Genomic DNA, 72089 nt, shown 5'->3' on the forward strand with positions numbered 1-72089 from the left:
TATTTTCGACTAGCTTGTGATGGGAGGTACGTGTCACTGGCCTGTAGTGGAAGGTCACTGCGAGGCCATACATCCGCAAATTCGTTTTCTGTTTGTATACTGAAACCGTATCAGTTACAGTGGACATGCGTATCTGCACATCCACATAATACTGTAAGCGGTATCCTGATTCACAACTACGAAAGTCTTCGTCGAAACCCACCGTGTACTCCTTGCTCACAGTTTAAACATGGACTGTAGAGAACACACAGGTCTATGATTTAGATGACTGTAGTGATAACATGATGCAAATCAAGCCTTGTGGTACCAGAAATGCAAACAAGCTTGCCGTTGCGTGTTCTGATACATTTCAAGTAGTTCGAATTTTTCAGACCACGAAAAGAGTTAAGTACTGAAATCGAGTTAAAGTTATCATAAACTGACAGAGTGGGTTCCGTTTACATGTACAAACAAGAACGAAAGTGCTAGTGGTACTGTAACAACCCCAAGCGGTCTTCCTACATGAATGCTGCTCTCTTCCCTTTCAGTCCATTGCACGTTATCGAATGCGATTTTCAGTATCTCTGGTTTGTGAGGCCGGAAATATTTCAACTCTATTTTTGTCTCGAGTAGGTATTTTGTGTTCTAAATGTTAGCATGGCTGGTAAGATTAGTGCTTGTGACAGAAAATCCATGGCTTCAAAAAAAGCCATGCTGATGGTTTGCAGTATTCCACAGAATATGCAGCGTCTTGTGACGCAACTCGCAACATTGCGCCAAAGACGGGAAAATAGAGAAAAACTAAAATTATCAGCCAATAGTATTTCACTTTGTCTTTTCGGTATCGACTTTGAGTGTGAATTGCTTCCGACCTAGCGATCACGTGAACGGATAGCGTATCCCGTATGTCTCCATCTGTAGCCAACTTTTCTACCTACACGCTGTGTTATTACCGTAACATTTGTTGTTCCGCATTACTTCAATTTACTTTCTGGTAATGAAAACAATTACTGACACCCTTTCCCAAATATCACTGTGATTCACCATCAGTTTGTCACAAAGATCGCGAAGGTTTTGCGACAAAATGCACAATTGTACCAGTCTTTACATGCCAATAAGTTTGAATACAATGAGAACATGGCCGTAGGCAAACTTCTCCGCTCTGCGACAACTCGGCTTCGAGACAAAGTCGGCCTCTCTGTATGTAGAGGTGTCGAAATTGGTCAAACTCTAAAGACTTTATTCCATCTAATTAATTTCAATCCCCGACTTATGTAAGTTTGGCGAAACAAAGGTAGTGTTGAGATGGTGTTGCCTGAATATACTCTGGGCATGTATAAACTAACGCAATTCCTAGATTCCGTATACTCTTTTTAATTAGGCCCTCCCTCCCTCCCTATAATTTCTCACGAGTCCCTGGCACGCGGGCGCGCGGCACGTGAATTAGGCTTACCCTTTAATTAAGATCTTTGTGCCTGTTACTAGGTTGCCATCATCATGTGATGTGTATCGTATCTTTACATTGCCTGTGCCGACACCTCAGATAGCTAATAATGACACATCGCATGTACAGTTCTCTGAATCTATGACAATATTAAATAACGTACCCGCAATAGTGGCTATCCAACGGAACGGTGATTTCTTTTTTCACATATGAGCGAGATTGAATTTTCCACTTGTTCCGGGCTATCGATATTAACTTGTCAAATTCCGATAACCTTGTTGCAACCGATTTATCCCTCTTGTGCATATGCATTGTATCGTAACCAGCATGACCGTATCTTGACTATGTGTAACCCCCAATTGGTGCTGCGATCTGGTCAATTCCCTATGGCTCGGAAGTAGAGGGCTCGAAAGTCCTTATTCAAGGGCTTACAGAGCGTTGGGTTTTGAATTGTCCGCATTCCGAGGTTCGTAAACATTACCAGCTGTACATTTGTGTGATAAACATTCCTTGTGAGTGTTTTTGAGCTCGGCTGCCTTGTAAACATTATACTGGAATGTTAAAGGAACAGTAACAGTAGAGCTGAGCAGCCAAAGTCGTTCACTGGCATGGCCGTAGCCTAGATTCTATAACGTACGCTTGCCTCCGTACCTCCGACCCACTGGGTCGGAGGTACGGAGGCAAGCGGGCGTTATAGAATCTAGGCTAGCATGGCAGCTGCTCACTGCATGTGTATATCTCAAAAGTAGCCCTGCGGAAGATGCTGTGTGTTCCCGGTGTATCTACGGCCTGAGCTCCCACCACAGCCCTGCTGACTGTGCTGACCACAGGTCCAGTAGGCATAATTTGTGATGATTTTTTCCTATAATTATCATAAAAAATAATTATGAATATTTATAAATTAATAATATGAATGTTACCGAATATTAAAACTTTTTACACACAATGTCGTCTACTTTGTGTAAATGCTGTCTGGAAACTCCATTGTTGTGATAATTATGGTTATTAATAAATTATGATTACGATTAATAAAGTCATATTTTACACATTGTAATGTGCTTATGTGAACAACCCTCTGGGAACCCTTATATAGTTTCACAATCTATGCCAAAATATACAAGTGACACCATTGCCCAGGTTCAGTCTACGGCGAGAGTTACTACACAGTGTATATAATGTTTAATGGTTCCCACTAATGATATATTTTGGTGTGATCAATATATGTAGCAAATCTCGTCAAATTGTGTGCAGTCATTTTTAATGTATATCCATTTTTTCTCAAATCATTAATTATGCAAATGAGCAAAAAGTATGCAAGCCACAACCACCAAAAACTAATTAATTCTTGCCATTTGCTAACTGAATCTATTTACCAGATTTGATTCTGATCTGATCAGCCGTTTTTGAGATATCGGACCAACAGACAGAGACAGACAGACAGGCAGACGGACAGACACACGGACACACAACATTATTGACAATCACTAAGCATTTGTACTTAAGTCAATTCCTAATTTACATATTTAATGAACTTTGCTTATTAGGGATATATACGGGGATTTACTTGATCAAAGTTGGCAAAACAGACTATGTACATTGATGATTATACCAGGTACTAGGTCAAAACAAAATCGAAATCATTTCACATTTTCATATCAGCTAATTTATAATTTGCATATCTAATGAGCTTTCACAGCTCGGCATATATGGCTTGCAGGACTTGGCCAATGGTAATTACACTTGCTAGATAAAGTGGTGATACAATAAGAGCAGTCAAATAACTTAATATTTTTATTTCAGCTAATTACATATTTGTATACTTCATGATCTTTTAGTATTAATCGGCGGTGATTGCTGTTCATAATAATTTCAATGAAGTTGCAAACATGTAGCTGCAATAATTGTAGCCCTTGGTTGGTGGGGATTGGGCTTCTGTCGTGTGGCTCGCGCCTTGCCCCACCAGGGGCAAGGCGCGAGCCGCACGACAGAAGCCCAATCCCCACCAACCAAGGGCTACAATTTGCAGCTAGCAAACATGTGGCAAACGTTCAAATTTACACATAACTTCAATATATAATGAAACACGTGAGCATTGTCAGTTCATATCTGGTTCTTTCTGGCCTTTCTGTCGTGAGTCCGGGTTGTACAGGGCTTTACACAGTGAGTATATCCTAACATAGAATCTAGGCTAGATAAGTGGTAGCCGGCCTGGGTAATACTACACTACTTAGAGGCCCCGTAAGGGTTTCTGACTTAATGGTACCTGCCGGCGAAGTTCTGCTGGGGTTAACGGCCCAACCCAGGCCAATAAAACACTGGGAGTCGTGTATTACAGCTCTCTGCCATTCGGCTTATATTCTTTCATGGTTAAATACAGCATTCAACAGGAACTACAGCAACAGCTTACTGGAACTAAAGCAACAGCTTACCGCTAAACTCTATGCTCTCTAAACTCTCTGCTTAGGGGAGAACCATTTTATTTTGGGGGGGTATGGGGGAAGTGGGTATGGGAACAATTTTTTTCTTGTTAGAGTAACAGCAATTTTTTTTCTACTGTCAGACCATGGAGTGGCAGTGCAATTTTTTTTTTATTGGTCATCAAGTTTGTAATGCGTTGTATATAAGGGAGTCGTGATTATTTACGGCCTGAAACTCCGAAATTTTTAAGATATTGATGTGTGCAATGGTACAGTCTGGTGCAATCTGAGAGGTGTTTTTAATTTTTTTTAATAAGTGAAACTCTTAGAACACCCCAAGGGGGAGAGCACGAGAGGGGGGTTCCCCCTCTCGTATTGGAAATTTTGAGAAATTGATGTGTTTAATGGTGCAATCTGAGAGGAGTTTCAGTTTATTTTGCACTCAATAAAACTGTTTGAAAATAACATTGAACACTGATATTGTTTTACATTTTTTGCATGATCAGTGTTTGAGTCACAACATTCAACAACCAAACAATGACAATACATTTTGTGAAAAACAGTTCTGTTTGCCAGAGACTGAAGACAAATGAATATACAGGAACGGAAAATCTGTCCCCTTCTTGTGTCATTTCTCCAGCTGCCAGCTCATGAAAAGCCTGAATATGGTATGTTATCTTTTGCGGTCAGAGAAACCAGGCTCACAATTGTATTTCATTATATTTGTTGTTCCTCAATATTATATTGAGAGAATAATATATTAGTTTTAACACTAGTTTATTGACTCCTGTCTTTACAGAAGTCAAATAGTCCCTTTAGATAGTGCCAATGCCATTGAGATATTGCAACAGAAATCCTGAAATATGCTTTCATGGGTCAGAAAAGGGAAGAAAAAACATTGGGTGCACTGAGGTGTAAAGTAGACCTATGTAGTGCATGCTTATATCATAAGTGCTGGGAAAAAAACATAAGAATTGCTTGTGGTAAAAACATTTGCGCCACCTATGGCGGTGCACCGACCAGAAATACATGAGAATAAGGTTTCCAAATTTTGCTCATTTCTGGTGCATTGTAACAATTTTTTTTTTCCATTCTGTCTGTTATGACAATTATTTTTTCTCAGGCCATGACAGGATCAATTTTTTTTCTTCTATTGCACCTGGTGACAATTTTTTTCCTCAAAATCCTCCATATCCCCCCCAAAAAAAATCAAATGGTTCTCCCTTACTTTACTCAGGATCGTACGCTCCACTCAGCAGGGAATGATTTCTAGAATGCCAAGTATGCCCACTGGAACTAAACGACAGCAACGGAGTATTGGACCGAACTGTCTTTCTGTTAAGACAGTCTGGTAAGGCTAGAGAAGCAACACCAGAGTTTAAGGTGATACTCTCGGAACAGGATCGAGCAGTATACAGCCATTAACAAAGTCCTTAACTGGACTTACCCCTCTGCTCGCTTACAGGAACCTGGTCTCAGTGCACAGGCGCTCATTAGCTGGGTAGTCTGCTAAGTAGATCGATTTTTGGATCGATCTATCGATCCCGTAGTGGATATGCCCGCCACTGTGGCGGGCATATCGACTACGGGATCAATAGATCGATCCGAAAATCGATCTACTCAGCAGACTGCCCAGCTAAGGAGCGCCTGTGTCTCAGTGGGGTTGGCTGTCGCACACTGGCTCTGCATGGCAGGGCTGTGTGTTACCGGCGTTATACGGCCGAAAACCAGCCTTGCAAACAAAGAGCATCGCGCGATATCGAGCTTCTAAAGTCGACGTTCCGAGAGGAGTGGAACAAGAGAAAATTGTGAAAATATATAAAACTCCTGAGAGAAAAAAAGAAAATTATTTTGTCAACAGAAAATGATCATCGTAGATTGTACATAGCTGAGTGGTGGTTAGAAATAATATTAATTACAGAGTGCAACATCGCGATGCTCTTTTGTTAGCAAGGCTGGTTTTCGCCCGAGTGCTCATGGGTTGAATGAGATTAACAATGGCGGCGGATACGAACGCTTCCCTCGCATAGAGAGAGAAAAGTAGGCTTTGCGTAAGTTTACAAGCGCGGCTGGGCACATCGTGTACCTAGGCGAGGTGGGTGTGCTCGAAAACGAAGATCAATGCAAGTTTTGGATTCAAAATTGGCTGTTTTCGGCGGAGAAACTGCCCGCCGTATTTCTGAGGAGGACCAGCGGATTTTTGCTCACGTGTTTACACACGTGAGCATATGTCGCAGCGATGTCTGTCTGTCTGTCTGTGTGTCCGTGTGTCTGTCTGTCTGTCTGTCTGTCTGTTGTTCGATATCTCAAAAATGGCTTGTTAAATCAGAATCAAATCTGGTACATAGATTCAGTTAGCAAATGGCAAGAACTGATTAGTTTTTGGTGGGTGTGGCTTGCATACTTTTGCTCATTTGCATAATTAATGATTTTAGAAAAAACGGATATACATTAACCAGATATGAACTGAAAATGCTCACGTGTTTCATTATTATTGCAGTTATGTGTAAATTTGAACCTTTGTCACATGTTTGCAACTTCATCGAAAGTATTATGATCAACATAATGAACAATATTCACCGCCGATTAACTCTAAAAGATCATGAAGTATACAAATATGTAATTAGCTGAAATAAAAATATTAAAGTTTTTTGACTGCTGTCATTGTACCACCACTTTATATAGCAAGTGTAATTACCTTTAGCCAAGTCCTTCAAGCCATATATGCCAAACTGTGAAAGCTCATTAGATAAGCAAATTATATATAGCTGACATGAAAATGTGAAATGACTTTCGATATTGTTTAAACCTGGTATAATCATCAATGTACATAGCATGTTTTGCCAACTTTGATCAAATAAATCCCAGTATATATCCCTAATTAGAAAATATCATTGAAAATGCAAATTAGGAATTGACTGAAGAAAAAATGCTTAATGACTTTCAATAATGTTGTATCATAGTATCTTTAATGTATATAGCAAGTTTCATCAACTTTGGTCCAGTCAAATCAGATATATATCCCTAATTAGCAAAGTTCATTAAATATGTAAATTAGGAATTGGCTGAATTCAAAATGCTTATTGATTTTCAATAATGTTGTATCATAGTATCTCCAATACATGTAGCAAGTTTTGTCAACTTTGGTCAAGTCAGTTCAGATATATATCCCTAATTAGGAAAGTTCATTAAATATGCAAATTAGGAATTGGCTGTAGAGAAAATTCTTTAATGACTTTCAATAATTTGTATTATATTGTCTTTAATGTACATAGCAAGTTTCATCAATTTTGATCGAGTTAATTCAGATATATCCCTAATTATGAAAATTCATTTAATATGCAAATTAGGAATTGGCTGAAGTAAAAATGTCTTTTGACTTTCAATAATGTTATATCACAGTATCTTTGATGTATACAGCAAGTTTCAACAACTACAATCCAGTTCATTCAGATATATATCCCTAATTAGGAAAGTTCATTAAATATGCAAATTTTGAATTGGCTGAAGTAAAATTGCTTAATGACTTTCAATAATGTTGTATCATAGTATCTTTAATGTATACAGCAAGTTTCATCTACTTTGGTCCAGTCAATTCAAATATATATCCCTAATTAATCATTAAATATGCAAATTAGGAATTGGCTGAAGTTAAAATGCTTAATGACTTTCAATAATGTTAAATCATAGTATCTTCAATATACATACCAAGTTTGGTCAATTTTGATCAAGTCAAATCAGATATATATCCCTAATTAGGAAAGTTCGTTAAATATGCAAATTAGCAACTATCTTTCATGTCACCCCTTAATGGTTCCCATTGCTGATACATCTTGGTGTTATCAACATTTGTAGCAAATCTCATCAAATTGTGTGTTGTTGTTTTTAATGTATATCAATTTTTTCTAAAATCATTAATTATGCAAATGAGCAAAAAGTATGCAAGCCACACCCACCAAAAACTAATCAGTTCTTGCCATTTGCTAACTGAATCTATGTACTAGATCTGATCAGCCGTTTTTGAGATATCGGACCAACAGACAGACAGACAGACAGACAGACAGACAGACAGACAGACAGACAGACAGACAGACAGACATCGCTGCGACATATGCCCACGTGTGTGAACACGTGAGCAAAAAACGACTACACACAATTTGATGAGATTTGCTACAAATGTTGATCACACCAAGATATATCAGCAGTGTGAACCATTAAAGGGTTACATGAAAGATAGTTGCTAGTTTGTATATTTAATGAATTCCTAATTAGGGATATATATAAAAAAAAATATATGTCTGATTTGACTCGTTCAAAATTGACCAAACTTGCTATGTATATTAAAGATACTATTTTTAACATTATTGAAAGTCATTAAGCGTTTTAACTTTAGCCAATTCCTAATTTGCACATTTAATGAACTTTGCTAATTAGGGATATATATTTGAATTGACTGGGCCGACGTCGATGAAACTTGCTACATGTATTTGGAGCTACTATGATACAACATTTTGAAAGTCTTTCAGCATTTTTACTTCAGCCAATTCCGAATTTGCATATTTAATGAACTTTCCCAATTAGGGATATATATCTGAATTAACTTGATTGTAGTTGTTGAAACTTGCTATATACATCAAAGATACTGTGATGTAACATTATTGAAAGTCAAAAGACATTTTTACTTCAGCCAATTCCTAATTTGCATATTAAATGAATTTTCATAATTAGGGATATTTATCTGAATTGACTTGATCAAAATTGATGAAACTTGCTATGTACATTAAAGACACTATAATACAATATTATTGTAAGTCATTAAGCATTTTCTCTTCAGCTAATTCCTAATTTGCATATTTAATGAACTTTCCTAATTAGAGACATATATCTGAATTGACTTGACCAAAGTTAACAACACTTGCTACATATATTGCAGATGGCATTATACAACATTATTGACAATCATTAAGCATTTTTACTTAAGTCAATTCCTAATTTACATATTTAATGAACTTTGCTTATTAGGGATATATACTGGGATTTACTTGATCAAAGTTGGCAAAACATGCTATGTACATTGATGATTATACCTGGTTAAAACAATATATAAAGTCATTTCACATTTTCATGTCAGCTAATTTATAATTTGCATATCTAATGAGCTTTCACAGCTCGGCATATATGGCTTTAAGGACTTGGCCAACGGTAATTACACTTGCTATATAAAATGGTGATACAATGACGGCAGTCAAAGAACTTTAATATTTTTATTTCAGCTAATTACATATTTGTATACTTCATGACCTTTTAGAATTAATCGGCGGTGATTATTGTTCATTATGTTGATCATAATAATTTCAATGAAGTTGCAAACATGTGGCAACGGTTCAAATTTACACATAACTTCAATATATAATGAAACACGTGAGCATTTACAGTTCATATCTGGTTTGCTTACGTGTTTACACACGCGAGCATATGTCGCAGCAATGTCTGTCTGTCTGTCTGTCTGTTGGTCCAATATCTCAAAAACGGCTCATCAGATCAGAATCAAATCTGGTACATTAATTCAGTTAGTAAATGGCAAGAACCGATTAGTTTTTGGTGGGTGTGGCTTGCATACTTTTTGCTTTTGCTCATTTGCATAATTAATGATTTGAGAAAAAATGGATATACATTAAAAAGGACTACACAAAATTTGATGAGATTTGCTACAAATGTTGATCACACCAAGATATATCAGCAGTGGGAACCATTAAGGGGTGACATGAAAGATAGTTGCTAGTTTGCATATTTAATGAACTTTCCTAATTAGGGATATATATCTGATTTGATTTGATCAAAATTGACCAAACTTGGTATGTATATTGAAGATACTATGATTTAACATTATTGAAAGTCATTAAGCATTTTACTTCAACCAATTCCTAATTTGCACATTTAATGAACTTTCCTAATTAGGGATATATATTTGAATTGACTGGACCAAAGTTGACGAAACTTGCTATATACATTAAAGATACTATCATACAACATTCTTGAAAGTCATTAAGCAGTTTTACTTCAGCCAATTCCGAATTTGCATATTTAATGAACTTTCCTAATTAGGGATATATATCTGAATTAACTTGATTTTAGTTGTTGAAACTTGCTGTATACATCAAAGATACTGTGATATAACATTATTGAAAGTCAAAAGACATTTTTACTTCCGCCAATTCCTAATTTGCATATTAAAGGAATTTTCATAATTAGGGATATATATCTGAATTGACTTGATCAAAATTGATGAAACTTGCTATGTACATTAAAGACTATAATACAATATTATTGAAAGTCATTAAGCATTTTCTCTTCAGCCAATTCCTAATTTGCATATTTAATGAACTTTCCTAATTAGAGATATATATCTGAATTGACTTGACCAAAGTTGACAAAACTTGCTACGTGTATTGGAGATACTATAATACAACATTATTGAAAATCATTAAGCATTTTTATCAGCCAATTCCTAATTTACATATTTAATGAACTCTACTAATTAGGGATATATATCTGAAATAACTGTATCCAAGTTGATTAAACTTGCTATATACATTAACGATACTATGATACAACATTATTGAAAGTCATTAAGCATTTTTTTCTTCAGCCAATTCCTAATTTGCATTTTCAATGATCTTTTCTAATTAGGGATATATACTGGGATTTACTTGATCAAAGTTGGCAAAACATGCTATGTGTGATTATTCGAGGTTAAAACAATATCGAAAGTCATTTCACATTTTCATATCAGCTAATTTTATAATTTGCATATCTAATGAGCTTTCACAGTCGGCATATATGGCTTGAAGGACTTGGCTAAAGGTAATTACACTTGCTATACAAAGTGGTGGTGCAATGACAGCAGTCAAAGAACTTTAATATGTTTTTTCAGCTAATTACATATTTGTACTTCATGATCTTTTAGAGTTAATCTGCTGTGAATATTGTTCATTATGTTGATCATAATACTTTCAATGAAGTTGCAAACATGTGGAAAAGGTTCAAATTTACACATAACTGCAATATGATGAAACACGTGAGCATTTTCAGTTCATATCTGGTTTCTATATCAGTCTGCAGGTTGTGGTGGAAGGCCGTATAACGCCGGTAACACACAGCCCTGCCATGCAGAGCTATCGACACACTGGCCGCTGGATCGATGCTGAAGCCCTCGAGGCTAAGTCAGCAGCTGCTCAGGATATCTGCAAGCCTTGCCGTCGAGACGTCTGAGATGTCTCGTATACATACAGCAACTCGGTTCTATCCGTTCTATCTGCTTAGAAACTCTAAATCCAGAGCTAAGAGATCTCTGCTACCACTGCTGAGCATAACAGCATCCGTCCCCTGTGCGTGTGGAGTAGCGCCCGATGCTAACTCAACAAAATCACACAAAACACTGACTTCTCTAGCCAATCAGAAGCTACTTTTGCACACGAACAAAGTCCTAAGCTAATGTCATACAATATCTTGCTTATTATGATTGTCTAATCTGCATATTAATATCCCTACTTAATATTATCGTAATACTAATAATGCCACGTTGGCAAAAACAACTGTCAGAAGAAATGATAAATTACCACACACTCTATTAGACGAAGAGACGCATTGGAATGCAGTTCAGACATGTCATCGGATATGTCTACTGACCTCTTAATACATGTACCAAGGACAGTACATGCAGTACGCTACTCGATACTATAATTAAAACGTAAACACAGCAATTAAAAGGCACTTTACTAATTAAGAAACTATTTAAGAAACTATTACAAAGACGTTTACACATCCAGAAACGTCACATTACCCCCACATTACCCCCTCCTTTGAGTTCCATAACTCCCGTTGGAACTTTCTTTTGTTGGGCAATATACGGTAGATTACTTGCATTGAAAAGTGGGTAGTTAACTCTTTCCTGTCAACATAGTTCCTTGTGCAAGCATATTTGTATGCCCGTGGTATTGAGTGAGTCGTTACAGCCCTGACGTTCCTATCATAGCACCGGCTGGATAAGATAAACGCAACAATTGGTGATTATGGCTTTCTATATTAATCATTGTTAACGTCTAGAGCGACGCGGGGGAAAAGGGTTTAGACCTTGACATGTATGGTCACCATGCGTCACCTACTCCTACCACTTGCTGGATGCACTTGAGACGTAACCTCTTCCAACTGCCCTCATTACCATCATCTAAACAACTTGCGTCACCCTTTCCACGTCATTATCCATGCGCATATCAGTGTGATCAAAGCTATAGATCGTCCATTTCAACTTCTGCCACGCTCAAGTTCACACCACAAAATTCCTGCCCACCCTCAAAACAAAAAAACAAAAAAAAACCTCGCTGCAGGGTAGCAGCTCACAATAAAAGATACTGCAGGGCTCGAAATTAGCGGTAGTCCCCGTCCACAGACTACCAACTTTTCCTAGGACTACCAAAGTCCACGACATGGTAGCCCACTCTGACTACCAAAGCTTGGGACATGAAATACTTGGCGTGCAATGTCGGTCACTTTCGGAAGAACTTAATACAGTCAACATGCAGTTTCATTTGTTTGAAGCAATTATCCTTTCATCTGTGAAGAGTGTTTTTCTGTTGACTATCACAATTTTCACAGCTAAGTTGTTATTTTCACAAGATGCATCTGGCGTTTGATACTAGAATGTTGGTTGCTTTTCCGTGTGCAGTCTATGCATGCCAGTTCACACTATGCTGTTGATCGGCAGTATACAAGACGTACTTGGGTCAAGTTTTGGGTTTTGATGCTAAAATTTCACAAAACTTTCGCTTCTATATCAAGAGATTGTGTAATCACTTTGATTTGAAATAGTAATATAAAACACTGTGTCAGTTAGGCTTGGCTGAGTTTCTTTGTCTTTTATCTATGGTTGTCGATCAGTAAGTGTATTACGTTCTGTATAGAGAGACTCGGGTGTAACAAGGCATGCCAGTTCATAAAGATCATGAGAATTTTTTTTTAGCTCCGCTGTCAGCGACGCGGAGCTTATCAGATAGGTTGATTTTCCGTCGTCGTCCGTCGTCCGTCGTCGTCCGTCGTCCGTCGTCCGTCAACAATTGCCTTCTCCTCTGGAACCGCAAGTCCAATTGCTGTGAAATTTTATATGCAGTTCACTTGAGGTGACCTCACTTCAGTTTCTTCAAATTGTGGTGAAATTTGCATATTTGTATTTTTGGGGCATTTTTGGTGTTTTTGGTAAAAAAATCTTCTTCTCTGAAATCGCTTGTCCGATTGCTTTGAAATTTGATATGCAGTTTGCTTAGGGTGACTTCAGTCAGATTTGTTCAAATCGTGGTGAAATTTGCATATTTGTATTTTTAAGGCAATTTTTGTCATTTTTGGTAAAAAAATCTTTAAAAATCTTCTTCTTCAAAACTACCAGTCAGATAGCTTTGATATTTGGTACATAGGTCCCTAGGGATGATTTTTTTCAGATTTGTTCAAATTGTGCAGAAATATGCAAATTTGCATTTTTAAGGCAATTTTTGCCATTTTTGGTCAAAAAATGTATTTCTCAAAAAGTACTGGTCTGATATTTTTGAAATTTGGTATACAGGTTTCTATAGATGAACTAAGTAATATGTATTGAATTTCTGATGAAATCTGTAATTTTGTATTTTTGGTCAAAAAATGTGTATTTCCAAATCTACTTATCTGATAGCTTTGAAATTTGGTGTACCGGATTCTACAGATGAACTAAATGATATTTGTTGAAATTATGATGAAATCTACATTTTGTAATTTTGGGGCAGTTTTTGCCATTTTTGGTCAAAAGATGTGTTTCTCAAAAAGTACTGGTCTGATAACTTTGAAATTTGGTATACAGGTTTCTACAGATGAGTACGTAATATATATTGAATTTCTGATGAAATCTGTAATTTTGTATTTTTGGGCAACTTTTGCCATTTTTGGTCAAAAAATGTGTATTTCCAAAACTACTCATCTGATAGCTTTGAAATTGGTGTACAGGTTTCTACAGATGATAGTATGTAGAAATGATAGTTATCGAAATTATGATGAAATCTGCAATTTTGTAATTTTGGGGCAATTTTTGCCATTTTGGTCAAAACATGTGTTTCTCAAAAGTACTGGTCTGATAGCTTTGAAATTTGGTATACAGGTTTCTAAAGATGAGCTAAGTAATATATATTGAATTTTTGATGAACTAAATGATATTTTTTGAAATAATGATGAAATCTGCAATTTTGAATTTTTGGGGCAATTTTTCCCATTTTTGGTCAAAAAATTTATTCTCAAAAATTACACATCAGATAACTTCATTTGTCACCACATGATATGATAGGTCATATGTCACCACATATGTCAGAGGTCAAGGCACAGTGTCAAGGGTCACCAAATGGTGTCATGAGTAACCAGTAGGTCAGATATTCAAAGAATTTAATATTGTGACTTAAATTCATGTAAGCTAGGTATGCAGTAGAATGCACTGGGCCATGGTCACTTGGCTTGTTCTTGGCAGCAGTTTTCTTGCTGGGCCATGGTGTTCAACCTACAATCTACTCAAAAGCCTATCAGTAACATGTCAGTCTGCTGACGTTTATTTCTTCAATTTATTCTGTTTTGATATTTATAATATATGCCCACAGACTTGGAGCAAGTCTAGGTATGCAGCTATGGGCTTTCACTGGTTGACAAATAAACACAGTGACACATACACACACAGCGACAGTATTTGTTTCAGATATATCTATCCAATGGGTACGCCTGTTATTACACTTAGTCTGATTTAACCTGTTCACCCCTAATTCCCTGTAAACAGGTCCACAATCACCATTGATGACAATCGGTTTGGGCCAAACATTATGGTGGTGAAAGGGTAAACTAACTAAAAGGTACAGTGGCATAAAGCAAAAAAAACAGGTCTCGGGACAATGATTTGACCAAGACTTCGAAGTCTTGGTCAAAATCATTGTTCCGAGACAAGTGGTGTTTTTGTTCAGGTTCGAGTGCAAGTGTACTGCAATTTGAAGACACTTCTTCCATGATTAATGATTTTATAACATTTATATCAGGTTAAAAAAAAATCAGAAAAAAAAATGAAACCTAAATCTGAGGACTCGAGGCAGATTGCCTGAAAATGTTTACACCACTGTGTCAACACTGTTGGTTGTTTCAAGCGTCCTGATTTCATTGATATATCCACAGTCCCTTTATCCACGTGGATAGAGGGACTGTGATATATCACATCTGAAAAGGGTGGCCACACACTAAAGAGTAACTGTTGAGTCAAATATCACTGACAGTTACAGCACAAAGGATAGAATTGATAATTATCTAATCTTCACGGAATCCCCTAGTGAATGAAAATTATAGAGATTTTAAAGAGCACTGACATCATCGTCTTGTGACACAGCAGCCACAGAACAAACAACATCCTGCCCTATCAAACTCCAGACAAGAAGACAGCTTGGAACTTCCCCTTCACAAAAATAAACTTCACCATTTTAAAACACTAAAAGGCTGTAAGCTTAAAGGCTGACAAAGATTTAAAACTTTTGGATCTGTTATAAAGAGGCTGACACATGGCAAAAACCAATGTTCTATGGAACCATTTCACATTACACAAATGAACGTAAAAAGAAACATACAAATTTACCACAAACACAAATTTGTCATCTAGGATTAAGAAATATTTTATGTGGATGCATTTCTTTTTTTTCATACTTCTTCATTTTGATAGGGAATATATACCCTGCAACTTGATACTTTGACAGACCTTTGGTTCATGTGGAAGTTAATAGAGATGAAAGTGTTATCTGAGCTGGTTTTACTTTCAAATCTTTAACAGGAAATTATACATATTACTGTTACAATGACAACTTGACAAGTAAGGCTGGAACAAAGTGTATTTATTTTTACGAGTTTCCCTATGAACGTTGCTTCGATAAACTTCATTCATATTGTAATGACTGGAATTTAGAAGTCAACACTAACAAAACCAAAGTCATTGTTTTCAACAAGAATGCTAGGGTCCTTCGTCATAAATATAACTTTTATTATAATAGTATGAAATTAGAAATTGTTCAAAGCTACAAATACTTAGGCATAGACTTCAAATGTAATGGTAAGTTTGACATTGCAAAGGAGACTCTATACAAGAAGACACTGAAAGCGTTCTTTTATATTAGAAAAGTTGTCAGTTCATCAGCTAACGTAAATATTCATGCATGGATTCATATTTTTGACCATGTTATTAGGCCTATACTACTTACGGATGTGAAATTTGGGGAACTGAGAAATATTCAGATAGGACACCAATTGAAAAATTGAATCTTAAGTTGTGTAAAAATACTTCTCCAAGTTAATCAGTCAGCAACAATTTAGCAGTGAGAGGTGAGATGGGCAGGCATCCTCTTTAACTTTATCAAGAAAATGATGGTTAAATATTGGTATAGAACATACACTAAGAAAGAAAATACTGTGATCCATGAGGTGATGGTATTTTGTACTAACAATAACATGGCCTGGGCAACTGCAATGCAAGAAATTACAGGATTGGAGAGTGTTGGTAATCTTTGGCAAAATGATAAACATAGTTTAAAAACTTAACAGATAAGATAAGTAATGACTACATTTTAAAATGGAAAAATGAAGTTAATGCAGAAAAGACATCATCAGGAGAGAATAACAAATTACGCATTTATAGAAAGTTTAAAACGGATTTTAAAATGGAAAAGTATTTAAGCTGTATCAAGGATAAAAATGACAGAAAATACATTACCAAGCTGAGAATAAGTGACCATAATCTGATGATTGAGAAAGGTAGACACATGAGACCAAAACGAAAAGCTTAGGACAGAATTTGTAATAGGTGTGATACCAACTCAGTTGAGGACGAATTTCATTATATCATGTGTTGTCCATGTCATACACAATCACGACAAAAATTGTTAGACTCGATAGCAGTCAACAATGAAAACTTCAACAACTGGGATTTGCAAGCCAAATTTTGCTACATAATGAGCAATACAGATAGCATGATATACCTCACAACATTTATCCAAGAAACATATATTTTTTAAGATTACCCCACATTTCATATTATGCATAAAGTTATATCTTATATCTTATATTTATATATATAACATATATTTTATTATTTTAGTCCCCACGGACACCGTCCGGGGGGACTTATAGGTTTGGTCATGTCCGTGCGTCCGTCCGTCCGTCCGTGCGTCCGTCCCGTTCACGCAGATATCTCAGAGCGCCTGGAGCGATTTCGTTCAAACTTGGTACAAGGATAGTACCCTACCTCATACAGATGCACGTCGATTTGTTTCACAATGCGATCAAATTTGGCGGTGTTAGAGGACTTTTTAGTTTTCACCTCCATAGACTCCCATGTATAAGGCAGTCAGTCCATAGACTCCCATGTATAAGCCGTCCATAGACTCCCATGTATAAGGCCGTCCATAGACTCCCATGTATAAGGCGGTCCATAGACTCCCATGTATAAGGCAGTCCATAGACTCCCATGTATAAGGAAGTCCATAGACTCCCATGTATAAGGCAGTCCATAGACTCCCATGTATAAGGCAGTCCATAGACTCCCATGTATAAGGCCGTCTACAGACTCCCATGTATAAGGCAGTCCATAGACTCCCATGTATAAGGAAGTCCATAGACTCCCATGTATAAGGCAGTCCATAGACTCCCATGTATAAGGCCGTCCATAGACTCCCATGTATAAGGCAGTCCATAGACTCCCATGTATAAGGCAGTCCATAGACTCCCATGTATAAGGAAGTCCATAGACTCCCATGTATAAGGCAGTCCATAGACTCCCATGTATAAGGCAGTCCATAGACTCCCATGTATAAGGCGGTCTATAGACTCCCATGTATAAGGCAGTCCATAGACTCCCATGTATAAGGAAGTCCATAGACTCCCATGTATAAGGCAGTCCATAGACTCCCATGTATAAGGAAGTCCATAGACTCCCATGTATAAGGCAGTCCATAGACTCCCATGTATAAGGCAGTCCATGACTCCCATGTATAAGGCCAAGAAAATAAAAATTTAGTTTCTCATAGTATTCATATTGCAAAAAGGATGCAGTGACACAGTTTTTAGTCCCCACAGATAAAGTCCAGGGGCTCATAGATTGGGTCATGTCAGTCCGTGAGTCCATCCATGTGAGTCCATCCGTTCACGCAGATATCTTAGACACTTTGACAAATGTCACGTGACCTTGGTGACCTTTGACCTCAAATTACATATTTGTCCATAACTCAGTAATCACTAATGCTACACCTTCATATTTGGTATGATGACCTCTAATATACATATTTGTGCATAACTCAGTAACCACAAGTGCTACACTCTTCATATTTGGTATGAAGGGACACCTTATGACGCCACATATTGTACCTCATTAATTATGCGCATATCTAATTTTGAGCGAGCCGATAGAGCTAGAGGTCTGATTTTTGGTATATATGGATAACTTAGCAATACAATTTTTTGACAAAATGTCACGTGACCTTGGTGACCTTTGACCTCAAATATACATATTTGTCCATAACTCAGTAACCACAAGTGCTACACCCTTCATATTTGGTATGATGGGACAGCTTATGACGCCACATATTGTACCTCATTAATTATGCGCATATCTAACTTTGAGCGAGCCAATAGAGCTAGAGGTCTGATTTTTGGTATGTAGGGATAACTTAGCAATACAATTTTTTTGACAACATGTCATGTGACCTCGGTGACCTTTGACCTCAAATATACATATTTGTCCATAACTCAGGAACCATTAATGCTACACCCTTCATATTTGGTATGATGGGCACCTTATGACGCCACATATTGTACCTCATTAATTATGTGCATATCTAATTTTGAGCAAGCCAATAGAGGTAAATGTACGATTTTTAGTATATAGGGATAGACTATAGGACAGAAATTTTTTGACAAAATGTCATGTGACCTCTATAACCTTTTACCTACAATACACGATAATGTCAATAAATAAGTAACCACAAGTGCTATGTCCTTTATATTGAGTAGGATGGAAGAACTTATGACAACACATGCTTTACCTCGTAATTATGCCCATATATAATTGTGGCCAAGCCAATAGAGCTGGAGGTCTGAATTTTGGCATATATGGATTAATTAGCAATACAATGGTTTTTTTTTTCAAAATGTCACGTGACCTTGATGACCTTTGACCTTCAATATGCATATATATGCATACTCAGTAACCACAAGTTCTTTACGCTTTGATTTTGATAGGAGAATAGACCTTAAGATGTCACATCTTGTACCTCATTTTTTATGCACATATGTATTTCTTGGCTGGCCAATACAGCTAGAGGTCTGATCTTTTTTCCTGATTTAGAACCATAACTTATACATGCCTCTTGTTTCAAATTGGGAACAATGACATAGACCTATGTGTCCATAGATCTGAACATATACACTCCAGTGATACTTCTTAATGACCTCATTTCCCTGCCCCATCAAGACTAATACTCCTATTACAAGTGGGGACTATGTCATGACAATGACTTGTTTTGATAAGTATCCTTTTCTTATTTTTGTAGTATTAGTTCTTGACTGTGTTCACCTTTGAGGGAATAACGTCAATAAAGTTATTATTATTATTATTATTGTTATTGAAATCACTTCCTGTGCCTGGGACAGAAAATTATGATGTCATGGGGAGTAAACTGTATATATTAATGCCCAAATAAGGGACTGTTTGCCTGAGGGTAGTTGAATGAGCATTTGCTCTCCTGACATAGAGCAAGCAGTCTCCTGCCTCGAGGGTACACATTAGAGTTCCATATTTGGTCTATAACGATTTTATTACATGCCTCTCCTACATAGTTTCACTCCAAATTTTTGGGTTTTACATGCAAATGAAATTACCATATGCTTTACTTCCATGTTTAAGAAAATCTGTTGATATATAAAATAGAACCAATTTTCATCATCGAATATTGATGAGTTGTTATGTTAGCACATTAAAGTATTTAGATAATTGTTGTATACTATAGTTTATCAATGTTTTAGCTCATATTTGGTTGTGTATATATAAATACCAAAAAGAGCTTATATGATGAGTCAGTGGCATCTGTATGTATGTAGTGTATGTACAGTATGTGCAGATGTATGTCCGTCACACACAAAGGCTCCCATACCGCCAAAGCTACCATCCCTAGTATTTGGTGTACAGGTAGATGCACTCAGAGATGTGACTTGTTCAAATAAACATGTCAGTGTCAAAAATGTGCAAATGAGGTAAAGGGAAATCCTGCAAATGTGCAGGACTGATGGCATGCCAGTGACTGAAACAGTCTACTGCACTGAGCTTGAGTCATTTCCTGTCATTGTTTATGAACTTTTACATACTAACAGACCTGCTCAAACCATAAACAGTAGAGGGGGGAGGACTGTCTATGCTCAAACTAAGAGGGGCTAGCTGTTTCTGCTATGCATGTTGCTAAAGTTGACCTCCAGTACCTAAAGTTTCAGACCTTATTTACTTTTGTCATTCTTGTTTTTCTGGTTTAAATATTTCTTGTTGTTTTCTGGTTGTACTGTGCAGAAATCATTGTCATAACATCAACGTAGAATTTTCCTGCACTGAACAGATAGAAACAACATTTATTGTTGATCTTTGGTACCCATACTGGTATATACCAATTCTGATCAAATTTGAGGGACACCATATAATTGTGATATTTTTTCTGAATTATTGTGTAAAAACAGTACTGCCTATGTAGCACATTTACTGGGTAATTTGATCATTTTTTAAAATTCTGAAGTTATCAAGTTGAAAAAATTCCAGTTCAGTCAAATAATGTCTATGCTGCCCTTGACGTCATTAATAAGTTAGCATTGAATTCTATGGAGCATGCAACGTTCAATATATAAGGCATATAATAAAAGGCTTGGCACTTCAAGAGATATTGTAACAAAAAAGCATTATATTAAACAAAGCCAGGATTGTTTTCATGAGTTCAAAAACATAGCGTCAATGACACTTGGCTCACATTTGGTTCGATATGGCAGGCCAGAGTGAGTATACTTATTAACTAAGTTTACCCCTGGCACATGCATACCAAATTTCAAAGCAATTGAACAATGGATTGCAAAGAAAATGATTTTTGACCAAAAATTAGAAAAACTGCCCCCAAAACACAAATATGAAAATCTCATCACAATTTGAAGACACTCAAGTAAGGTTGCCTAGGTACATGCATACCAAGTTTCAAAGCAATCAGAGTAGTTTATTCAGAGAATGTGTTTTGACCGAAAGTGTGAAAAATCACCCCAAAATACAAATATGAAAATTTCACCAAATCCCACAGAAGTCAACCCTTGGATCATGAATATCAAGTTTCAAAGCAATCCAACAAGAACTTTGGAGAAAATGATTTTGGACCAAAAATGGAAAAGCAGCCCTATAAATACAAATATGAAAATTTCACCACAATACTTGTACATTTTCAGTAGGGACCACCCAAATAGAGTTTCAGTGGTTCAAATGGACCGCATTAATAATTTAATTTTGAGACGTACATACAGGTCTTTTTTGGCTGTGAACAACTCAGGGCTCGAAATTAGCGGTAGTCCCGCGTCCACAGACTACCAACTTTTCTCTGGGACTACCAAAGTCCATGAAATGGTAGCCCACATGGACTACAAAGCCTCGGAAAAGAAATTCAGTCATTACTTGCGTGCCATGTCCGGATTTTTACTTGTGGACGAGGTAAATGCAGTGAAACCCAGCTGGACACAGTAAGACCAGACTATGACTTTGTTTGCAAATTACAAAGACGACATCGCGATGGAACTTTGCAACAAAATTCAATATCTCAACTGATGTACTTGGACGACAGGCACAGAAAATGATGGCCAATGAAAACGTATTTTCATTGCATTTCGATCAAAATGTATCAATCACAAACTCCCCCCGACTACAGAAAACCCATGGTCTGTTTTTTAGCCCTGCTGAGAAGGTGGTGGTCATTGCCATGGCGACTATCAAAATTGGCAAGCAACTCTGAGAATGAAAGGGTTGTCAATACAATGATAGGTCACCAAACTTTTGAGTGTCACTGTCGTCAATTATACCAGTTTCCTTTGGGTAATAAAGGTGTGCAAGTATTCACATCAAATGATAACAAATTCACTTTATGGGAAGAATCTTGGAAAATAGCTTTTTCTTCTCTTGTTAATGAAAAAAATCCCTAAACTAAAATATGCATGGGCTACCAGCCATTGTCACTGGACTACCAACTTCAGAAAATGGTAGCCTAAGTGGTCTACCAGGGAAAAAGTTAATTTCGAGCCCTGCAACTGCATGTCATCTCAACATTTTCTCTAATGTACACAGAATGTGTTGATAAAAGCCAGATATTAAATCGAAATTTTACTATAACCCAAACGGGATTCGAACCCCCCACACTCACGGCAACATCGCCTAGCTGATAGGCCTCACACAAAACCAGTCGGCCACTGCTTCCAACCCAAAAGAGTTGGCCACAGTAACCGACTTAGATGTTGCAATTCTGTGCGCGACCGAGCAACACGGTGTGCGTGGAGCAGACGACACACAGACAAGTACCACACACACACAGAGTATATACATATAGTAATCGGAAAAGCACGAAGCTTTTTACAATGCATACTCATTTAATCACTGGTTAGAAAAACACTAGAGTCTCTCTCAGGCGCCAACAACTGGTAAATTTCATTCATTTTGCAAAATCATCACAAAACATGTTTTGAAAGCTGATGTAATCATTTTACTTATTTTTGCTCACGTATTAACACACGTGAGCATATGTTGCAGCGATGTCTGTCTGTCTGTGTGTCTGTCCGCCTGTCTGTCTGTCTGTGTGCTCGATATCTCAAAAACGGCTCATCAGATCAGAATCAAATCTGGTACATAGATTCAGTTTGCAAATGGCAAGAACTGATTAGTTTTTGGTGGGTGTGGCTTGCTTACTTTTTGCTCATTTGCATAATTAATGATTTTAGAAAAAAACAGATATATATTGACAACGATTGCACATAATTTAATGAGATTTGCTACAAATGTTGATCACACCAAGATATATCAGCTGTGAAAGATATTAAGGGATGACGTAAAAGGTAATGGATAATTTGCATATTTAATGAACTTTCCTAATTAGGGATATATATCTGATTTGACTTGATCAAAATTGACAAAACTTGGTATGTATATTGAAGATACTATGATTTAACATTATTGAAAGTCATTAAAGCATTTTACTTCATCAAACTCTTAATTTGCATATTTAATGAACTTTGAATTTAGGGATATTTATTTGAATTGACTTGACCAAATAGGTTGAATCTTGCTATGTACCACAGGGGCTCATAAGTGCCTATTTAAGTCAATATTACAGCGTTTTTCTTTCTTTTTCAATGTTACAAATAAAGCTGAAGAGCACAACATTGTGTAGCTGTCTTTTGTGTAGCTTGTATTGGCATGTATAGTGCGCCCTCAATGGGGAATGTGATCATATGTAAATACGACCTTTAGTTCCGTGACCTCTAGCCAATTCCTCTGGCCATGCCTTCTGTACACGTGTACAGACGTCGCTGTGTTTACTGTACTATATAAATTAGTACAGTAAGCATAGCGAGGGCAGGGCGAGAGGATAGGCATGGCTAGAGCCGGGCCTAGAGGTCACGGAACTAAAGGTCACATTTACGAGGACTCACTATACATGCCAATACACGCTACACAAAAGACAGCTACACAAGTGTTGTTCTCTTCAGCTGGATTATTTTTAACATTGAAAAAGAAAGAAAAACGCTGTAATATTGACTTAAATAGGCACTTGTGAGCCCTGTGTATGTACATTAAAGATACTATGATATAACATTGTTGAAAGTCATTAAAGATGTTTACTTCAGCCAACTCCTTATTTGCATATTTAATAAACTTTTAATATTAGATATATATATCTGAATTGACTTGACCAAAGTTGATGAAACTTGCTATGTACATTGAAGTACTATGGTATAATATTATTGAAAATCATTAAGCAGTTTTACTTCAGTCAATTCCTTATTTACATATTTAATGAACTTCACTAATTAGGGATATATATCTGATATATATATATATGAATTGACTCGAATGAAGTTAATGAATCTTCTACAGCTATTGAAGATACTATAAAACAACATTATTGACTGTCATTAAACTTTTTTACTTCAGCCAATTCCTAATTTACATATTTAATGAACTTTTCTAATTAGGGATATTTATCTTTATTGACTAGACCAAATTTGATGAAACTTGCTATGTACATTAAAGATACTATGATACAACATTGAAAGTCATTAAGCATTTTTACTTTTAGCCAATTCCTTATTTGCAAATTTAATGAACTTTCCTAATTAAGGATATTTATCTGTCTTGACTAGACCAAAGTTGACGAATTGCTTTGTACATTGAAGATACTATGATACAATATTATTTAAAGTCATTTAGCATTTTTACTTCAGCCAATTCCTAATTTGCATATTTAATGAGAACATTTCAGTCAATTCCTTATTTGCATATTTTAATGAACTTTCCTGATTTGGGATGTATACTTGGATTTAGAATTAATCTGTGGTGAATATTATTCATTATGTTGATCATAACACTTTCAATGAAGTTGCAAACATGTGACAAAGGTTCAAATTTACACATAACTGCAATATATAATTAAACACGTGAGCATTTTCAGTTCATATCTGGTTGACCTTGACCCAGTGTTCAAAATAACGCCTGTCCGGCAGTCCGAGACTGGCTATTTTTCCAGTTAAATATACAGTTACAGCACAAAGGATAGCATTGATAATTATCTAATCTTCATGGAATCCCCAGTGGATGAAAATTATAGAGATTTTAAAGAGCACTGACATCATCGTCTTGTGACACAGCAGCCACAGGACAAACAACATCCTGCCCTATCAAACTCCAGCCAAGAAGACAGCTTGGAACTTCGCCTTCAAAAAAATAAACTTCACCATTTTAAACACTAAAAGGCTGTAAGCTTAAAGGCTGACAAAGATTTAAAACTTTTGGATCTGTTATAAAGAGGCTGACACATGGCAAAACCCATGTTCTATGGAACCATTTCACATTACACAAATGAACGTAAAAAGAAACATACAGATTTACCACAAACACAAATTTGTCATCCAGGATTAAGAAATATTTCCTGTGGATGAATTTCCTTTTTTTCATACTTCTTCATTTTGATAAGAAATGTTATTCACATAGGTTTACTAAAGTATCAGAATCAGAAACATTTCCAAATTTGAATGAAGTTATGCTAACTTTGTGATAATGGCTGGGCAAATACATGTATGGGCAAATAATACAATCTTCAGGTAAAGGGATGATACATGTATCTTCAGGCAGAAACACATTATTGAACGTCTGACCCAATTTAGTAAAACACTGCTGAAAGCAGCTATGCCATTACACCCACTATGCACAGCTGATTTTTATATCAAGCAGATCACACAATTATTCCTGGCTCCTACATGTAAAAATCTTCACATCTTTGGCTCCTTTTGCTTTTAGCATGTAAAGTACTGAATTCTGGTGTGACCCTGCAACTTAATACTTTGACAGACCTTTGGCTCATGTGGAAGTTAATAGAGATGAAAGTGTTATCTGAACTGGTTTCACTTTCAAACCTTTAACAGGAAACTATACAATGCTAATGCTACTATGACAACTTGACAAGTAACAAGCTGGAACAAAGTGTATTTATTTTACGTGTTTCACTATGAAATCACTTCCTGTGCCTGGGACAGAAAATGATGATGTCATGAGGAGTAAACTGTATATATTATAGCCCAAACAAGAGACTGTTTGCCTGAGGGTAGTTGAATGAGCATTTGCCCTCCTGACATAGGGCAAGCGGTCTCCTGCCTCGAGGGTACACATTAGAGTTCCATATTTGGTCTATAACGTTTTTATTACATGCCTCTCCTACATAGTTTCACTCCAAATTTTTGGGTTTTACATGCAAATGAAATTACCATATGCTTAATTCCGTGTAAGAAAATCTGTTGATGTTATAGAACAGTTTCATCATCGAATATGATGAGTTGTTATGTTAGCATATTGATGTATTTAGATAGCTGTTGTATACTATAGTTTATCAATTTTTAGCTCATATTTGGTTTTGTATATAAATACCAAAAAGAGCTTATATGATAAGTCAGTGGCATCTGGATGTATGTGGGTATGTACCAGTATGTGCGGATGTATGTCCGTCACACACAAAGGCTCCCAGTACCGCCAAAGCTACCATCCTGAGTATTTGGTGTACAGGTAGATGCACTCAGAGATGTGACGTTGTTAGTCCCCACGGACACCGTCCGGGGGGACTTATAGGTTTGGTCATGTCCGTGCGTGTGTGCGTGCGTGCGTGCGTGTGTGCGTGCGTCCGTCAGTTCACGCAGATATCTCAGAGATGCCTGGAGCGATTTCATTCAAACTTGGTACAAGGATTACTTCATATGTCATACAGATGCACGTCGATTTGTTTTGTGATACGATCCAATATGGCCGCCAGGCGGCCATTTTATTACGATTTTTTCATGTACAGAGCCATAACTCAGACATGTTTCAACCGATTTTATTCAAAGTTGGTACAAGGACATTGACCAATGTCATAGATATGCATGTCGATTTGTTTTGTGATACGATCCAATATGGCCGCCAGGCGGCCTTTTAATAATATTTTCATATACAGTGCCATAACTCAGACATGTTTTAACCGTTTTATTCAAAGTTGGTACAAGGACATTGACCAATGTCATAGATATGCACGTCGATTTGTTTTGTGATACGATCCAATATGGCCGCCAGGCGGCCATTTTATTACGATTTTTTCATGTACAGAGCCATAACTCAGACATGTTTCAACCGATTTTATTCAAAGTTGGTACAAGGACATTGACCAATGTCATAGATATGCGTGTCAATTTGTTTTGTGATACGATCCAATATGGCTGCTGTGTGGCCATTTTCTTACGATTTTTTCATATGAGAGGCATAACTCAGGCAAATCTCAACCGATTTTATTCAAAGTTGGTACAAGGACATTGACCTATGTCTTACATATGTACGTCAATGTGTTATGTGATACGATCCAATATGGCCGCTAGGCAGCCATTTTATTACGATATTTTCATGTACAGAGCAATAACTCAGACATGTTTCAACGGATTTTATTCAAAGTTGGTACAAGGAGATTGACTAATGTCATACATATGCATGTCAATTGTTATGTGATACGATCCAATATGGCTGCCTTGCGGCCATTTTATTACGATTTTTTCCTGTCGAGGGCCATAATACTCTAAGGCATATCTTAACCGATTTTATTCAAAGTTGGTACAAGGACATTAACCTATGTCATACATATGTATGTCAATTTGTTTCTTGATATGATCCAATATGGCTGCATGGCAGCCATTTTGTTACAATTTTTTCGTGTCCTTAGCCAAAACTTGGGCATGTCTCAATTAATGAAGAGGACTCTATCCTCTTAGGACATGTAATCAAAGTACCCATTAACAAGTGGGGACTGTTGTCATCAACGATGACTTGTTCAAATAAACATGTCCAGTGTCAAAAATGTGCAAATGAGGTAAAGGGAAATCCTGCAAATGTGCAGGAGTGATGGCATGCCGTGACTGAAACAGTCTACTGCACTGAGCTTGAGGCATGTCCTGTCATAATTATGATACTTTTACATATTAACAGACCTGCTCAAACCATAAACAGTAGAGGGGGGGGAGAGGACTGTCTATGCCTCAAACTAAGAGGGGCTAGCTGTTTCTGCTATGCATGTTGCTAAAGTTGACCTCCAGTAGTTAAAGTTTCAGACCTTATTTACTTTTGTCATTCTTGTTTTTTTGGTTTAAATATTTCTTGTTGTTTTCTGGTTGTACTGTGCAGAAATCATTGTCATAACATCAACGTAGAATTTTCTACACTGAACAGATAGAAACAACATTTATTGTTGATCTTTGGTACCCATACTGGTATATACCAATGCTGATCACATTTAAGCGACACTGTATAATTGCGGTATTTTCTGAATTATTGTGTAAAAACAGTACTGCCTATGTAGCACATTTACTGGGTAATTTGATCATTTTTTAAAATTCTGAAGTTATCAAGTTGAAAAAATTCCAGTTCAGTCAAATAATGTCTATGCTGCCCTTGACGTCATTAATAAGTTAGCATTGAATTCTATGGAGCATGCAACGTTCAATATGTAAGGCATATAATAAAGGCTTGGCACTTCAGGAGATATTGTAACAAGAAAAGCATTATATTATACAAAGCCAGGATTGTATTCATGAGTTCAAAAACATAGCGTCAATGACACTTGGTTACTTTTCGTTTCATATGGCAGGCCAGAGTGAGTATACTTATTAACTAAGTTTACCCCTGGCACATGCATACCAAATTTCAAAGCAATTGAACAATGGATTGCAAAGAAAATGATTTTTGACCAAAAATTAGAAAAAACTGCCCAAAAAACACAAATATGAAAATCTCATCACAATTGAAGACACTCAAATAAGGTTGCTGAGGAACATGCATAACAAGTTGCAAAGGAATCAGAGTAATTTATTTAGAGAATGTGTTTTAAACCAAAAGTGTGAAAAATCACCCCAAAATACAAATATGAAAATTTCACCAAATCCCACAGAAGTCAACCCTTGGATCATGAATATCAAGTTTCAAAGCAATCCAACAAGAACTTTGGGAGAAAATGATTTTGGACCAAAAATGGAAAAGCAGCCCTATAAATACAAATATGAAAATTTCACCAAAATACTTGTACATTTTCAGTAGGGACCACCCAAATAGAGTTTCAGTGGTTCAAATGGACCGCATTAATAATTTAATTTTGAGACGTACATACAGGTCTTTTTTGGCTGTGAACAACTCAGGGCTCGAAATTAGCGGTAGTCCCGCGTCCACAGACTACCAACTTTTCTCTGGGACTACCAAAGTCCATGAAATGGTAGCCCACATGGACTACAAAGCCTCGGAAAAGAAATTCAGTCATTACTTGCGTGCCATGTCCGGATTTTTACTTGTGGACGAGGTAAATGCAGTGAAACCCAGCTGGACACAGTAAGGCCAGACTATGACTTTGTTTTGCAAATTACAAAGACGACCTTGCGATGGAACTTTGCAACAAAGTTTCAATATCTCAACTGATGTACTTGGATGACAGGCACAGAAAATGATGGCCAATGAAAACGTATTTTCATTGCATTTTGATCAAAATGTATCAATCACAAACTCCCCCCTACTACAGAAAGCCCATGGTCTGTTTTTAGCCCTGCTGAGAAGGTGGTGGTCATTGCCATGGCGACTATCAAAATTGGCAAGCAACTCTGAGAATGAAACGGGTTGTCAATACAATGATAGGTCACCATACTTTTGAGTGTTACTGTCGTTAATTATACCAGTTTCCTTTGGGTAATAAAGGTGTGCAAATATTCACATCAAATGATAACAAATTCACTTTATGGAAAGAATCTTGGAAAATAGCTTTTTCTTCTCTGGTTAATGAAAAAAATCCCTAAACTAAAATATGCATGGGCTACCAGCCATTGTCACTGGACTACCAACTTCAGAAAATGGTAGCCCAAGTGGTCTACCAGGGAAAAAGTTAATTTCGAGCCCTGCAACTGCATGTTCATCTCACACATTTTCTTCTAATGTACACAGAATGTGTTGATAATTAAGCCAGATATTAAAGTTGCCAACTCATTTAATCACTGGTTAAGAAAAACACTATAGTCCTCTCTCAGGCGCCAACAACTGGTAAATTTCATTCATTTTGCAAAATCATCACAAAACATGTTTGAAAGCTGATGTAATGATTTTTATTATTTTTGCTCACACGTGGTTTTGTATATTAATACCAAAAAAGAGCTTATATGATGAGTCAGTGGCATCTGGATGTATGTGGGTATGTACCAATATGTGCGGATGTATGTCCGTCACACACAAAGGCTCCCAGTACCGCCAAAGCTACCATCCCTGAGTATTTGGTGTACAGGTAGATGCGCTCAGAGATATGACGTTATTCAAATAACATGTCAGTGTTAAAATTTGCAAATGAGGTAAGGGAAATCCTGCAAATGTGCAGGACTGATGGCATGCCAGTGACTGAAACAGTCTACTGCCACGGAGCTTGAGGTATGTCCTGTCATTGTTTATGAACGTTTACATATTAACAGACCTGCTCAAACCATAAACAGTAGAGGGGGAGAGGACTGTCTATGCTCAAACTAAGAGGGGCTAGCTGTTTCTGCTATGCATGTTGCTAAAGTTGACTCCAGTAGCTAAAGTTTCAGACCTTATTTACTTTTGTCATTTTTGTTTTTCTTGTTTAAATATTTCTTGTTGTTTTCTGGTGGTACTGTGCAGAAATCATTGTCATAACATCAACGTAGAATTTTCCTACACTGAACAGATAGAAACAACATTTATTGTTGATCTTTGGTACCTATACTGGTATATACCAATGCTGATCACATTCGAGCGACACTGTATAATTGCGGTATTTTTCTGAATTATTGTGTAAAAACAGTACTGCCTATGAAGCACATTTACTGGGTAATTGATAATTTTTTAATTCTGAAATTATCAAGATGTGCAGTATGTACCTTGCAATTGATGTTCGTTTACAAATGAAGGTTATTTAAAGAGAAAGATGATTCCATCCATTTCATTTGTTCACAAGGTAATAGCCTATTACAGTATAGGTAACTCTTAGTTGTATTTGATTACGTTTAATTGCAATGCATTATATCAGACTGGTTTTTGGCAGGACAGGCAACTTTTTAAAGTTACCTGCAGTCCTGTTGACTGGTTGATATTTTCCACGAATTTCGAACACTGCCTTGACCTAAAATTTAGAGGGGAAAGTAGAGCTGTTAGTTACTGCCCTCCCACTGGCTTACACGGAAAATGTGCCCTCCCAATTAATTTTTATGCCCACTGCCCTCTAGTATCTACATGTATGGTCTGCCTGCTCCAAACCCCCACAACTATTCAAGCTCCTCACTACCCTCTACCCACTACTGAAATTCCAAATTGCCAACGAGATGCCCTTTGGGCAACCCAGATAAATGCGAAACCTGACAAACATTATGCAGTATACCTTGGAACATTGCTTCCCTCTAAGTTAGTATGATTATTTCCATATTTTTACTTAAGCTTATTCCAAATTTGTACATTTAACGTACAATTTTGCATATTTCATGAACTTTCCTAATGGTAGGGATACAGTCTATACACCTGGATTAACTTAATCAAAGTTGGTGAAACATGCTCTGTACAGTACACCTATCATGGTACTTGGTTAAAGCAATATTGAAAGTCATTTAGCATTTTCACTTCAGCTGATCACAAATTTGCATATTGAACAAACTTTCCAAATTAGGGATATATATCTGGATTGGCATGATCAAAATTGACGAAACTTGCTACGTATATTTGAGGTACACTGATATAACAATAATGAAAGTTGTTTTAGCAGATTTATCTTATTACTAATTTGCATATATGTATTTAACGAACTTTCCTTATTAGGGATATACCGTATATCTGATTGACATGACTAAAAATTGACAAAACTTGCAATTTGCATATTTAACTAACTTTCCAATTAGGGATATATAACTGAAAGGAGCCTAAAAAAGTATGACACTTGCTTTTGTATATTGTTGAGACAAGATATTTTGCATTTTCAAGCAAATTTATAATTTGTATAATGACCTTACACAGTCTGGCATATATAGCTTGAAGGACTTGACCAAAGGCAAATTAATGGCAAAGGCATGACAGCAGTCAAAGAATTTTTTTCAGCACAATTACATATTTATATACTTCATGAACTTTGAATTAATCTGTGTTAAAATATTGTTGATGATGTTGATCATATTACTCTTTTCAATGAAGTTGGAAACATGTGGCAAAAATTCAAATTTACATACAACTGCAATATTTACTTAAACATTGAGCATTTTCAGTTCATATATGGTTCATGAATAAAAGATATGAATCACATCTTTATTCATAAGTAAGGGACTGGTCAGTTTCTTCGGCCTGGGTGGCGGTGGATTCATTGGGGTGTCATCCTGTTGACTTTGGTGGTAGGGGCGTCACCATGTTTTTGAAATGCCCAAAGGGGGTCAGTGTGTTTCGAATTTCAACACAGCTCATACTTGCGGAAATGCATTCGTGCCAGCCACAAATTTCATCATTCATTTGCATTTTTCAGCGCACGCCCTTCAGGCGCATAACTTAATAAAAATAACACAAATTTTTCAGACCTCCATCCTAGTGCAAAAACTTAAATATATCAGACATATATATATATATATATAATATAGATATATATATATATTATATATATATATATTATATATATATATTATCTGAAATATCTGTATGCTTAAAGTTTTGTCAGCGCGCATTTGGGCGCATTTCTTTACAATATAAAATAATATTTTTCAGCATGCCCTTCAGCTGCATGACTTTCATATATCATAGATATTTAGATCAGAGATATCTGGATGAACTAATCATTATGAAATCTGCAGTTCATATGAAAAGCATGGCAAGTTCCTGATACTTTCTGTTTTCTCTATGAGGAATCAGTATTAGAAAGCAATATGCACTAATATTTCACAATCACATTATTCTTACAACAGTTCTGGACATCTGGTTAAGCATAAAAAGAGTGGAGTACATTAACAGCTTATTCAAAATACTGTATTCAAACTTCAGAATTGGCACTTTTAAGTTCCTATCTTATGACTGACATGACAACAATTTCATTAAAACACAGAATGACTGGATATTTAAAATATTCCCAAAAAAGTAAGTGTATACATATTATATATATATATATATATATATATATATATATATATATATATATATATAAATATCTATAATATATATAATATATGACATCATACCTTTGTAATAGGATCTCTAGAACATTAACTGTATCCTGTCTGCCTTACATGCCTTTATAATGACCACGACTGAGGACCACGGTCATACTGCATCAGTTAGAATAGTAAACCCTTGGATCTCAGATCGACTCTTAGCCACACCATCAAGAAAAGAGTGACAAGATTGTGCAGAAAGATCTCGGTAAGTGCTGTGAGTGTTTATTTTGTTAGTAACTTGCACTCCATGAAAAGACCTACACTTCACCCTTTCAAGGCTTGGCCACTCATTGCAAAGGTTGACAAAGATGTAACGACATATACTTGAGTGTGTAAGAGTAGTTTGACACAGGATGATAAGCAGAAGAGGTATATAATATTCTATGAAACCATTTAAAATTGCATAAAAACATAATGCGGCACACAGACTCATCACAAATTTCTAGTTCCCATCAGCATATAAATTTTTAGTGCTTGCTTTAAATGTGTGAATTATTCTCTTTTTTACATTTCCTCATTTTGATGAGTAATAGTTTGTCTTGCATTGAATGGAATATCGTGAATATGATGAATCTATTCTGAATTTGGTGGAATCTGTGTTTTTTTTCACACAGATGTGTTTTGTGGACTCGCCACACTGCACATTCCGTTCTCAGACGTATAAGACATTGTATGTCCCTTGAGACAAATTCAGTTCTCTGCTTATCAGCTCCTGCTCTACACAAGGCACACAGCTTCAGCTAGTCTTTGTTCTACCACACTTTATTCGGCCACTTCGTTCGCCTGTAGCCACACTGAAGTCAATCCTGGTCACCACCACTTTCTCTACCCTTTCCTTTTATCCTCTTCTCTCAGGCAAGGGCATTGGATTCTATCTTGACCCCTATTCCTCGGGGAATTCTGCTATTTCCCACACTTTTGGCCTCCCAGGATGGATCCAAACTCAGGGGCAGTTGCCTGACCTTAGCTGTAGGTCATCAACTGCCCCTTTTTACTCTGTTGCCTGACCGAAGGGGCCTTTGCCAAATTTGTTACTATTGTATTAGTTTATGAACTTTATGACTGTTCTATAGCCTAGTCTTGAGAGAAGTTTATATTTTTTATATACATGCAGTTTTTCAATAAATACTGTTAGTTTATTTCAATGCAGTTGTGGCGTGTTTCACAAATGAGAGATAACTGTACAGTCAGACTCAGGCAAAGATAGTAGTGTTAATGTATTTCCTGGAATAGTAGAAGGATGACATCTGCAAGGGAAAGCAAAATTTCAGATGTTCAATGAAACATTAGACTCAGGTTGCAGAACACATGCTGAAAGCATCAATGGAGGGTCATTAAACCCACTACTCTGCAAAGGTGACTTTTGTATTGAACAGTACACAAAATGTTTCTGAAAGACAACAAAAAAGAATTTCTAAAATTGCTCAGATCTTTCCGCTCCCGCACAGGCCCATTAGAAATTAACAGTGTACGGTAAAATTGATATTTTTTCAGAATTATTAAAAATAATAAATCATAATTATGAAATATTGATATTAGTCTGAAATACAATATGTTCATAATTATTTAATAATCGTAATTATGAAATATTGATATCACATAACCGAGTTCGTATTTCATCCGGGTTGACATTTGCGCTTCCTTTATGAGTAAACTCGATAACAATGCTGTAGATTGTATTGAGTTGCCGTCGACCGGCCAGGCTGTTCTACCTGGGGGTATATACTAGAGTATATAGAAAGGGAAGGTGGCTAGCTTACATAGAAATTCTTCTCTACACGGCTTTGAAAAATGTCTATTTTACTCGGTCCGTTTACTACCGTTTTAAATCGCTCTATCTACTCTGCATTGCTGATGGTTGATAAGCTGGCCATTAAATCTGCCTTGATTGGCCTTTCGTAAATGTCACATCGTCTTAAACCATGTGCCTCTTTACAGCAACAGCCTAGTGCTACCCGTTAGGTAAGCGGAGTGGAAATTATGCTCTGGCTCGCGAGAATGAATTGTTGCCGTGTGAAACTATCGCTCTCCAAATGTTGTGAAAAGTCCGAAAATGCAGTTTCTCAGAGGCAAGGTCCCTGATCATAGCAACATTGGTCAAATTCAACAGGAGTCCGTTGCGGTTGACTTATTAGCATAAATCATAAAGGCTAAACATCACAGACTTCCTAACCATAAACACTTACCAACCCAGCTCTGACTTTTGACCTTAACAGCTGTATGCTAAGGTCCACCTGCAAACGGACTCGATAGATCTGTTGTAAACAAATGTTTTTCCAATGCTGTATGCTTTGAATCTCAGACAGTATTTCCAAACTACTGTCTTATGCGTAAATTGTGAAATTGTGAAATTCCTGAGGACAAACAATGTTCCATATAGAATGGTGATGTCAAAAATCAATCAATCAATCAATCAATCAATCAATCAATCAATCAATAGTTTATAATGCGCCAGTATCCTATGTATCCATAGTTCAGAGGCACTGAACAGTTACGAAGGTAAATCCCGGTAAATCAGTAAATAAGTAAGTTTTAAGTTTCCTTCTAAGCTAGTGGCTGAGGGCTTCTGTCTCAGTTCAACACGAAGTTTATTCCACGATCGAGGCACGGCCCATTAGAATGCTCGTAAACTATATGACTCAAAATTGTAACGTGGTTCCTTCAATGGACATTTAGCATATGAACGCAGAGTCCTTGTAGTTTGCTTTTCCACGATGAGGTCGGTTATGTAAGTTGGTACCTCAATCCATTTACTAATTAGACTATGGGTGCTATTTTCAGATAGTATACAGAACTTTGAATCATATTTTGGACATGTACGGTACTTACAACAAATGAAGCCTTTTCTATGTCATGGAGGGAGGGGGGAATAGATTCGGAAGTTGACTTTTTCAAGAGCATTCAATTTAAATATTTAAGAAAGCCTGCCATCAAAGGAAAGAAGCCGGATGACACTACTGATAAACTAAATCTCAATGAGTTCCACTTAAGATGATTCATACTTTTCTGACAAAAAACAGTTCTTTGCCCTATGCAGACAGAAACATAAGTCAAATGGAATTCCTTCGAGTATCACCCTATTTTCAGGAGACAGAAATATTTCAGAAGGGACAGAAGAGGGTGACAGTTGCGAAGATTTTATTAGGAAATTTGTCGTTGAACATATGCATGTAAAGGCTTAGATAAAGACATTGCTATAATCAAAGAGTTCACAGAGCTCCAGCAAAGCCACTTCCGAATAATTTTGCCAAGGCCAATAAAAGTTGCAGTTGTCAATGCCACAGAACCTAGGAAAATACTGTACTCGGCCCCAAGGTGTTTGAAGGATAACAAGTATAGAGGTCTGCATGTGTTTGTCACCGATGACGTTTCAGAGAAAGTAGCGGATGAGAGGAAGAAACTGCTTATATTTAGAAAGAATTTTAGAAAAGAAAACCCGATGAGGAAATGCTACATACCGGTAGTATGGAAAATCCCTGCTACGCTTGCAGTACAGAATGAAGACGGGTCAATGAAAGAAGACGACATTATGAAGGTATCGAATACAACGTAATCGAAATACCTCCTTGAACAATTGACTGGACAAACCACCTGTTGACAGGTGTATGAAATGTGTCACTCAGTACCCAAAATGAAGTAATGATTTGGTTTTTCTTTTGTACACCTCTGGCACTGAGCTTTTTGCGGACTGTTCGCCTTTTTTGATGGACCGTGTCAGGTCTTTTGAAATTTGGTGTTCTTTGTTGTACTGTTTTTTTCTTGTTCTTGTTTTTTTTTTTTCTGTTTCTCTAAGTTCGTGTTCAGAACTGCAAAATGAGGTAATTTATTTACAAACTACATGGAAGTTAAGGCCATCGTCTGGGCTAATGTCGGTCAAATGCCTCAAAAAAATCAAATTTTTTTTTTTCCTTCATTGTCACCCTCGACATGTATACTTTCAAATAAGCTATATCATTCTTCAAAAAATATTAACTAAAATCGAGAAAAATCGCGTTTTTTTCCCACTGACCCCTGGTCAAATTTATTTAGTCAAATTATATATTCAAAACAGGTAAATCGCTATTTTGGTTGCCTAAAAACTTTGTTGAGTTATGGCATCATGTATGAAGTAGTGACCATTTGCTTGCTTATTGAAGCAGCTTTTTCAGAGGTAAAAATATGGCGTTATGGAAATCGTGAGTTTGAGACTAATTGCAGTCTTAAAAAAGCCAGATCAATGAGTAATCGGGAAGAAATTTGCAACAAAGGATTCTGTTTTATATTTTGTGTGGATATTACTGTAAGGCTATGAAGATTTTCATTCAGGTATAGCAATTAAACCAGAAAACAAACCATATTAGACGTTATGGTGTCCATATACATAACAAGTAAAGAATCTCACATGAATTTCATTATCATGCTGATTATAAAATCAATGTTTTTTTGATAATAAACAGTTCATTTTTCACTTAGAAAGCAATTACAACCAGGCTTTTGTAAATAGAATTCTAACTGACAATTTAAACTTGTCCAATACCCTATTTTGAGGTCGTAAACTTTGCATGAAGTATGAGTATCACCTTTATGTTGTAAACATTTCAATCCAATATTCCTAACAATTGTGTTTTGTACTGCATTCGTTTCTTGTGGCAGTAATAACTCTTGAAAGAATGGTTGGAATGCAATGAAAATCAGCCAACATATGTGAAATTAAATACTTTACAAAATAAACCTCAAAAAACAAGGTCATCCAATCATGTCATAGTAGAAACTTGACGGAAAGTTGTGAAATTTATTAATTTTTCAATCTTACCGAGATGACTATGATTTAATTTATATTGACATCTTATACAGTCATAGATTTAGCTTCATATTGTAATACATATACATCTGAATGCTACAGAAAAAATCGGTTGTTGTATGACTTTTCGTTCAATAGATATCTTTGCCACAAATTTCCTCATATTTTTAACCCTGAAATTGTAGCCATGGCAACCGAATATCCGGTTTTCCCCCTGCACTGCATCTTACCATCTACTGCAACAAAAAGATGACAAACTCTGAAAACAAGGTACTAGACGGTTAGTGTTTTAAAATAGCCCCTACAATAGCCTTAAATTATAAAATTGAATAGGAGAGGGCTCCGTTAACTACAACAAGTCATTGACAATGACACAGTCCCCACTTGTAATAGGAGTATAGTCTTGATGGGGCAGGGAAATGTGGTCATTAAGAAGTATCACTGAGTGTGTATGTTCAGATCTATGGGCACATAGGTTTATGTCATGTTTCCCAATTTATAACAAGAGGCATGTCTAAGTTTTGGTTCTTAATCGGGAAAAATTATCAGACCTCAAGCTGTATTGGCCAACCAAGAAATACATGTGTGCATAATAAATGCGGTACAAGATGTGATATCTTAAGGTCTAATATCCTATCAAAATTGAAGCGTATAGAACTTGTCGTTACTGAGTTATGCATATATATGTATAATCAAGGTCAAAGGTCATCAAGGTCACGTGACATTGAAAACAAACGTATTGCTAATTAATCCCAATATGCCAAAATACAGACCTCCAGCTCTATTGGCTTGTCCAGAATTAGATATGTGCATAGTTTATTAGGTAAAGCATGTGTGGTCATAAGGCCTCCCATCCTACTAAATATAAAGGACATAGCATGTGTGGGTACTTATTTATTGACATAAACGTATATTTTAGGTAAAAGGTTATCGATTTCACATGACATTTTGTCAAAAAAATTCAATCCTATAGTTATCCCTATATACCGAAAATCAGACATCCAGCTCTCTTGGCTTACTCAGAATTAGATATGTGCATAATTAATGAGGTACAATATGTGGCGTCATAAGGTGTCCCATCATACCAAATATGAAGGTGTAGCACTTGTGGTTCCTGAGTTATGGACAAATATGTATATTTGAGGTCAAAGGTCACAAAGGTCACGTGACATTTTGTCAAAAAAAATGTATTGCTAAGTTATCCCTATATACCAAAAATCAGACCTCTAGCTCTATTGGCTCGCTCAAAATTAGATATGCACATAATTAATGAGGTACAATATGTGGCATTATAAGGTGTCCCATCATACCATATATGAAAGGTTTTAGCACTTGTGGTTACTGAGTTATGGACAAATATGTATATTTGAGGTCAAAGGTCACAAGGTCACATGACATTTTGTCAAAGTGTCTGAGATATCTGCGTGAACGGATGGGACTCATGGATGGACTAATGGACGGACATGTCCCAATCTATAAGCCCCCGGCCCTGGACTTTATTTGTGGGGACTAAAAACTGTGTCACTGCATCCTTTTTGCAATATGAATGCGATGAGAAACTAAATTTTTATTTTTCTTGGCCTTATACATGGGAGTCTATGGAGAGCTGCCTCATACGTGGGAGTCTATGAGGTGTAAACTAAAAAGTCTCTAACACGGCCAATTTGATCGCATTGTGAAACAAATCGACGTGCATCTGTATGAGGTAGGGTACTATTCTTGTGCAAAGTTTGAAAGAAATGACCAGGGGGCTAGGCATCTCTGACATATCTGCGTGAACGGACGCACGCACGCACGCACGCATGCACGAATGGACATGACCAAACCTATATGTCCCCCTGGACGGTGTCCGTGGGGACTTAAAAGCGTAGAAAATTGGGGATTTGGCTTAACCATAAGAAGATTAATGTGGCTTCTTTCAAGAGACACATAGTAGTAGTGCTGACATTCACTTTTGGGAAAACACAATTTAGAGGTCAATGTTACTTTGCTCATGGGTCTACAAATAGTAAAGGTGTGATGGTCATTATTTATTATCCAAATTTAGTTGTTAAAGATAAAATAATAGATGCAAATGGAAGGTATATTTTGATCTTTGCTGACTTGGATGATTTCCCTTGTAGTTTTCTAAATGTGTATGCACCTAATGATGAAAAGGATCACCTTTCTTTATGAATACCATCTCCAAAATTGTTAGTAGAGAACTGTTAAAATCCAGCGATGACAGTGATCATCGGGGGGATTTTAATTTTGTTTATGATGTAAATTTGGATCGATCAGTGGGGAACCCTAGGCCTTGGAAAGGCTCAGTCAGAATCCTCAACCAGATTCTGGGATGCTTATAATTTAGTCCATATTTGCGGGTTTATCATGGTGATCGCAAGGCTTTTACATGGCGTAGACAGCAGCCTGCCTTAATTCAGAGTAGGCTAGATTATTTCATTATTTCTGATTTTCTTCAGCAAAGTGTCGAAAATATTGAAATAGTTCCAGGTATTGAGTCTGACCACTTTGCGGTTTCTCTAGTTTTGCATAATGCAAATTGGAAATGTGGGCCAGGTTATTGGAAATTTAATGAAAGATTACTTTCTGACAAAACCTACGTAGTCTCTTTGACAAACAATATTAGAACTTGGATTAACAGCTACAGTGAGGGTGATAAAATTGCTATGTGGGAGTACATTAAATATAAAATTAGGGATTATAAGGTAGGGTACAGTAAAGATAAAACCAAAAATAGGAAAAGTAAAATTAAGGGTCTGGAAGAAACAGTAAAACTCTTGGAAAGTATCTATTCTGTCACTCCAAATAATGAAAATTTTAAGTTATTAGAGGATGCTAAAACTGAAGTTTAGAAGGAGTATGATTATATTACAGAGGGATCCATTATCCGCTCTAGAGCAAGATGGTATGAAAAAGGAGAAAAGAATAATAAGTATTTTCTTAGCTTAGAAAAGATTATAAGAGAATTCATTAAATTCTTAAAGAAAAATAACAATATCGTTTTAAAGAACGCACAAGAGATTAAAAATGAAATTAAGTATTTTCATGTTAATTTATACAGTAAAAGAGAAGTGGATAATAGAGATGTGGATTATTTTTTGAATGAAGGGCTACCACAGTTACTTCCAGACTAGAAACTCATTTGTGAAGGCCCGTTGACCCCGACTGAAGTTTTAAATGCTCTTCCTGAGAATAAAAGCCCAGACAATGATGGCCTGACAAAGGAATTTTACATTGCCTTTTGGGCAGTGATAGGTGATATAGTCATTGACGCTTTAAACCTAGGTTATACCCAGGGTAAATTCTCAAATTCACAGAGACAAAGTGTTATTACCTTAATTGACAAACCAGGGAGGGATAAACAATTCTATAAAGAATTGAAGGCAGATTTCGTTGATTAATTTGATATGAAACTGGCTTCAAAGTGTTTAGCGCGTCGATTAGAACAGTGCCTTCCCTTGCTTATTGGACAAACACAGATCAGCCTTTGTTAGAGGTAGAAATATTAGCGATTACATACGTTTTATTGATGAAATGTTCCATTATACCTCAAAAAATTCTATTCCGGCAATTTTATTAGCATTGACTTTGAAAAAGCCATTGACACTGTGAGTTGGAATTTCTTTTTAAAGTTCTGAGTCATTTTAATTTTGGCGATTCCTTTATAAAATGGATCAAGGCTCTTTATTGTAACATTGAGTGTACTGTTATGAACAAGTCAAATACAGATATAAAAGGTGTAATTATTCCAGGCACGGAAGCAAAAGAATCTGCTTTTGCAGATGATATGACCTGTTTTTAAGGGTCTATAGACTCTGTTTCAGTTCTTTTTGATGTCCTTAAAATTTTCATAGTAGTTCGGGTCTGAAGATTAATACTGAGAAATGGCGAGACAGAAGGACAGGCGTTCGGGGTCACATGGCCCACCTCCACCATCAAAATTGTTGGGATTCATTTTTTCCTAAAATTCTGTTTTGCTCAAGAAAGAAAATCTTAAGCCAATAGAACTTTTAAAATGGGCTTAAGTGGTTGGAAAGGCTATTATTGCACCAATTCTTTTCTCAGAGTTAATGTCAAGTTTCAAGTGTTAGAATCCAGATATTTAGTTCAAATTTTCAGGATAATTCTCTTAGTTAATACTTTCTCCAAAGAATTTAAAAATTGTATATTTGCAGCCATGAATTTGAAATATGACACCAGTAAATATTAAATTTAATTTTCATATTTCTTTACATATTTGAATTTAATAATAATTGGATAGCATTAATATTACCAAATTAGTTATAAATATCTTTACACTATAATTTGTAAGATTTGTACGGCAGGATTTGTAAATAAAATCTGTTTTATGATTTTACATGAGTTTACATATCAAAAAATTATTAAAAATTCTTTCAAATTTCAAAATATGATTTTCAAAAAGTACTTCAAATACAGGAAAATTGTGCCGTACATATCTTATCTGTAACCTTGTTAATAGGCTGTAAAAATTCCATGTCCATATCTCATTTCAAAGTTGGATTAAATTGGTATATAATTATGTAGGAAAACTGTTATTCTGTCAAAAATGTTGAAAACAAGCCATATTTGCACCCCTCTTTTGAAGTCACAGAGCAGTCTTTTGGTAAATCTCACTTTTGACACCTCTTTGACACTCAAAGAATCTAAAAATGCATTTACAATAGCAGTCACTCACTCTGAATGCAAGCACCGCCTTGTCAAACTTTCCTGAAAAACAGCAAATAATGACTTTCCCTTTTTAAACATTTTATTAAAAGCTAGGGGACCTCTACCATAGTTAATACACTAAGGACTCCCCAACTTCTTCTTATTTGGTCAGTTTTTCAGAAGTTTCAACAGGCTATAACTCTGCAATGCCTTTGTGCCCAAATGTCTAGTTTTTTTATTCCACAGAGAATGTTGACTACTTTTATATTTTAATAGTTTTGTTGAAGTTTATAACTGATGCTCTAGCCTTTCCAACCACCTTAATACTTCGTTCATACAGGCAAAAATTGAAACGTTTCAGCGACTTTATTTGTGATTTGTAAACACAGGGGATTAATAGTTTGGGTCCGCTCGTGTCCATACTCACAAATTAAGCCATTGTTTTGATATTTAAGACGTCTTAATGCGCCCTCTCGAGTTCAAAAGGTGTGTATGGCCAAGCATACTGCATAACAAGATGGCTGAAACGAACGACGTCGTACTGGCTGTAAAGAATGTGAAAGAGGCTCCCCACCAACTATCCAAAATGTTTTTGTGTCGAGTTTGTGTTTTATTCGTTCTAAATTGTGTTCCTACGTATACATTCTTATCACATGCACAAGCCAAGTTTGTCGTCTCCGAACAAAAAATACGGGATTTATTCTCTGGTCGTTCTACGTCACGACAACCCGCGTCTATGTCATCAATTTTGGTGCGTCGGACCTTTTTTTTGTCGATCTTCGGTGTGCTCGTAAATATGTAAACAAACAACATGGCGGCCGATGTTTCTCCCACGATCAAAAGTCATGTAATGAAATCGATATTTTCACAGACTACGACATTACTAATCCGAACAATGTAAACACCAGAGTGTACCGCCTGTATATCCGAAGGAATTACGTGAATAATTTGCGGAAACAACGAACTCGAAGTGGTCGCCTATAGCCTACCGTGGGTTCCGTAAGCATTGCAAACAGGCGCGACCTTTACAGTGTTCGCGCCGTCGAGATTCAGTCGATATTTGTTCCCGAAAAATAGCGTATCTTCGTCTGTGATAAATTTCTAGGACTATGCTATCTTTGAAATAGATTATAACTTTGCGGAAGATAGCCTACTTGTAGACCGAGAGCTGTCATTTGCTCCACACATGAACGAACGTGAGCTCTAATGCACACGACGGACGACTGGAAATGATTGACAACTTGTGCACGGCGTACTGATATCTATTCCTAAAGTAGTTCAAAGTTTAAACGCGGAATCGTCATGGAAAACTTACTTTATTTTGCAAAAAAATAACGAATTCTGGGCTTGTGCATGTGATAAGTATATTATTCCCTAATATTTTTCTTCGTTCAGCTCGGAAAATACTCGTGACGTAATGACCGTGTCACCACTCGTCTTCGACTCGTGGTGACACGGTCATACGTCACTCGTATTTTCTTCGCTGAACGAAGAAAAATATTAGGGAATAATATCTAATTATCCGATTGTTTGTGTTAATAAAAATGTTTGTTTGCCTCGCCATAAGCTTTCCTCACACATACAAAACATTACCGTCCACACTAATCCAAACTTCCCTACAAATATCCGAGGCGAAACAAACATTTTTATTAACACAAACAATCGGATAAGAATGTAGGAACACATTTTAAAACGAATCAAAAAAACTTAATGACTCAATCGAATATTTTTGTTCCAATAAATAAATCATATAGACAATCTCAATTCTCGGTTTATGGCAATTTTTGTCGACTGATAAAAGTCTTTTCATCTTCAACATTCCATTCTAATTTCACCTACGGTATATAATATCCTAACCTCCTGTGACTTTCCTTCTAAACGTTGATTTGCCTTGTGCACCAAAGAGATGCTGTATTTTATGCCAAAAGATGAAAAAATATGTGAAGAAATAACCATGTATCAGTCAGTACGGCAGGCGAAACCCGGACGGCCATACCGATTGGAGACAGAGCAGAGTAGATCGAAATGCAAACGGGGTGTTATTATAGGAAAGGCGGTGACTTATTTTACAGCTGAATAAAATGCTGTCTCTGGTTGTGTAAGTCTGTTATCGAAATATATATTTGTTCCCAGTTGATTAATCATGGGGGATGGCAGTCTCGATCTCCCCTTTATGGTTCGATATTTACTGACTCGTTCCCTCTCATTTTGTCAATCAATGAAAGCATTTTCGTCTTCCATATTCAATATTACTTTGACCGATGTTACATCCTGACCTATACTGTCATTAGTTTTGACCAACGTACAAAGATATTGCCCATGCGTCCGGCTGATGAGATGTTTTGCAAAACGGTGAAGAAATGGGGGCCGGGAGACATCGATGTCAGTCTTTCCGGACTGTTTACATGTAGCTAATAGGGGATATCAAAGGAGATGAATCAGTTAGTTGAATAAAACATAACTTTTCGGACTTATTTTATGTCAATTTTGTCAATGTCGGACTTTTGATTCAAGAGAAACCAGAATCACCTACAGAGATGTCTGTATTAAACATGACGAACAATTGGGAATAGTTTGTTATGCTACTGTCGGTCTCAGTCGTGGTGTCTCTCCCATAAAATTTCGAAGCTATAGGTCTACACTTGTCGTTTCGATTCACAGGTAGCGGTACACCGATGACCAGATATTGTACTGTTCTTAAAACTAGTCTAAGCAATTTTACGACACTGCACTATTTGCCATCGTGTCTCCCCGTGAACGTCCTTGAATCTATGGACGTGACCATTGTTTTACTGCGCCCATTAGAGTGTAAACCCCTGTTCGTTACCAGCAGAATACTTTTTAAAGTTCTGTACATCAGTGTACACTGTGTGTATAAGCCCTAAACCTAGTTTAATTCAATTATGGAAAGGTATTAAAGAATAAAGGGTCGTTACAGTTGCTAAAATTGCGAGAAAAACGGCACTTTTTACTCAAATAGTCCTATTCACAAGCTCTATTGTTTAAATCACGTCCATGGTGTGCTGTTGATTTTCATTCTTTCGTGCAATTTCATTCGCTTGAAGCAATTATCCTTTCATTTGACTGCTCTGTGGGACTCTTCTGAATATGTGTTTTGGATAAAAAGAACTCTACAGTGAAAGACATAAACTTCGACGGTGATAGGTATACAATATCGGTTCTCGACGGTGATAGGTATACAATATCGGTTCGATGTGTGAAGATATACAGATTACAAGTTATTTTAGAAGTTCTCAAAACCAGTAAAAATAATTCTGCGCGCCACTTATTGATAATTTCTTCTTGTGAACGTCCTTGAATCCGTGACCGCGACCATTGTTTTCGAAGTGTTCGACGGTGGATGATCGGTAGATTAATGAAGATATATGTTACTGAACTATCGTGTGATTGTTTAATAGCATGGTTAGGTAATAGACGGTGTAGTCTGTAGAGGCGATACGGCGAAATTCCACGGCCCAAGGGAGCGTACATCGCATGGTTTCTTACAACGAACCATAGACAGAGCCGTCGGTTTCCATAGCTACTACGTGAAATCGGCCTCACCGATGTCCCGGGCCGATGTCCCTGTCCTGATTCGGAGAACAACTTTCAAGCTGCGTGTTGAGGTTCAGATGTCCGATTTTTTCATATTCAAAAGGCTTATTGATTTACAGAGAACGCCCGTCTTGTTTTTAGCTTTATATGCACATAATAAATGAGGTACAATATAGGGCGTCATAAGGTGTCCAATGATACCAAATATTAAGGGTGTAGCACTTGTGGTTACTGAGTTATGGACAGATATGTATATTTGAGGTCAAAGGTCACCAAGGTCACGTGACATTTTGTCAAAACGTCTGTGATATCTGTGCGAACGGATGGACTCACAGATGGACTCATGGACGGACATGACCCAATCTATAAGCCCCCTGGACTTTATTTGTGGGACTAAAAACTGCATCCTTTTGCAATATGAAACGATGAGAAACTAAATTTTATTTTTCTTGGCCTTATACATGTGAGTTTATGGAGAACTGCCTTATACATAAAAGTCTATGGAGGTGTAAACTAAAAAGTCCTCTAACACGGCCAAATTTGATCGCATTGTGAAACAAATCGACATTTTCTGTATGAAGTAGGGTACTATTCTTGTGCAATTAGTTTGAAAGAAATTGACCAGGGCATGTCTGAGATATCTACGTGAATGGACGGACGGACGGACGGACGGACATGACCAAACCTATAGGTCCCCCGGACAGTGTCGTTGGGACTGAAAAAAAACCAAGCGGGTTCTCCTGATTACACAGTTTACATCGACTTTCTATATGATTCATTGTATTTTGAGACGACGAATGCATGAGACTTCTTAATTTTGTTCAGAACACAATTCTTACTATTGTGCACTCTGATGGAAAATTATGTGATATAGTTTTTGACTGAGAGCATCGAAAGATGAATGTTGTTCGATACAAACATTCTATTGCACTGCAGTCACATGGTAAACTTAAGAGAATGCAAAAAGCATATATCACTCTAAGGTTATTCATGTTTTCTTAGTGTATAGCCACCATCAATGGGAGCAAAACATATAAGTGCAATAAGAACGAAACAGAGAAACTTTCACATGGTTCTTGCAATTTGAGAATTAACAAATCAATGAATTAGCTTGACCATAGACTCTACGTTCTTCTCTTGATATCTGTGTCATTGTGTCAGAAAAAACATAACTAAGATATTTGTGTTCGGAGAAATGTTTGAAATCTTACCCCCTAAATAAATTGGAGGGACCATATTTGTAGTCAAACCAAATTGACGTGGTAACAAGTCATTGTCAATGACATAGTCCCCACTTGTTCAAGGGTACTTTCAATACTTTGAGAGGATACAGTTCTGTCCAAAAAGTGGGTCTAGATTAAAATCCCTGTGATACAGATGGGGGTGGCAGACAACTTAACAAAGTGTAATGTCTTTGTTTGGAAGTTGTTCTTTATCAGTTTCAGCAAAGGTTATGCATATATATAGTATAATAGAGGTCAAAGGTCATCAAGGTCACGTGACAATTTGAAAAAAAATGTATCGCTAATTAATCCCTATATGCCAAAATTTAGGCCTCTAGCTCTATTGGCTTGCCGTGAATTAGATATGTGCATAATTAATGAGGTATGGCGTGTGTTGTCATAAGGCCTCCCATCCTACTAAATATAAAGGACATAGCACTTGTGGTTACTTATTTATTGACATAAACGTATATTTTAGGTAAAAGGTTATCGAGGTCACATGACATTTATCAAAAAATGTCTATCCTATAGTTATCCATACATCAAAAATCAGACATCAAGGTCATCAAGTCACGTTGGCTCTATTGGCTTGCTCAGAATTAGATATGTGCATAATAAACGAGGTACAATATGTGGCATCACAAGGTGTCCCATAATACCAAATATGAAGGGTGTAGCACTTGTGGTTACTGAGTTATGGACAAATATGTATATAGGGGTCAAAGCTCATTGAGGTCACGTGACATTTCGTAAAAACAAAATTGTATTGCTAAGTCATCCCTATATACCAAAATTCAGACCTCTAGCTCTACTGGCTCGCTCAAAATTAGATATGCACTTATTAATGAGGTACAATATGTGGCGTCATAAGGTGTCCCATCATACCAAATATGAAGGGTGTAACACTTGTGGTTACCGAGTATGGACGAATATGTATATTTCAGGTCAAAGGTCACAAAGGTCACGTGACATTTTGTCAAAAAATTGTATTGCAAAGTTATCCCTATATACAAAAAATCAGACCCCTAGCTCTATTGGCTCGCTCAAAATCAGATACATGCATAGTTAATGAGGTACAATATGTGGCGTCATAAGGTGTCCCATTATACCAAATATGAAGGGTGTAGCACTTGTGGTTACTGAGTTATGGACAAATATGTATATTTGAGGTCAAAGGTCATTGAGATCACGTGACATTTTCTAAAAAAAATTGTCACAAAAAAGCTCTATTGGCTCGCTAAAATTAGATCTGTGCATAATTATTTAGGTACAATATGTGGTGTCATAAGGTGCCCAATCATGCCAAATATGAAGGGTGTAGCACTGAGTTATGGACAAATATGTATATTTGAGGTCAAAGGTCATTGAGGTCATATGACATTTTGTTGAAAAAAATTGTATTGCTAATTTATCCCTATATACCAAAAATCACACCTCTGGCTCTATTTGCTGGCTCAAAATTAGATATGCACATAATTAATGAGGTACAATATGTGGCGTCATAAGGTGTCCCATCATACCATATACATTCGGATAGTTTTCAATTGGATTCGAACCCACAACATACGCATCAGTCGCCTAGCTGAGAGGCCACAGACAGAACCAGTCGGCTACATCTCCACTCCCAAAAAAGAGTGGTTCAATAGCCGGCTAAGCATGATATATGAAAGGTTTAGCACTTATGGTTACTGAGTTATGGACAAATATGTATATTTGAGGTCAAAGGTCACCAAGGTCACATGACATTTTGTCAAAGTGTCTGAGATATCTGTATGAACTGATGGCCTCACGGATTTACTCACGGACGTACATGACCCAATCTATAAGCCCCCTGGCTATACATGGGAGTCTATGGAGAGCTGCCTTATACATGGGAGTCCATGGAGGTGTAAACTAAAAAGTCCTCTAACACAGCCAAATTTGATCGCATTGTACAACGAATCGAGGTGCATCTGTATGAGGTAGGGTACTATTCTTGTGCAAAGTTTGAAAGAAATTGACCAGAGCATGTCTGAGATATCTGCGTGAATGGACGGACGCACGGATGTACGGACATGACCAAACCTATAAGTCCCCCCAGACGAAGTCCATGGGACTAAAAAGTACATACATTCTGACTTGTTTGGGTGAAAAACTTTATCATGTTCAAAGCCGTATGTTTCACAGATTAGCATTAAATTACGCAAGTGAGGTCATGAATTATTGTCATGAAGTGAACTGCATATAAAATTTCAAAGCAATCGGACTTGCGGTTTCAGAGGAAAAGGCAATTGTTGACGGATGGCGGATGGCAATGGAGAATCAACCTATTTGATAAGCTCCATGCGTCATTGACAGCGGAGCTAAAAATCATAACTAGATAGGGATTCTGATCTTGGCAGAGACTGATTACTATTGCCTGAACACAGGATGCCAGTTAATTAAAGAGAGGTGCCATCTGAACTGTCTGTGTGCAACTTTCTTGTTATTAAAAATGTATTTAATGCATGATATCTAGATGGTGCATCACGTCAACATAGCTTAATATGATTTATTCTGTTTAATCTCTTCACAGATCTATCAATAATCCACTAAAAGGTTGATGGAATGTCTAAATTTTGAAGTTGGCGAGTCCCAGATGTACTAGTAAGAGACTTGCTATGGATAAAATAAATGTGGTGAGATTTCTCGGGCTGGTGCTGCTCCTGCTTATGGACACAACAAGCATAATAGCACAGAGCCTGAACAAACAGACCACACGCTGTCATCAGTGTCGGCCAAACACAAACACTACTGATTGTAGTTGGCATCATCCACCACTGACAACCATACCATGGCATACCGGTATTAACCCAAAGACTGCTGTGCTAAACTTGACACGAAACTACATCAAAATTTTGAAATCCAATGAGTTCAGGGCTGTACCGCATCTTCAAATATTATCTCTTTACGGCAACATAATTAAAGAGATAGAAGATTTGGCATTTGTCAACTTGGGAAGACTTCAGGAACTTTACCTGGGACTTAACGGAATATCAAATCTCACACATACACCTTCAGCGGCTGGAAACTTTACAACTTCTTAATATTCATGCAAATTATATCGGACACTGGCAAATAACACCTTTAGACCACTTAGTAAATTGAATGTGTTGGACTTGTCCGACAATTCATTGCATCAATCGAAAGGAATGCATTTTATGGCCTCAGTGAACTCAAGGAACTGAACCTACAAGAAAACTACCTAGCAACATTCTCATTATGCTCTTTGTCTCATACTCCAAAGCTGTTGAGACTGCAACTCGGGACTAACAATCTGGAAGATGTACCCAAGACATTTGTGTACATGCACCATTGCTGCAGAGTGTATACATCGATTCCAATCGTGTCAAATTCTACACTTTGGAAGCAGCTTTCAGAAGTGCGCAAATCTAACTTCACTCAGGTTAGGAAAAGAGGTATACATGGACTTCCCATTGCAAATTGATGAAAATTCATTCAAGGGTTTAAGCAACCATGTGATGGATTCACTTTATTTCTACTTCTTGTTAATATTTCTGCACAGCCATCAAATCATTTAAGCTAATTAGAGAATTGACAATAGAGAATCTATTAAGTCAGCATGAAAAGAGTGCAACATCATTATCAAATGTAATGGAGAACATATTGTCACAGTTTTGAAGGTGCAAAGATTGTCAACATGATGCTATTGAGTATGACTAAAGAACATACAGTTGAACTTAAAAATACAACATTCCAAGCTCTTGCTAATGTTAATATTCAAGAATTAGCGATCAGACAAAGTCCACTGATGCTTCAAGATTATGCCTTCCAGTGGTTCCCTCAGCTGAGAAGACTTACCCTTAGGAAGACATTTTTGGCATTCATCCCTAATTACGCCTTCCATGGACTATCCAACCTAATCCAGCTGGATTTGCTAGATAACAAACTGATTACCATACCAACTCGTGCACTCTCCGCTTTCTCAAATCTTCAAATCCTGGATTTGTCATTCAATTCCATTTACATCGTCAGTTCAGGAATGCTCTCAGGTTTGGTCACCCTGAGAGCATTCTACCTGAACTCAAACAAAGTCAAAATGAATAACCTTGAAATGGATGTTATCTCAAGCCGTCTCATTTGGAGAGACTGGAGTTTTCAAATGTGAATTCATTTCATGCTGATCTCAGCTCATTCAAAAGTCCTAAACAATGTCACCACACATAAATTTTGCAAACACAGGGGATTTAAATTTAGGGATGTTCTCGGACTATTTATGTTATTTAGCTGATTCATTTCCAAAGCTTTCCTATCTGGACATCAGTGGCGTTCAAGGCTTAATGGAGCCCTACACAAATTGCAAAATGCCACACCTTGCCACACTGAAAATGAACCAAATTGGTTTGACACTAGAGATTTCATGGTGCTTCCTGTTTCAAATCTTTCCAAACTTGAAGACTCTGGATTTAGCCAAGAATAGAGTAAAAGCAATCAGCAGTCAGTGTTTTCTCCAATATCACATCATTGACCTATCTGGACCTAAGCAGAAACCAAATAGCAACACTAAATCCAAGTATATGGAAAGGTTTAAACAACTTAATTAAACTTGATCTGAGATCTAATGCCATCCAGATTGTGAACACCACTTCATTTGCTGGGCTGACATCCTTAAAGTACCTTTATTTAGGTGAGAACCCATTTGCATGCACCTGTGATATCCTCTGGTTTCACTCTTGGCTCATGGAGAATCCCAGGGTGTTGATTTTTCAAGATACTGTGGATGAAGCAGAAATGTACTGGTTGCAAGATTACCAGTGTTTTTCACCAAATGACCATGCTGGTGTTTATCTGGTCGATTTTGACATTAGCACATTTCAGTGCAAGTTTCAAATGCCTGTCTATGTTGCAACTGCTGCAGGCACCTTAATATTGCTGATAATTTCTGGTGCTGTGGTTTGGCGAAAATTCAAATGGAACATAAAGTACAAGTTCTTCCTCTTCAAACTGTTGATAGGGTATGTTGGCCAGGGTTACCAACTTCTTGATGGAACCAATGAGGAAAGGAGAGACCAAATAATGGTATCGTACGGCGATGATGATTATCACTGGGTGAGACATGAAATGATGCCAAGGTTTGAGGAAAGGGACAGGTTTCGTCTCTGCATTAAGGATAGAGACTACCTACCAGGTGTAGCAATTGTTGATAACATCACGGAGTGTGTGCAAAAAAGTGACAAAGTTGTCATTGTCCTGAGTGAGAGCTTTTTGATGACCACTACTGCGTCTTCGAACTGGAGGTGGCGCTGCAGCGTCTCTTTGATGAACTTCGAGATGTCATCATCATGGTGCAGCTAGGGCCAATTCCAGATCAAAAGCTGCCGCGACTGATTCGGCTGTTGAAGTGTCGAAAAGAGTTTTTGCTGTGGACTAATGATGAGGTTGGGCAGGAAATGTTCTGGAGACAGATGAAAGTTGAACTTGAAAAGGACAGCAGACTTGATCATAGAACCCACCTGAACTTACTTAAACTTGGATAAAAAACAACAATGGTTTCATTTAGGTCAAGGAATATCTAACTAGAATCATCATTTCTCTGTACAAAGATCAAAGTTCATGTTTCAAACTAGTTGGTTTCAATCACAGTACAGAGGCGAACATCTTTCTTTCTGTGCATAGGCAGAGTTTTTTCCTAGGGTTTTTAAGATAGGTACTTGTGAATGGTTTTGGAAACCTGCATCATTTCAGCTACCTTACACAATTGTTGGTACCTTCATACAACTTTACCACCTACCAGTAAGTGAGCCATAAAAGTCTCAGGTGGTTGATGGTATTTTCAATATGGAATCTTTCTCCTGCAGGTAAAACAAAATATGATTACCAAGTCAAAGTCATGTCTTAACTTATACAGGAATTTCATCCTGGAGCCGTTGAAAAGATGCTTGAGCTTTGTTAGTTTCAAGAACTCACAGTTATATTTGTATTGAAAATTTCTGTCAGATCAACATCTCAAACTCTTGCTGTGATGAAAATTTGACTTTTTACCCAAGATACTTCATAAATCCTGTACTTTGCCCCATTACGTCCACAAGGCACTTTGTGGTAGCAAAAACTGAATTAATATTCTAAGGGAATCCTGGTAAATTTACTTGATACTGCCGTATATGTCTTTGATAAAATACCAATAGTTCTCTGCCTGTAGATTAGATTTAAGGTTCCAAGACAAGAAATTGACCATTTTAAACTAACAATTCTCTAGTGTTTAATAAGCTCAGAACCCTCGTAAATTGTATATTTTCAGAAAGCCTAGATATAGGGGAACATTTTGGTTACCATAGTGTCACCATTGTTTACATAATTATCACGTGACAGGTAATTTGCATAACCTTTCAAAAATCGGTTTTCCCTATGTTTTGTTTCAATGCTTTGAGATATGTGGCTGAAATTTGTGTGAGTGCAAGCTGTCCTACGGGTCTTCAAAAGTATGTCTCAGAATTTTTTGTAAACCTTCTTAAACAGTTGTTATGCCTGAAAAACTTCCAGAGCAGTGAATTTTACCATAGTTGATTTCTTTAAAATTGTGCTCCAAAAAAACTAAGCAAGATATAAAAAATCTGAGACACACTTTGGAAGGGTGTTGTGACAGCTTGCATTCCAGCAAGTTTGAGTCAGATATTTTGAAGTATTGAGACAAAACATAGGAAAAACCGATTTTTGAAAGGTTATGCAAATTACCTTATCACGTGATAGTTATGTAAATAATGGTGACACTGTGGTCACCAAAATGTTCCCGTATATCTAGGCTTTCAGAAAATGTATACTTTACGGGGGTTCTGAGCTTATTAACTGTTAGAGAATTGTTAGATTAAAAAGGTCACATTTCTTGTCTTGGAACCTTAAGCACATGACAACAAACACCAATATATATAGTTAAATATATTATATATATATATATATATATATATATATATATATATATATATAGAGAGAGAGAGAGAGAGAGAGAGAGAGAGAGAGAGAGAGATATTTATTGCTTGCTTGTAAATATAGGATTTATATCACATTTATGGAAATAAAAGTGTGATACAAAAATAGGTTCACAAAAGATAAAGTATTACAGTATAATAATGGTACCTAACAATAAATATAACTAGGTATTTCTTTGTTTATATAAAGTAAAAATATAGTCTGCAAAGTAGTCATTAAAAGATAACTCTTGTTTTGTTAGTAGTGAATAAGCTGATTTTCAGTTGTATCATTAGGGAAAGTTATTTTACTGAAAAAGTTCTTTCTTGGGACTTTGTATTTCTGACAGACTAATAAAAAGTGTGTTTCATCTTCAATAATGTTGGTGTTACACTGATTGCAGTATCTTTCAGTAATTGGGTTTCTGGAACAGTGTGTCTCCCTTTTTCAATTGCTAGATCATGATTGCTAATGCAAAGTTTGGTGAGTAATTTTCTTTTCTCACCTTGTAACTGTGTTAAGTAGGGTTTTAATGTAAAATTACGTTTTATTTTGGCATACATTCTTAGTTTACTATTTCATCAGTGATCAAATCTTTCCAAAAGACTTCATAATTGTTTGTTAAATTTGTTTTCATTAATCCAGTTATAACTTTGTGGTGTTTAAGTGATGGAGCTTTATCAAGGAGAAAGTCCATTCCATTGTCTTTAATTAAAGCACTTACTATTTTCATCAGTGATCAAATCTTTCCAAAAGACTTCATAATTGTTTGTTAAATTTGTTTTCATTAATCCAGTTATAACTTTGTGGTGTTTAAGTGATGGAGCTTTATCAAGGAGAAGTCCATTCCATTGTCTTAAATTAAAGCACTTAAACAGTTAAACCGGATCTATTGTCAGTGTTGTTCACCATTTGCTCCAGATAAGCTTCTTTAGCAAGATTACAATATGGCAGTTGTACAATAAGAAGCCAGTATTTCACATTGATCTCAAGTAGGAGTGGGAATTGTCCTAGTTCACCCCTCACAGCGGCATTACAAGCTTGTCTATTACACTGTAAAATGTTCTTACAAAATTTGAGCAACACTTTTAGTAACCTCTGTTCAGGCAATTTCCTTTTCCTATTTGAGGCACACATGAGACATTGCATGTAATCAGTTAAAGCATCAATGTCTTTTATTAAACACATCAGTTTAACACTAGACGGATTCTATTGAACTGTTTATTATTTTTACTGTCAACTGGTCGGTACAATAAACTCTACAAATTGAAAATCTGTGTCTTCTGCTTCTTTTTCAAAGTGTCACTGATCATGACAATTGTTTGTTGGTTTAATTTTCATAACCTGATCATCACCTACCCCGTTCAATTCTTTGCCTTTCAAATGTTTCACGCAACAATGAACAGTCACCAGCTACAATCATGGAGCTGGGTCATCTTCTGTGTCTTCGTTTTATCACCGTGGCTGAACTGCTGCCTAAGTCAAATTTCTACACAATTCTACAATTCTACACAATATGTATGTTTCAGGTATCCTCACCATCCCTAGGAAAACCTGCCAACCCTACACATTTATTTCGTATTTTCAAAAAAAATTAGTAAATCCTCTGGATTTTACCATGTTTTATGGGTCTCAGCCACAGAAAGAAAAATGAAAGCAACTTTCTTCTATCTACCGTAATTTTACGAGTACTAGTACTCTATGTTACTGGAAACACTACCAATTTTTTCATTAGCCTTACCAGAAAGAAATTGAAATTTTCCCCTGGGGTAATTTTCGGGCACTACAGCCCTTGTGACCTGTCGATGTGTGTCTCCAGAAGATTTATACTCCAGGTACAGGACTTCTAAACTGGCACTGTGATGTAGGTATTTGTAATGGAGTATCTATTAATAGTACCATTGTTGAGGAACAATAACGACACTTTCATACCCATTCTTCAAACACCGGATGCGCTATTTTGCGGGTTGCGGGCTGCGGGTTGCGGGCATGAAAAAATGTGTGATTTTTTGATATCATTTTTCGCTAGTAGTTAGAATAAATGCTAAATAGTATCTAGATGTATTTGTTTATGGAATAAAAGCCGTGAACTTCTTGAATAGTGCCGTTATTTCAGAGCTTACATCTGGTATAGCGCCACACGTCAGAATAGTCCATTTCCCATCCAACATTCGCCGTTGCACACGCGCACTGCCGATCGAAGCTTTCGACACGGATGAGTAATAATATGAACACAAGACAGATTTCACAACAACTCGCTATAATATTATATAGGGTCAGCCCTTGGTGTCGCGCCAGGGATTAAGATTGGCAATGTTATTTGTATTGATTCATGATAAACTGTAATTGTTACTTCATAACGTTTATATGACAACTATGCCCAGTTTCCCTCTGATGAAAGCAGTTCACGTACTTACACGACGTCAAACCCTGCAGCAGGGCAGGTATAGATTTTCTGTAGCGTGTAAAAATTTTGGACAAAAATTGGCAATTTTTACATCATTTTACAGCCTATTGCGTTAAACAAGGGACGTATTATGCAATAATTATCATTGCAATGGTAACCGCACTGCCCACTTTCCACTTGCAAGCTGAAAACTATAGCGTTCCGTCTAAAAACTTGCAATTTTTGAATCTAATTATTGACACATGGGGAGCTCTTCTATAATTCAATCCCAGCATTCTTTGTGTATGCCCCCGTTCATATGCACGACAGTTTTCTCCGTTTATCTATATCAACGATACTTTGTATCAGCGACAAGGTGTATAATAACATTTACTGGCTAATAAAAGAGGTATATTTTATAAAAGGCATGTTATATAATAGTAATTTGTTTCGTATTTGTTTATTTACGAGTACTCAAAAAAAAAACATGGCGGCGCCCATGAAAGAAGGGTACACTTCCGGTTACTCGCATAGTATATTTAGTCTGGTTCCCTGACCCATTTCCCCGGTAGAGGGCGTGGGGAAATATAGGGTCAGGTACCGGCTAATGTAAACATGGACGCTATTGGGTTAAAATAAAACAAGCTGTGATTGGATGAAAGTAACACTTGTAACTTTTTCTCATGTTTCTTGGGTTTCGCACTTTCAGGCTCACTTGACACCAACTTCTTGTTTATACCACAAAGCCGTGGAGGTAGAAAGAAAGACTTTCTACCTCCATGATTTAGCCACTGTGATTTAGCACACCTCTTGATACTTTTAGAACGTCGACATGATGCCTGGCATTTTTCACGAAATTCGGACACCATTCTATTCATCGAAATCAATCGTCGTTCACAGTTCCAACAAAGTTTGCTTTGAATTAGCTGTGATATCGCAGCATTCCTTGTGGCATGTATTGAACGTGCTGGGTCATTGGGTCACGTCACAGTCGGCGATGACCTCAATGACCCTAGCGCGTTCGATACACGCAACAAGTAATGCTGCGATATCACAGCCAGCCTTCAATCACCTCTATTTCCCCGTACTTCTGGATTAATCCTTTCAGTTTATGTTTCCCGTCTCGTGTGCCAATGTTTTTGGTTCGGATACCAGTGTTCGAACATAATTCTGATCCAGTCGAATTTTGACCGGCGTTTTCATGGTAGCAGCCATATTTGTTGTAGCATGTTCTGTCAGGTGACTAACCTCCGCCATCTTGAACAAAATTCTGTTCAAGATGGCTACCCGGTACCTGACCCTATATTTCCCCACGCCCTCTACCGGGGAAATGGGTCAGGGAACCAGACTAATAGTATATTATGAATAAGCGCATGCGTAGTCAGTAAGCCGCTGGCGCGACTATTAACTTTTTATGTTATGACAAGATGCTTCGCAAAACCCTGCTGAGTGAAATAGTTCCCGATTATGTTGCGTAAGAGCTTCTGATTGAGAAGCGAAGTGTCAGATCCAAAATTTTGCAGTGCTTTGCCTTGGAATAGTTAGTAATTCAATACCGAATTTAGATTACGTCCTAGTATTTAGTATCATTATACTCAATTTTTTTCTTTTAATTTCTTTTGTATTCCATTTGATTGTGCTAATTTTTGAAGATTGTTCAATGAGTCGAGTCCGGCTCTGTCTAGGCCTACTAGGTTATAAATTTTACTCGGGATCTGAACTTCAGCTTAATATCATTACATGTGGTCAATTAGGACACAAAATTCCAAGTGATATTCACTAAATACCTACGTCTTCAAGCACATATTCGTCTCCAAATCACTTTTTTGAAATTGTTGCCAGTTATTACTGAGCATGCTGAGTGTGCCTCGTACGTCTCTTGGGTTGGATAAAGGTCATGACCTCAGGCGCGGTCTATAAACTTGTCTGAGCGAAAAAATACTTTACAATATGTACCACAGTTTACTTGCATCGAAGCCCGCTCGTACTACCGGTATTTGCACTGCAGTGCAATACCAAAAACATTATGCCATTCCTTTATGTTAATTAGTATTTACCAATTTTGACCCAGAACTATTTGTTGGAGTTTGAGTCTCAGATTGGCATCAGTCATTGATGCTGCAGATTGAAAAAATGTGATAAAACCTTTAGGCATCGAATATTCATTTTTTCTTCATTTTGTCATCACAGTTAATTGGTAAAGTGTAAAATGTATGATAAAACCAAAATATAACTTCGCTGTAGGCTAATGTGGTTAGTTGATTAAAATTAGTTCAGTGTAGAAAAGAAGGTAGAATGCATTCGGATTGGTGAGTAAAAAAAACGATTCAGTACTTTCGATAGGATTTTCTGACTCGATGTGCGGCGTTAGATGTTCGTTGTCTGCTCGCAAAGTGATTCTTTTTCACCCTGGAGTGCGGCGACAAAACGTTTTGGGACGCCACACTGTTTGATTGACAATCTTGTGAGACGAAAGTTGCAATTTGTTAACCACTCACAGACCTTGTTGTTGATGAACTTCCCCCCACGTGGTATAAAATTGAGACAAAATTCGGAAAGGGCCAATCATGGCGCAAGTTTTAGAGAAGACAATCAACCCGAGGGATATGGCCGAGGGCTTTATTTTTAAAATATCATCCAATGATAGTTTGGATTTATTTTATAGACATCCTGAAGGAAAGTCATTAATTGATGCCAAGTCACAACTTTGAACAAAGCGAGAGCCCGGGGATGTTTGAGTACGATCACCCGGCCTCGACAATATTTACCCCAGAGACCGGCGTTGGCGTTGATAGATCATACCATGGAAAGTTTTCTTACTACTATCTCGCATTACTTTTTTGCGGATATTTTGTAAATCACACATTTCCAATCGCGTAAATAATAAGCTGATGCTCCATGCACTGAGAATAAACCAAGGGACGGACTACGTCGCATAAGAACATTTTCACGTCCTTTCGTGTGATGATCGACCTTCGCCACTCCATCCGGGTGTCAGCCCCGGCCGGACTGGATATGTTTAGGGACTGGTCAGTTTTTCGGCCTGGGGGGCCGGTGGATTCATGGGGGGGGTCACCCTGTTTTTGACTTTGGTGATAGGGGGGGGTCACCATGTTTTTGAAATGCCCAATAGGGGGGGTCAGTGTGTTTTGAATTTCGACACAGGCTCATCATTGCCTAAATTGCATCGTGTCAGCCACAAATTTCATCCAGTTGCATTTTTCGGCGCGCCCTTCGGGCGCGTAACTTTAATAATCAGACATATTTTTCAGCACGCCCAACTTTAACATATCAGGCATACATATATCAGAGGTATATGTATGTTCAATATTTTTCAGGGTGCTTCTCGAGCACATTACTTTATATAATATCAGACATTTTTCAGCACACCCTTCCTGTGCATTACTTTAATGTACAAAACATATATATCAGAGATATCAGGATGTTTCATATTTTCTCCGCGCCCTCCGGGCGCCATACTTTAATTTATCAGAGCTATATACCAGAGATATCTTGATGTTTGTTAAGTGAAAGTGTACTATTATGAAATCTGCATTTCATATGAAAAGCATGACAAATTCCTGATACTTTTCTGTTCTCTCTATGAGAATTCAGTATGAGAAAGTAACATGCAAAAGTATCAATATTACAAGGAAAGGTCATCTCAGACACTGCACACATCAGATTTGGCTAAAATGCCTGTCTATGGCTCCTCAGGAGATTTCATTGGATGGCTGGCAAGTCTAACACCCATCAAAATTTTTGATTTACAGCTTTTTCCTGTTTGATATTAATGATTGACATCCATTTCAGTACAACAGTTCAGGACATCTGGTTAAGCATAGAAAGTGTGAAATACATTCACAGCTCATTCAAAATGTACTGTATTCAAACTTTAAGATTGACACTTTGAAATTCCTATCTTACAACTGACATGCCAACAATTTCATTAAAACGCTTAATGACTGTTAAAATATAAATGTATGTAAAATATATATATATATATATATATATATATATATATATATATATATATATATATATATATATATATGTATTACAGTATTACCTGTATATTTAACATATTACATATTACAGTTGTCGCGTGCAGGGGGGGGGGTCACCCTGTTTTCAAACTTTGGAATAGGGGGGGGTCACCCTGTTTTCAAAATTTGGAATAGGGGGGGTCAGCCACTTTTTGACGTCGGCAAAAAATAATCCACCGGCCCCCCCCAGGCCGAAGAAACTGACCAGTCCCTTAATCACGGCCAATTTGACAGCAATACTTGAAAAGAAATACACTACATCCTACTCATTGTAAAACTTTATCTTTCTGACATTATTATCCAAACATCCTTTCACAAACTCCTCACTTTGCGCGATATGCACATAAATATACGTTTTCCCAGGCCAGGAGATACGGCGCGCCTTTCATCGGCTTGCAAAATACATAGGAGTTCGTTGACCTCATTGTACGTCTGGGCGACCGACTGGGCGACGCGCGCGAAATCGAAATATCGTTTAAAAATTGGAAGTTTTGAATAGTTCATGTTGTTTAAAGGTTATAATTTTTAAATTTCATGGCTCCTATCATATTCCTATCTATTGATCTAAATCTACGCCTCTTTTACGAGCGTATACCGTTTCGGTCACAGGTTCATGTTTGTCTGCACAGGCGAAACATCGTCGGGGGTGCGACTCCGCGGCTTGTCCGAGTGTTCGTTTGATGCCGCTAATTCACATTAAATCAAACCCATTCACAATTTTAAAGACGGGACGAGTAAACAAAGGTATGGCTGGAGTAAATTAACATGTTTCGGGACATTATACGCGTAAAGATACTTGAAATTAGCGGTTTTCGTTTGTGCTGAATTTGTTCCGTTAGAACATAGGGGTAAGCGACGGGGGTCACGTATAGCGGTCGGGCGCACTTACAAACAAAAAGTCGGTCGCGAGCCCCCCACGGAGACGGGATATTATAATTATTAATCGCAAACACGGAGATAATTTAAGCAAACAAATTAAACCAGGTGAATGTCAGAATAATCCGCAAGAAACATTCCAAAATGTACCTCATTAAATGCGATTGTGTTTGTTTATATTTGCCTTTATTATAATTTCTCGCGCGGGGGCACCGTCAATTGTTAGGGTAAGCGAGAGTACACGGGATTTTGCGAGAGATCTTGAAAAAACGCATTTTTATCAAAATAATGAATTTTTATCAACATATTTCTGTACCACCGTGTTCCTGAATGAGAAGAGAACGTGTGGCCACAAAACAGGTTCTCTTTACGATCTGTGCTTGAAGAACGGGGTGAAAAAAGATCCGGGCGTAAATAGGTCAACCTGAATTCTTTTTACTATATAGTAGTATAATTAGGATGGATAGTTTAAAAGTAAGTTTCGGATCGTTGACAGCACAGATGAAATGGGAGATGAATGAACTTCAGTTCGTTGAAACTCGACACGCCTATTTAATTTGTTACTTTGTCATAGAAAGCCATGCCCTTCTCACACTTTAGATTAGTTCAACCGCCGATAAAGGCAATTTTCAGAATCGTTTCGATGCCGTTTAAAAAATTTTTATTGTGGTGAACACGATTAGAGCCCTAGGAAACTTTTCATAGTCACGCTGGATCAAATGCCGCATGATGGAGCGACTACATACTGCAGGTGCAAGTCATAGAATACGTTCATGATATTAGGAGATACACAATTATTGAGAGCTGCAGAACACAAACTCATCCAAAAATATTCCTATTAGATCGATTCCTGAAAATAAGTCAACGCACCGGCGTGTTTTTCCCGCTGAAATTCTCGCGTAAAATGTTAGCGGAATGTCGTTCTCTGAGGTCGCGACCTCGGTTGAACCGAAACGGCAAAGTAAGCTAAGTCCTTTGTCGTACGTCTTTTTCTTTTTAAAGATTTCATGAAAAATACACGGCATTAAATACTCATCACTTCTACGCTTTTTGAAGTCAAATCTTTCCTTACACATTGCATTTAAGTAGGCATTGTTTAATTTTCTGTATGTGTTGCCCTAGAACCGAATTGTGAATAGATGCATTACAAAGAATTTACTTCCTATGGCCTGATACTAGAAATGTAACAACTTTCATTCCGCGATAAGTGGCGACATTTCCGAGGCACGAATTTTTTTGGTCAGTCTGGTATTATTTCTCACTCACATCCATGACAAGAAAGAAAAGTGATTTCAGATCCCAAATGATTTGTAATGGCCAGGCAGCTCGGAATAAATAAATTGGTCCTCGGAATCGCGCTTTTAGTTTAGCAGATGTTGATTTTTTTCAGAACATGACGTATTTTCACCCACTTGGTTTGGTCTGTTATAGCATCTTAGTCCAAAAATCAAGTTTACAGCATATATGTTTTCAACAGCCTTCAAATGTACAGTATTATGTTAAAATACACCATATAGTTGTGTTTCATTAATTTTAACCATCTTGACCTGATGTTGAAATATGGACTTGGCAGGAAAAGGGATACTTTACGATAGACCTGATCATGATTATGGATAATAGACACCTTCTAAAGGTTTTATTTCTTATATACTAAATACCATATTACATATATTAGAAATCTAGCCATAATTCTAAAAACCCGCAGCCTGCAACCCGCAAACCCGCAGCCGCACTTTAGCAGATACATTGGATATGTGATGTACGTCCACTGTTCGTTTGAATCTGGAATGCTATTTGTTCAAACTCTTTTTTTTCTGTTGCTTGAGTATGAGACGTTTCAAGTGGTGATGCATTAGGTCAGAGTAAAGAAGAGGTAATTTAGGCCCTTAGGCCCGGTGCATTAGCCGTTCCGGCATCGGCAGTCGGTGCATCGCCCGAGCCAGCGCCAGGGCCCGAAACGACTGTCACCGCGTCAAAAAGCCCGACACGTCGAGCATTTTTCCACCAACTTCCATTACCAAAGTTTAAAACTAGTGCATTCATAATTCGGTCAGTTTGCTTTGTCATTTATCGGCGAACAAGTCAACTAGTTCAATGCAAAGGTGACGATGCGATGCTATACTTCAAGTTAACGGGATTGGGAACGGCTTACACTCGGGCCCGAGGACACCAGTGTGTAGGTACGTTTGACCACCGTCCGGGTGGAGGGACGGTGGTTTGACGTTGACCTACATGATCCGCAGGAATTACTGCTGAAATCACTAATGCATTCAAACGTAAAAACAAAGACCCTGCCGCCAGCACGTCTGATTCTCTGGATTTACTTACTGGTTTACTAAACTTGGTTCAAGTGCGTGATTTGTGAACGTGTGAGTTGGGTGAACGCTTGGAATGCGATGATTTGTGTTCTGTTTCATGTGAAACGTGTGAGTAGGATTATGTGAACGCGTTGAGTGGGTGAACACGATACAGGGACTTTCACCCGGCACAAACTAACTCACTACTGCTATAGCTGCACAGACTAAATAAAAACCCGTTCGACCTGGCTGCCAAATTTTACACGAGGAACTTTTGCAAATAATTTTATTTTTGAAAATACACCGACTTGAACAAGTCTCTGGTTTACCTTCGTCCTGTGACACCCTAATGGCTCAAACGGAGAACATTCAGGAGTGGGAGGCAATCTTGCCCGAGTTACAGGATTTGATTGTCGTGCATGGAAATCTTACTGCGTGGTGGGGATAAAGTTACTGGCGATTTTCTCGACACTCAGAGAGGTGGCGAAAAGTTCCGTTTCAGCTAGCTGTGGGTCCATAGCTGTGGTGTTTTCGGACGGGATATCTGACTTTTACGTGCTGGTTTTGACTTTTACGTTTTTAACCCCGCCACCACAGCGGGGTTCATAACATAAAAGTCAAAACCAGCGTGTAAAAGTCAGAAATCCTGTCCGAAAACACACAGCTATGGACCCACAGCTACGTTTCAGCGATCATGGATTACGAAATGTATGGCAACGCTTTGTATCGTGTGAAGCATTAGATATCTCTCAAAGAAAAAAGACGAATTATATGGCGATGACGAATATGGCGATAGTGCAGAAGATGTCTCAACCAGTGCCGTCGCACGAGGTGTGAGAAGCCGATGGTCAGTTGGGGAATGGACTTTTAAAAAACTAACACCAGTAGCCTACGAAAAATTCACCGATGAGAATATATTGTGATGAATATGTGATTTTTTTCTGAACAACACCCAAACACAATCCGGTTCTTTGACTCCCAGTTCTTGCATATTTCACAAAGTCCGAGTCAATGTTTTCGAGCCATGCTTCTAGTTTATTTGGCCATTGCTTCTAGTTATTTGGCCATGCTTCTAGTTATTTGGCATGCTTTAGTTATTTGGCCATGCTTCTAGTTATTATTTATACTTTGTATACTTATACTTATACTTATATTTGGAATTGGCAATAAAGTAAGTTATTTCTCCCGCGGCGTGTCGATATTCTGTTCGGGTAAATCCTAGCTGTTCATCGTCGCACAATTTTACAATTTTTCCAAAGATGAACGACAGAATGGCCGCCGCGCGCCAGTCGACAGGACCACAATGTCTGAACAACGTGTGAGAAATGGTTGATCTTGAAATTTTGAGGTCTAAATTGGAATTGCTTTGGCGGTGAACTTCGCTATTCGCGCCACGATCTTTTGAGTTTGGCGGGTTGATGTTTTCACTTGACAAGTTGAGCGACAGCTGGGAATATCTTTCGGTAAGACGCGCTCGCGGCTGGGCCTTTGTTTTGACGTGACGTTTTGAACACATCAGTGATTTCAGCAGTATTTTTTGAGCAAAATTTTGGTGGTACTTGTAGTTGAGTCATTACATTTGCTAACTCTGGTTACGTTTCCTAAATATCAAACCAATAAATTTGAACATGCCACGTTGTTTCTTCGACAGCGACCACAACAAGTACAGTGAGCAGTGACAGTTCGCGAGCTCGGACGCGGGGCCCGGGTCACACCATCAATGATCGTTCAGTGTAGCCCACAGCCGTCGACGTCCGCGATGTGTACGGCTGTTTTATCTGCTTATTTTCCTGAAAGAGTGTTTGCATTTTGGCTAATCACTCTGAAAGGCGCTTTCGTACTTTAGACATTTCCATCGTCAGTATTGCCTATTTCAGTCTATTTTTAAATGCATGTTTATTGTTTGTTTTTTTATGGGGGGGCAATTCTTATAAAAATTTACTTCCGTCGCGAGCATCACCACTGAATATGACAACATACAACACAAGTGTACATGCATGGTTACAGAAATAAGATTATTTCGCAAATGAAAAAAGACAACATAACTGCAAACTATAAGTCATGCGAAGAATTTATCTACATAAGTGACCAAATTTTACCAGGTTACCGGCAACTGAATTTGGCTCACGTTTGTAAATTTTCAGTGATTTTCGTAATGTTCAAGGGTCATGACTGTGAAGGCTAAGGGTGGACCATTTGATATCCTGGGGGGGGGGGCTTGGAAGATTGGTGGAGAGCCATTATTTTTTTTCCCACCTGCTTCACCATGAATTATTTTTTTTCTACAGGGCATATGCTGCAATTTTTTTTCACTTTCCTTCTTCGAGATATATTTTTTTTACCAAATTTCGGTGCAATGTTTGTTTGCTTGGTTTTTCACACCCAGTAACAAGATGCTGTTCTATCGCACACAGACTATATTCAAGAAACTAAATAAAGATATGTAAATACATGTACATTTTTGATTCACTTTACAAAAATATCAGTTTATAGATCTTATTTATACCATGGGTAACACACTGAAAATACAAATCAAACAACCTGATTACTGAGTTCTACATTAAGGGAGCCGTCATTATTTACGGCCTAGGGGGGTCGGAGGAATTGCTTTAGAAACTCCAAAATTTCGAGTAACCCCCCCTTGCCAACCATGACGCGCTTGAGTAACCCCCCTCTCTGCTACAGAAATTTTGAGGGACCCCCCAAAAAAGTTAAATATAAATACAGTAAAATGGATTGCTGCTGTGATAGACCCTTACAGACCTTGATTAAACCCTGTGGTACATGTCTGCAGTGTCGGAAGAGGTTCCATTGCCGTGGCAGGGGCTGATGTACAGGTCTGTATCCAGTGTTCTAATGACATGCAGTGTTTTCCGTAGGATTTTTACAAGAGGGGAAAATGTGGTGCAAAAGCACCACAAGGGACTGCGCAAGAGGGGAGGTCAGGGGTGTCCCCCCTCCTGCCGTTGGAGCTTTTGAAAAATTGAGATTAAAATGGTGTTATTTGGTGGCACTTGGGGAGTATTTTTTTCAGATTTTTTTTTGTATAAAAAACTCAAAGGAACAGAAATCTGAGACAGTATTCAAAACTTATATTCCAGTTCACTGATTTCAATGAAGATTACATTTTTTGAAAATCAAAAAATAGCAACAGACATACATTTATTCACATTTATTATTTATTATTATTTTCCTGCAATAAGATGGTTTGTTATCAAGGCATTCCACTGGTTTTAAACTTATAGAATCAGAATTAGCTTGCTTTACACATTTTCCCCTATCGGTAACCTATACAATGTAGAATATAGAAAGCAGACGTTTCTCATGAATGATCAGGCAAGTATATCAATAATCAGGAAATACTGAAAAATGTACTCAGTACTAGCCTCTAACATAAGGCTTGCCACTTCGAATAGCTGATCATTCTCTGTGTGATCACAATAAGGTGAAACACATAGTGTAATGAGATTTTAGTTTCTACTTGAAACCACATGTATTATGATATATATATATATATATATATATATATATATATATTATATATTATATATATATATATATATATATATATATATATATAGATGAAAGTCCGGAGCTGGATTATTTGATTAAAACATTTATTCGCTACTCAGAGTTTCGTGCATCTTGCGATGCAGTCATCAGGCAACTGCCAAATACAAACCAATACATTCTAGAGTAATGAGAAAATAGAACAAAGGCATTCTGAATGGAACATATCGTGATGCGCGTATTTACGCGCGCGTATACGTGTTTAATTTATGTGGGATAGCAGAAATCTTTTAGAGTGCCTGCAGCACGAAATTAGCTCATTTCTTTTGTTGAGCGTTGCCATGGTTTGTCTACATATGATAAAAAACTTTTCCACAAACACAAGTTGCACTTGTTGTTGATATTGCAGTATGGCTTAGCTTGTTTTACCTTTCTCCATTTGATTTCATATTCAATGTTCTGGTCTTTTAAGTTCCACATATCTTTACTTAACTCAGTTGCATTTTTATAGCGTTGGTTTTTGAACGAGCAAATATGGTTTCTATATCTAAATTTAAATGTTGTATCACATAGTCCGATGTAAGTTTGTTTTGTGTCAGATGTAGTGACTTCCGCTTTGTATATTATGTGTTCATCATTGCAACTACCATTCATCGGGCATTTATTATTGCAGTTGCAGTTTGTCTTATTCTCTTCACTGGGGTTTAAGTTGTTTAATTTAGCCTTGTTGTTGTTTGTTATTATTGTACCAATATTACTCATGCAACTATAACTAATTTTTAGTGTATTTCTCGAAAAGATTTTGTGCAAAGGATTTGATTTGGTGAAATGCTTATCGATCAGACTAAGGAAGCATTTCCTATATTAGTATCCACGCTTTTGCTGTAAGGGGGGTTGTACCACGTAATGTTTCTTTGTCTATTTCTTTCCTTTTAGGTGGTTCTTCTTTGTACGTAAGATTGTAATGGTATCCACTCTTATCCAAGGCATCCTGGTATGCAGATAATGTTTCTTTGTCTATTTCTTTTTCTTTTAGGTGGTTCTTCTTTGTACGTAAGATTGTAATGGTATCCACTCTTATCCAAGGCATCCTGGTATGCAGATTGGTGTTGTCGAAAGATCTTTGTCTGATGATATTTTAGACAGTCTCCTGTTGATCGATTCAGGGATATTTTTCAGGATGGATGGTGGATGATTAGATTTGCGGTGTACATACAATGGCACATTACCCGGTTTCATGTATGGCGTGTGCTTACCACTCTTCAGGTCTAGCTTCACATCCAGTAATTGACAATGGTTTGGTTAGCCTCAACTGTGATCTTTAAACCGTTGTTGCGGAAGATTTCGCAGATTCCTTTCTTGATGTTTTCAATCTCTTGCGGTTTTCCCTCGAAGCATATACATACACAACACACACACACACACACACACACACACACACACACACCACAGCAAGTCTATGTGTCAAAGTGTGACACGCTTGTTCATATGGTACAAAGTGAAAATACAAAAGTACAAAGTGAAACAATGGGTAAGGAATGGTTATTTCTAAATAAAAATTGCAGAATCTGACATAAAAGAGGTTGCTGAACAACGTGGGCTACTTCTTTTCCTTGAAAACGGCTTTTTTAAGGTTCCCACTTTGTACGTACAAAGTGATGTAGAGGCAGGTTTACGTATCAAAGTGAGGAGGGACCACCCACGATGCGAACTGAATACGCCACTGTGATTGCAATGTTACGTGTAATTGTGCATCAGTATTGCTAAATATAAATATTCACTGTACTTAAATGATATATTTCGACAAGACATTCTAAAATGTCTATAATGACAGTTGCATTCGCAAAATTAGTATATCTAGGCATTTATGTGATGCAGTCAATGGATTTACAACGCCAATGATAATACCACTTTGTTAGTATATAATTTAGCAAGCATTTCAAACGATAATGTTAAGAGTGCAGTAAAAATTGGCAGACTAGCCGGAAATACAGTACTCGTTAAATAAAGAGCAAAGTTAAAACAAATACAGTAAAATACTAACCGACCAGCGGGAGATAAAACACTTGCAAAGCAGAGACTAGTCTCTGCTTTGCAAGTGTTTTATCTCCCGCTGGTCGGTTAGTATTTTACTGTATTTGTTTTAACTTTGCTCTTTATTTTAACGAGTACTGTATTTCCGGCTAGTCGGCCATTTTTTACTGTATTCCTTCACACTTGCTGCAGTTTTATCCCTCTTTTGAGGTCATTGTAATTTTTATAATGTTAAGAGTGTCACGCTATAATCAGATCATTGTTAGATCAGTATCTGCAGTAGGTTTCTTCTAATTTAGCACTGTAAATTTGGACAAATGTCACTATCATGAAAGTTTAAGTAATATGCAAATAAAGAGCCAGGGTAAGTGCCTTAATTTTATTGGTGCCATCCACACCATGGATTGAAATCGTAACATTTATGAAGGGAAAATAGCTTGATGAAAAAATATTTACAAAGATTTAAACATTGAGAAATGTTGTCTGATTTAACCTTACTCCAAACGAAATTTGAAGGATGTTGGCATCGTTCTCAGTCCCAACCTGTTTTAAATTTCTAGCCATGCATACTTCCACCATCAAATGAAACACAAGATTCTACTCATCAAAACGTTACAATTCTATGAAATACAAAAGTACCTTGAATACGCTTGTTTAGGGTGGTCCTACTTATATTTGTAAATCACAAATGTCTGGTAATGTATAACTTGAATGGAAATGATTATTGGACCAGTTTAATGTCATATTGTCCTTGGAATTTGTCACAGACATCACAAATAAATCTGTAAGAATGCATTCAAAAATATTTACTTACTTCAAAATTTTAAAACTTACAGCTCTAACAATACCTCTCAGTATGATACCCTCTGAGTGTTTTAAACCTTACAACGTTGATGCAACGAAGGTATGTAGACATCGCCCCTTGATATCTAAATTCTACTTACTTATGCCCCTTTCAGAACTCCTTGTAGTAAGTAGATCAAAATGTTATTCTCTGATCGATTGATGCATGAATGATTTTGTTTGTACCTTTCCTGATATCGACCTTTGTAGTAACATAAGTTATAGGATACATCTGTCATGTAGTTTAATATTCTGTATTGTATAGACTTTTAGTACATTTCTGTCGGTTTCAATTTTCGCGAATTGTTTATGAACCTGTCTATTCTATTGTATATTAATGATACAAAATGACATCAAGTCACACACCATGATATATTAAACTGGCAAAGTGAGGGACAATACACATTCTGATTGACGATACAAAGTGACATAAAGTCACACACAAAGTTGTTTTTCCTGGCAAAGTGACGGACAATGCACATTCTGATTGATGATACAAAGTGACATCAAATCACACACCATGATGTGCTTACCTAGCAAAGTGAGGGACCATACACACTCAGCTGATTGATGATACAAAGTGAAATCAGGTCGTACACCATGATGTGTTTACCTAGCAAAGTGAGGGACCACACACCATTCTGATTGACGATACAAAGTGACATCAAATCACACACCATGATGTGTTTACCTATTAAAGTGAGGGACCACACACACTCTGATTGATGATACAAAGTGACATCAGGTCACACACCATGATGTGTTTACCTAGCAAAGTGAGGGACCATACACACTCTGATTGATGATACAAAGTGACATCAAATCACACACATGATGTGTTTACCTAGCTAAGTGAGGGACCATACACACTCTGACAGATGATACAAAGTGACTTCAAGTCACACAATATGATGTGTTTACCTGGCAAAGTGAGGGACCATTCATTCTCACGTCCCCAGTGCTCTGGGAGTGTGAGAACACCAGTGTGAGATCAATTTGTTCTCACACTCTGTAGTGTTGCGTGAACGAACACCTCGTATGTGAGACATATGTTGATTGGTCAGTTCTGCTCAGCGCCTAGTTCTCTGTACGAATTATTTGACGAATAGAACATCGCGTAATGTACAACTGGCACTATAGCAGACAGACGACTGAACTGCAGAGTGAACAGGTTGTTTTAGATTTGAGTATCGGTCAGCGTTGGCAACAAATACACGGAGGATGACCACTTTTATGTTGTAACAGGAGAATTCAGGCCATTACAAACCTATTGGCTGTTTACGCTCGTTGTCATATTTTCTGGAGAAGAACTGACTTGACAGCGATACAGTTAGCTAAAGACTTTGATGTGCGAGCCATCTGCACATGAGGCTGTAGCAGACGACAGCGTCCATGCAATGTCATCAACAGATGGCCACCAGAGCTGTTTTGCAATATTTTCCTCAGATGACCTTGAGAATTTTGTGGCTGACAAACAAAACAAAATTGCCATATCGGTAATATACATGTGAACATGTTTGATATGCGCATCAATGAAAGGAACTTCATTTTTCTGTGCGGAATGATACAAATGAAACAAGAGCAATCGAGTGCTGGTTTTTGATAGTATAAAGCTACCACAATAAAATGCAATTTTCTAAAGATATTGGAGGGACGTGAGAAAAATAATCCCACATCCAAATGGGTTGGGATGGAATGTCTCACACTCATTGGGAAATTCCGTCTCACACACGCCTTCGGCTCCTGTGAGACAGAATTCCCAAACTCGTGTGAGACATTCCATCCAAACCCGTCGGGGTATGGGATTCTATTACACTCTGATTCATGATACAAAGTGAAATCAGGTCATACACCGTGATGTATTAACCTAGCAATGTGAGGGGCCATAAACACTCTGATTGATGATACAAAGTGACATCAGGACACATACCATGATGTGTTTACTTAGCAAAGTGAGGGACCATACACACTCTGATTGATGATACAAAGTGACATCAA

This window comes from Ptychodera flava, chromosome 1 (assembly GCF_041260155.1).
Source record: "Ptychodera flava strain L36383 chromosome 1, AS_Pfla_20210202, whole genome shotgun sequence".
Lineage (NCBI taxonomy): Eukaryota > Metazoa > Hemichordata > Enteropneusta > Ptychoderidae > Ptychodera > Ptychodera flava.